Raw genomic sequence first — 71451 nt, 5'->3', positions numbered from 1 at the left:
TTACCGTGGGATGGAGGAGAACTAAACTCCCTCTTACAGCCTTTTGTGGTTGTTTGAAAAGCCCATTTCATGTGAAAAACGGAACAGGAGTCAAACGTTTCTGATGAAGGGCACCATGGGATGAGGATGGCGGAGGTTGTTGAGAGCAAGGGATGATGTTGTGTGGCACTGGTGAAAGGCATTGTGGTCCACTGGTAAAAGGAACCGTGGGATGCTGGTTGGGTTTTAGGAAGCCATGGGTAGCAGGAGGAGATTTGGCTGATGAGTAGCTCAAACATTAAAAGCTCTTGATGCAAGTGCAGACTGAGCCCTATGGCTCAGGTTTGAAACCAGCCGACAATGACCAGGAGTCCACATTGGTGGAACAAATTTGCTTCATTCTGCTGGGGATCAGGGTGAGTTGGTTGACCCACCCCATCACCCCACCCTCAACACCCTCAGACTTTCGTGGTCATGGGTGTCAGGAGGATACACCTATCCTCTAAAGTTGTTTGCCACCTGGTGCACTGTGGGACTTGTATCGTGAAAAATAGTCATGGAAAGCATGGCATGTGCATTGGAGGATTGCAAAATATAAATATAAATAACAAAAACAGAAGGAGGAAGGGATTGTGAGTATTGGTGCAGGGGATTGTGGGACCCTTGTGAAGGATGTTGTGAGGCATTGGCTGGTCACTAAATCACTGTCAGAAATGATTACCCTTTATTCAGAAAAATTTTAGCGGCTAGCCTTACATCAACTGACTGATGTTAACCAGAAAATTGACATTGTGAGGAAAACGAAATAAGCTAACACAGCCTCTGATAATTGTATTATGACAGCTGTGATTTTCTCACTGGGTGTCCAGGCTAGAATTAAGTAGAGCGAGCAATTTCACAGCAGTGAGTGGGTTAGCCTTTTCAAGGCCATGAGGCCAGTGATGGATTTCTCTCAGTAAGGCAGACACTGCCATGCAGTGCAACCCCAGGCATTGTGATGATATACCTCAGGGTGGCTGTGGGGGTAATGTGGAAGACACCACTGAATACAATGGTATGTGACATTACAACATCAGCATGGAAGCACTGTAACACAACAGAGATGTCCAGTCACCGAGTTCATACTGAGAATAATGCTGCCCACAGATGAATTTAAAGTGGAATGCTATGCAGCTAGAACATCCAAAGAAGGCAGATAGACAAGTTTGTTTTTTTTCAATAATCACACACCAAGCTGTCCATCTTGTCTGTCGCCTGTCGCTGTGGGACGCTTTGAAATGGACTGCGGGATGCCTTTGGGTTGTCCACACTCCAGTTGCAGCAAACTGTGGACTCTCTCAGACCTGCTCAGTGGCTCGACAAGGCCTTTTGCAAATGTACCTGAAAAGAGGACTGATACAGAAGTACATTTACATTTGGTCAGTTAGCAGCTGCACTCATCCACAGTGACTAACGCAACCGCATACAAAATGGTGAGACTAAGAGCAGAGACGATACCAAACCGAAATTGTCAAAATCCCACAGCAGACATCATTAGAGAGCCACCCCCTCCTCCCCCTCGAGGCTTTTTGAACTCCTCCTGGACACTGGGAGCTGGGTGGGCGGTCAGGCCTAGCAGACAGTGTTCTGGAACAGTGCAGAGACACGCATCAGCACACGGTGGAGACGCTGCAAAGAACACACAAGTGGGAACATCTGCACGTGCTAGTGGGGGATTCTGGGTAAAAAAAAAAAAAAAAACAGGTGCCATGTCAGGTGGAAGGGTGTTTTTTTTATTTTTCCCCCTCAGCAGACATCTCCAGATCATTTGTGTAGGAAAGACAGATGGGACTCACATTTGCATATTTTACGTGCCAGTTAGCAGCCTACAGCATGTCACTTCCCCCTCAAAGTTTGGACTGTCATGACTACCTGCGCTGGTGTGCATGCTCCTACACCTTTATGCCCTCGGGCACTCTCACTTATTTTACATTTTTTTCCTTGTTTGACTCCTCTATTTTTAAATGTTTCACAAGTGGGATTATTTAAGATAATTACATATCTTTAATCAGTGATAATGGGTTTATGGGCACAAAGGCTGAAAGGGCACTCGGAGACTGGAAAGGCGTGCAATGAAATCTAATTATTTTTGTGCCTTTGGTGTTATGGCTGTTGGGCAGCGTGTGTCCAGCGGACTTATTAAACATCATTCGGTGCAACTTTTGTTTCAGACTCGGAGCTGAGCTGCAGTCGGAGCGCTCTCTGTGACACTCTTCCCGCAAAGCTGCTGGAATGTAAAGGCTTTCGGTGACAAGATTTTAATTTGCATCAGACATCTCACAGTATGTCTGTTTTTTTCCCCATTTCACATGCGCCAAATCAGGCTGCAATGATCAGCGGAGAGCTTACGCTTTGAGAGAGCGCAACACGTCTGTCAGAATGCAATTAAAGTCGCTGGGGTTTCTTCAGCGGGGCGGGGGAAGCTTTGGACCTCTGCTTTAAATTCTCTGAGTGACTTATTCACCGTTATTAGTTACGGTCATCACAGGACTGGGAAAATGATGGGCATTCCATTCAGGGCTGGTCAAAGCTGTAATTGCGATACAGAAGTATGCAAATGATGTTTGTTGAACGGTATGACGCACATTTTAAGCCCTCCTGGTCAGTGACATTTTTAAATATGTTCCATCGCCTTTTTTTCTACCCTATTATAATACAATGTAAGTTGAAACAGGGATGGTTTCCAGAGCACTCTTGATGTATCCCTCTTTGTTTGATGGCTTATTAGGGGTAACAGCGTTGACAACATCAGCCACCCATATGGCTGTCTCGCAACCTACTCCCTGCACTGCTCCAACAGGCAAAGCTAATGGCAGCTGTTAGCAGCAGCAAGGTATTAACAACGTCGTGTGCACAGGGGGATTTTATAAGGGGCTTAATTTTCCAAACTGGTGCAAGCCTGTGTGCTCTGTGAAAGGTTATGGACGGATTCCATGAGTTCTCCTCCCTCCAGCAGGGCTCATAGGAAAGGCATGAGGAGGGGTTTGCTGGGGGGGGGATTTGCTTGTTCCCCCGCATAGCTGTGCATTCCTTAGAGGAAGGAACTCTCCTCCCATTTTTATAAGATAAAGAGACTTGAGCCTTTTTTAAACAGTGTGGTGGTCTTTGGTCTTTCCTGTGCACAGATATTGTGTAATCTACAGAAATGCTTTAAGATATTTTTGTTTGTTTTTTTTTTTTTGTTACAAGAAGGTTTGGCTGTAAAAGATTTTTTTGTCACCAGTGGAAAAAAAGAAGAAAACCAGCTGTAATCTGAAACGCAAACACACATACAGACACACAAAAAAAAGCCCCAGATTCACACCCCACGCATGTTTGGTGACAGAATGAAGGAACAGATGTTGAGCTCTTTGACTGTGAGTGGCAGTGTGCTACCAGTCACCAGATATAATTTGGTTCCTCCTTTTGTACCTTGTTCGCATCCCCCCGGCACTTTTATCCTGAGGCTCACAACTATGAGGGGAGAACAGTAGCCAAAGCAGTTGCCGAGACAACTGATCCCCGGATTTCGGGAGTTTAAAGAAATCAGCGTACAAGGAATCTAATCTAATAACTCTGAGTGGCGCAGGTTTTTAATGCGCCTTTGCAGGGGGGCAAAGTGTTAAGTCCTCACAATGTACAGTCTTGCACAAGGCCCTTTCTACCAGCGGAAGATTTGACAGCCATCCCGATTAATTTTTAAGAAACTACATGTTAAGTCTCTCACACTCGGGCCCGGGTGAGGGAGGGATTGATGAGGGATTAAAGCGAGTCTCATCAGCATTACGTTTTGTTTTGTGCCAGAGACTCGAGTTTGTGAGAGCCACCCAAAGAAAAACACACGCTCGCAGACTGCTCTAAGAGTATTCTCTCTTATGATGCTCAGAGTTGCCACATCCTCATAGCCTTTGCTGTGATCATTGTTAAAAAGAATCTCCACTCAGCTCAATTCTTGTTGCCAGCCCTCTTTTTTTTGGGTATGGGGGGGCTCCTAGCTTTTCATTTTGATTCTGGAAGAAAAGCTTTGCATTATCTTCCTCTGTCCAAAATAACAGGCCCCAGATGGATTTGCACTGCTTTTGTCTCGGCGACGCCTTAGCAAATTTACCTAAGCCTGTAAATTTTAATAGCGCTGTCACCCATGGGGAGACGAGCCGTGTCCTGGTGTCGGCCCACATCAAAACAGCGTACCCCCCCCACTCCCCCCACACCTCCCAGAGGAGCATTCCGCCCCATCGCAAGGCCTTTCTCTGAGTCCGGCGCAGGATGTGGGGAGGTCAGAACTCTGTTCTTAATGAATGCCTCTCCCTGAAAGCTGAGGCTGCTTATTAATGAAATCCTCACCACAGCGCTGAGAGAAAGCAAATTCATTCTAGGATTTTCCTGAGGATTTGGCTTTCAACGGCACGCACCGCACCTCCACCTGACTGCTCCAGACCCTTCAGGTTTTGCCTGATTTACGCCTGACTGTTAGAATGTATGAAACCTGCAGAGAGAGATTAGTTTCATTGCAAGACTCTATTTGTCTTTGCTATGTACCTTTGCTATGTACAAAACTACATATTGTATTTGCAAAACCAAGGCCACTGCGCAAAAGCATTTGTATTTTTTACCTGCAGGCACAATGTATAATCTTGTAATGCTTGAATATAACAATATAAAAAATTGCTTGCCCTAGGCTTGCTTGCTCTAGAATTGCAAGGAGGCCAACATCACACCCACCACCAATGGGTCAGAACAACGCCTGATAGCCATTTTGCACCAGAGAGCTCACCTCCTGTTAGTTGAGGTGGAGAGGCAAGGATTTATTGGAACCAATTAAGCTGAGGGTGATTAGATGGTTTGTGTGATAAAGCCAGATTAGGAATTTTTCCCTTAAGAGAGCTGCTCTCAGCATGTTGTTTGCTAAACGGCTGCCTACTAACGTTTCCCCAGCGTCCGTGGGCTGAAGGCTGAGATGACGCGCGGTCCTGCTGATCTCCATGTACCGCCTCATGTGGTATCATGGTCCAAGCCCCGGACTCTGGAACCAGAGGATTGTGTTTTAGATATGCAAATGGACCACTGTGTCTTAAGTGCCAGCTACAGGGTTCAAGAAGGTGGAGGTAGTCGAAGTATCCCTGGATAAGGATACAGGATAAGCAAATAAATTATGTCACTGAATCGTGTAGCCCATATAAAAGCGGCGACAAAATCCAATGTAAGGAAGTATGATGAAAATGTACCACACACAATAAAAACATTCACGAGGCACTTTTTTCGTCGTCTCGGAGTGACGTGACCGAATTTCCGCCCTTGTTCGTCATTTGAAATGCTCTGAGGAAATTGGTCTAATGTGACAGCCTCCCCTCTCTTTGCACAGAATGTAAACTAAGTCATTGTGCTTGAGTGGACGGGCTAGCAACGGCAGTCTGGGGATGAATCAGAGTGCACAGCAGGGAGAATAACACTGTCAAAGAACACAGATCAGTGACTCAGACTCAGAGACCCACTGCGAAAGTAATGCTGAACGAGAGAACGGTAACATCAGACTAACCTGGAGTTTGATTAAGATGACAGCAGTGGGGTGCATTTGTGTGTGTGTTTGTGTGTGTGTGTGTGTGTGCACGTGGTGAGTTCTTCTTTATCTGCGAGTGTGGGTTGAGCATGTTTTTATCTTTGGCTGTAGTCCTCATTTAAAGAGGTCTCAGATATCACCAATCCTTGAAATAAATGGTTACCTCTCCAAAGCATTTTATAGTCTGTATTTGACAGTCCAGCAGTCACATCCAAAATATATTGTTTTATGTGGGCACGTGCTTATGCATTCATGTGTTTGTGTTGGGATCATGGTCTATTTGTTGTATTCCTTTCTGCTTATATATGAAAGCAATCACTACATCTATCGAAACATATTCAATACTCAAAGGAAATGTTGAGAGAAATGCATGCAGAGAAAGCTCTTCCATCTCAGCAACCCCTTTCGCTCCGCCTCTAACAGCAGAATGGGACCGATTTGTACACATCACACATCACACATCCTCCCACAGATCAGCGAGCTGTGATCCATAAATTCTCCTTCTGCGATCTGGCACGCAGATCCAGGGTGCGCTGGGAGGCACCGGGCCAGCGGAGTGTCTCCATGTGGCCTCCTCGTTCCCCAGCGGAGGTTTTATCACATTCCCATGCTGCGACACGGAGGCAGTCATGGCAGGAAAGTGTGAAAGGGGAAGGCTAATGCAACCAGCAGGGCGGCGGTCTGGAGTAACCTTTGGGTTGTGGGCTAGGGACATGATTCGGGCTGGTAGCTTTTGGGATGCGGGCTCGAGTCATGGGTGAGGCACCACTTAACTCGATTTGAGCCAGCTGAATTGATTCGGTTATCTAGTATGGCAACTTATGCAAGCGCCCTCTGCTGATAACAGTGCAGCTTCAGCATGTGCCTCAGCTTGCAGAGGCCAGACCAAGAGCTGGACTGTTTCATCTGTTTTTTTTGAACATAGAATATAGGGGTCTCAAAACCAAAAATTTCCGTCCTCAGTTTGTGGACAGCATGTGTTCCTAGACAACACTCTTTTTTGATGCCACAATCTATACCTGGTTGAAGCTCGGAGCAGAAGCCATTTTCTCAGCCCACCCCTCCCTCTGTCAAGCTTTGGACTGTGAACTATGCTGCTCCCTGTGAAGGAACTCGCCGGCAAATGGCTGTGATGTAACTTCCCAGCAGATGAATATCAGACTTGATTTTGCCTTCACAAAGTTTCTCAAGGCACTCAAAGCTGACCCAGATTAAATGGAATAAACAGTGGACTGTTTTGCCATTTTAGAAAAAAAAACATTGTTTTTTTCCTTCCTTTTTTACACAGTGGGGTCTTTCCCCCTACAATAAGTCTGGTGGGGAATTGCGAGGTTTGCAGAAAGAGGCTGAGGAAAGAAACAATAAACAACCATTTGAAATCCTATTAAAATAACCACTCTAAGATTATTAAAAGATTAGCTTCACCTAGTTCCATCTCAACACACTCATTGTTTGTTTCTGTGTCCCATGGACAAAGAGCCCTTGGAGAAAGCTGGAGGGTGGAGGTGGGGGGGCATGCAAGGTATTTAATCCTAGCTGAAGTGTGTTCCGCACAATTTGCACAATGTGTTCCCGTTTGGTACCGCAGAAAAATAAGAGTTCATAAAGACAGGTGTTGCCCAGGTGACGGGGCAGCCAGCTGATCAGCGTACCGCCAGGGGGTGCAGATCCAAGCCCTTGTGTCTAAGTCATTATTTGCATCCCCCACCACCACTACAACCCCCCCCCCCCCCCAAACAAACCTTAGGCACCTTCTTAGGCACCTGAACACTCCCCTCTCTCCCCACCAGCAACCCCCCGCTCCGCCTGGCTGATTCCCTCCACCTCCAGAGTCCTGCTGATAGCCTGTTCTGGGAGACTGAGCTCCAGAGCTCGTTGGCCTGCCTTGAAGGCCTCAGCAGCTCAATTCAGTTCATGTAAATCTTGATTTACAGAGGATTTACCACAATAGTGGCTTTAGAGATAGTTAAGACCTCCAGGCAGGGATACATGCTGTCCTTCAAGACTGGCACTGGCCACTCTTTTGTGGTAAAGGTAGTCAGACTATCAAAAGACCTTTCAGAAGTCTTTCAAAATTGTCATTCTTTGAGAAGATTGGAGTTCTGAGGAACTTAAAATTAATTGCAAGCTCGATTAAGACATTAAATGATTGAAAAAAAAACCAGACTTCTGATAATTATTCAGAAAGCACTACCGCGGACACTCGCAGCCTCTGTGATCTTGTGATGCTCCCGGGGGGGCAGTGCATGACACCGGTCGTTTCATTCCGCGGGAGGTGGCGAGGCGCCTTTAACTCCAAAAAACTCATCAGAAATAAAAGCAGGGGAGCTCTGCATACTAATGAACCCCGAGGGGGACTACAGCTGCGCCCGCCTGTCACCGCTGCCGACGAGAAGCGCTCCCGCTCTCATGCGTCGCGAAATCGGCAGCGGAGCAGGCTGAGGTGGTCGTCACGTCTGTGCGTTTGAAGTGCACCTCCCAGGGCTGCAAAAATACTGCGTGCACAGACCACCATGTGTCCCCTGCTTTGTTAATGTCTTTGCTGCATGACAATGATTCCTGTGTTAAGAACTTAAGGTAGGTATTGAACTAATAGTGTTGAAAAGTACATTGGTAAGATTGCCATTGTTTTTAAATTGTTTTTTTTTTTTTGCCAGCCAAATACAACGCAACGCAAAATGTAAATGTGCTGTTTCAGTTGCATACCTTTTCCCATATTCAATCAACTGGTTTTGCATGAACAGTCACTGTTTACAACTTTGTCAACCGTAATTTTTCCTCCCACATTAGAGCCTCTATATTGCCTTGGGCGCTTTAGGCGAGTGGTTAAGATTCTCACCTGACGAGTGCCCTCTAGTGGTCAGAGAGAGGACATGAAGTTAGATTCACTGGATCAAGCAGGTACTATTCTTTACTTACATGCCCCCCTTCGATTCATTGCTCTAGTCTAGATCAGCTGCCGAAGTACTTGGCTCCGAATTAGCTCTTAAATACAAGAGCCAAGAACTCTAATACTGCAATACAATTACAGATACAGGCTATTTATTTGTTTTATTAGGTTATGGCACTTGATGCATGAGGATTAGCCAGTGTCATATTTATGTCTGGATATAAAGTAGAGCTTATTACAAAAGAAAATTCTAAAGATCATTATTTTCCAGCTCATTTTAACTAGAGAATACTTATTTAGAAACATACCTGCTTTTGAACTTCAAGACAGTCCTAAACAGTAGGCTATATCTGAAAAGTAAAAATCCTCAGTACGTTTGAGTTTTAGCCTATAAATTACTCCCCTAAAAAGACAGGAATTACATAATAAACAGTGATATGGTAAATGTATTTTTACATTTTGTATATTGATCATTATTGTTATGATCTGCCTATTGTCATGGCTTTGCCTGTGATGGACATGATTTAAATTCTAATTTGATTTATCATCATTGAGTTTTAAGCATTAGAGTTGACTTTTTTTAAGTGTTACCTCAGTAAAACTCTCACTGTAACATTCTGTCACCTGAACTGTCAAGGTTAAAGGTTTTTTTTTACAATGAATAATTTTTGATTCCTTACATGCTGCACATGAAAATGCACAAAAAGCTCAAACATTTTACAGACACCTTTTACCAGTACATGTTGAGAGTCACCCTGGATAATGGCAGGGGCTAAACAGCCAAGTAATGTAATTAATGTATTCAGAGTAAATAAATGCATTGTTTTTCTTCTTACACAGAGTGGCACATCTTGATAGAAAAAAGTTTCTTAATTTTAAATTCACAAGTTTTTTTGTTAAGAATGGGGTTATTTACTGTTATCATTATCTTTTCAATGTAACTCATGTAACAAAGAAGGTCTGTTTTCAGCAGTAAAAACACGTCATTTTTGTTTTGCCAGTTGACTGCAATACAAAGTCTAACCAACCAGATGGCCCACAAAGTTCATTAAAAACACGTCAAAGCTCACAAAATTAACGGGCTACAAATTTTTCTCACACATTCTGTTAAGAAAAAAATAATTTGTCACATTTAAACTGACAGAACTGCATGAAAATATATCTTATTATAGAACTTCCTGTAATATTAAGGGGTAGCGGAAAGTAATATAGACAGTACTACCTGGATTGGTCACTGAGCCTTCTAGCAACAACAGCGTATGTTCAACTTGTTTTGTAATCCATACTTTTAGCCAATGCAAATAAGATATAGGGCCATTTATTCTTTCATGTGTTTTATGGCCTTTGCAACTGACAATGCAAGAGCACATGCATAAAAAATCTTGCTCCATCCATTGTTTAAAATAGCCACACCTGTTTAAACTTGACTAATAAGTACCAATACAAATCTGACAGAGATTTAAAGAGATCTATTCATAGCTCGACAGACTATTAATTTTGCTATGCAATGCATCACTTATAGTACAATAGCAAGAGGTAATGGTGACCTGGAACAGAACAAGCAGCGCAGGAGACCAAAAACCAACTTGTCCCTAGAAGGAACCCATTGCCATCCACTAGCACAAAGTAATATGCATTACTGTGGGGTTTTAAGAGAATATTTTCCCAATAAGCATTCTTGTTTTTCTGCTTTAATGTTGTTACCTTAGTTAGCACGAGTGAAGAGGCTCCTCTCAAATATTCTCCTTTCCTCCTATTTTGGTTCAGTAAGAAGATTCATGCTTTCGGGTGAAATATTCTATAATGAAGGTCAGTGCTCATTTCAAGATCTGAGAAAAAAAAACTGTTCAGTCCCTCAGCTCCTTAAAATACATTGCTGTGCATATCCATTGCTGTGCGTATTAAGTTTGGGTCTTTTACCATTCTTGCACCCGATTGCAGCATAGCCCCAACACCTGCTTTCATATTTGAAGTACCACTTTGTGTAATTTAAAGCTGGTTATTTTATCTGTGTTGATATCATTTTAATGGCAATTCCTGCTCTTTAAAGAACATTCACTCATTGACATTGTTTCTAAATGCACTGTTTACATCACATATCCTCAAGCAGCATTAGGTTCAAATTGATATCACCAAGTTTTTATGACTAAGCTACCAGAGTATGTGTATTACCTACACAGGTGTGGCATGTTAGAGGTAAGTATAAATTTGGCTCTATTTCCTGTAGCAAAGTTTCAATTTTCAATCCTAGTCTGTTTACCTGATTTTCACATGAGACACTACTAGCTCTTTCAGTAGCTGAAGCATAAGCATGCATAAGCATGAGCAAACTCTCTTTCCTCTGTTGTGAACCCTCTGAGCCAATGCATAGCATTCAACATGGCAGACCACTGAATCCTCCTCTACCTTGGCAAGGATGGGAGTATCAGGCACTGTTCTGAGATGGCTTGCTTCCAATTTCTTGTATCCTTCCTGCCAAGTCAGCCGGAGAGGCTCCCTCTCAACTTCTCACATTCATCAGGTATCCCCCAGGGATCTGTGCTTGGCCCCCCAAAATGTCTCCAATCAGTAGGCCCCAGGGGTAGACCCACACTCCTGCCCAAAGATACAGCTTAGCTTGCTTCACCTCGCAGTTGACTTGGTGGTGTGCTTCCAAGCGAGGGGAATTTGCAAACACATGTACAGGGGACAGTTTGTGACCAAGCCTGGATGGCTGTTGGGGGGATGTCTGCACAACCTGAGCTACACATTGACTGGAAACACCAAACTCAGAGCCAACAGCAAGTGAACGCGTAGGCATTTATTGTTTTCCCTGCAAGATGAAATGCAGAACAAAGCAGAAAAAAGCAGGGATGAAAAAAGGCAGCATGCTAAAACAAATGCAAAAATACAGTTCACAGATGACAGGGTCTCTGTAATGAAGGCATAAGGTGACACTTGATTCTTTTCACTGTCTATAGTCTATCTTGCTTTGGACCAAGTGTGTCACATTGTAGGCTGACAGAACCCCCACGCGATTGCAAGGGAGGATAAAAAGAAGCATTAATGAAGTGTCAGCGTGAGGTTTGAGAACCTGGGCGTCTCTTCCTTGTACCTGTAAGAACACAGACTTCATTAGCAGATTGCAGCCAGCTGTTTTGGGAGCAGGTCTCAGGTGTGAGCTGTCAGCGGGGCGGTGTGCGCTCCAGTGCTGATGGTACACAGTGGACCTCCTCTCCGTCTGCCACTCACACCCTCATCAGTCATGTCCCCAGCTTCAGTACCTGGATCCCCCTGTCTAATTACTCCCACAGCTACACCTCCATAGATCACACTATTACCCTGATAAAAAATGGCAGCTGTGGCTCTTGTCTGGCTGAGGCTGGCTTCACCCTGCCTTCTTGCATGGGTCCGGTAGCAGGACCACTTCTGTTTTGCCATGTACTGAACTTTCAGATGTTAGACATGCCTGAATATCCCTGCTGGATCATGATAATTATCACCTTTGATGAATCACTAAACTCCTCAACAAGTTCCTAACCGCCCCTCTTCCCTTAGCCCCATCCCCTCTGATATTAACCCCCCATCTCCAACATTCTACAAACTGGGGATCCCCTCTCTGCTGAGAGGACATCCAGATTTTCCAGGTTTATATCCTGGAAGAGCTGGAGAGCTGGCAGTAGCTGCTTCTTCACTCTCTGTGCTTGGGCCTCACTTAGGCTGAGGGCAAGGGAAGCCCAATTATTTGAGGAGATTATCAGATGTCTTTAGAGAGATGGGGGACAACCTACATGTCAAAGCCTACAGCTCTTCTTGGAGGCATATCTGAGCTTATTCAGCTGAAATTGGAGTAAATAAGACTGCTTCTGTACCATGGCCGGACCTAGAGGTAGGCAGGGGTGGGCTTTGGCCACCAAAATTTTAGCATTAGCCACACAAATGACTGATTGTTGTTCTGGCCAGAAGCATGTGTATATCTGTCAGAGTAGCGTTTCTGCCCCTAGTGTCAATGTCATGGGCTAGCTCAACGATTTCAAACTGTTCGGATTTCTGATTGGTTGGCTGGACACTAACAAAACTTGGAGATGGAAAAATTGACTGACAGTGCATGGCTCTTGCTTGAAGACTAGATCAGAGTGATTTTTTCATATATATATAATTTTAAATTGAAATATTTAAAAAAATCATGTGTAAGTACACAAAGGGTTATCAATATGTGGAATAGATTGCCAGGTCATGTAGTTGAGGCAGAGACCCTCGCTGTGTTCAAGTCCAGACTTGATGCAGTTTTAGATTCTCTTAATTGTAATGGCGAGCTAAGTTGGGCCGGATAGCCTGTTGTCGTCATAATATGTTCTTTTGTTCTTGTGTAAAACTGCACATATATTTTATGCATCGGGTATGCCAAGTTACATTTTTTAATGTTATCAGATTTAATAGCCACAGTCTTTATATCAGTCAATGTGAGGAAGCTAGCTAATCCTTCTCACCAAAAAATGAAGAAGAAAGAACAAACTCTCTTTTTTTTAATGCAAAGCAAAGAACCACAGCCTTGGCCACAAGCTGTGCGCAAAGTCACTTAGCAGCCCTCGAACACCTGTATTTAATGTGCCGCTGATTAGGCAGGTGTGGTCCATTAACCAATGTCTGGCATCTCCTGCACACAGATAATTACAATGACAAACAGGTACACAATTAAAAATGAACAGATTTGGACGCGCTTGATAAAATATGATCTGCTCTTGGTGGTTTCGAATTGGATAGAAGACAAAGGACCCTTGAATATGTAACATTTTAACAATTAACAACGTTCAGTTTCTAGGGGAGAAGTGAAGGCTCTCCTTCACTTCACCACCATGAAATCATGCTTCAAATCATTGAAATTTTTTCTCTGGTGTGACCAGGCATTGTTAAAACGTAAACAGACCTAAATTAACGGTCTTCATATCAGCCGTCTGTTTCACCTCTTTAACTATCAGTTTATTTAAACACTGTCAAACCTGTTTTATAACAGGATTTGAAGGGAAAATAAAGACTGTCAAGACTGTCAAGAAAATTTTAAGAAACAAAATATATCAGCTGATATTGGCCTATTGGCCTTCCTGCTATTTAAAATATTGCTTTCCTTATCAGCCTTGAAAAATCCAAACCGGCTGACTTGTAATCTGCATGACTGGCCAACCAGCTGCATTCTAGATGGTCCCAGGACCAGGGTGGTGTCTTGAGTGAAGTTCGGGTGTTGAAAGTGATGGAGCAACTACTGCCAGCTTTCCAGCACTACCAGGAGTGGGGCGTGGTGCACCAGGACATACAGCTCAAAAATCTCCACATACAAACAGACAAAGGAGATTAAACTAATTGATTCTGGCTGTGAGGATCCCCTTAAAGACACCCTATATGATGACTCTTCAGGTCAGTGACGGAAATAGCTCATTCATCTTAATATTTTTTAAACTAATATTCTTCCATAATATTCTTCTTCTTCTAAATTCTGTACTAAGGCTAACTCTGTCAGTGTCTTAGCGATATATTCATATACACTGACATGACTCATTGTGTTACTGGCCACATTATGAAGTGTCCCTCTTCACCATATCTCTCTCAGGCACACTGGACTATCAGCCCCTGAGCTGGTTTCTGGAGGAGTAGAACCTGGCCAGATTTGGGACTGTGTGGCCACTTGGTGTTACCCTTTGTAACTTGGTTTGTGGTTGTATTCTACTCCCAGAATTTAATAAGGTGACCATGAACCAGGTGACATTTACTGAAGAACTTTTACCCCAGCTAAGGAGCCAGCAGGAGAAAGAGGGGTTTATTTATTAGACAGAACTCTTCTCAGTCCTGTCAAATATTTTCTGTCTCTTCTCCAACAGAAATCAGTGAATTCAACTTGTCCTGCCTGAAGCCAAAGGCAGAGAATCAGGCCACACTAGAGGAGCTCAGACTTCATCCCTGGCTCTGTCCCCGTCCCTAACGTTTCCCCATCACCATTACCCCCTTTTCCTACCTATATTTATTTCAAACAACAACATGCTTTTAAGGTATTAACCAAAATTAACAGGTAAGTTACATTACTTAACTCCCCTAAAGGTATAGAAGCGAAATGAGAGTAGTTGGAATACAGAAGCTAATGTACTGTGCATGTCCACGGTACATTAGCTTCTGCATTCTGGGAGACAAGGAGGATTAGTAGCTGCTCCACTCATTTTTGAAAAATTAGTTTAAGCTGTGCCTGTATGAAGTCTCAAAAATTTGTGTTTACATCTAAATGATGTGGATCTACGACAGACTGAACTGATTGAATACTAGGAAGGTAATGTTGGGCAGGAGTGAAATCCAGTTGAGTCTACGTCAGACAGAATTCATAAGTGACTTAGAACAACCTCTGTTTAGGACTTGGACTACTGCAGTATTTTCACAGTTTGTACATTTTGATATAGATTTGCCTTCCCCTGGAGAAATCTACTGCCATCTACCACAGCATAATATGAAATCCCAGGATCAGATTGCCAAAAGATTCCAACTGCCTGTATTGACAAAAGTTTGTGAAAGAGTCAAGGTAGCAGTACTAGCAATCAACAAAAGTATAGTTGAGTGCATTGTATAGAGTATTTTCAGTTTGTACATTTTGATACAGATTTTAAAATTCATTCAGATCCCCCAGAAGAAAGCAGAATAACTACCAGATACAGCTGAACATTAATGAAGATGGTGCATAAGGGGTAATAGATGGCCAGTTGACTACGGGCTGCAACCCTCCTCAGATATTAAGGGTTTCCCCAACCCCGACAGATGTACAACAGGGATATTTGTATGGGGGAGGGGGAGTAGTACAGGGGACAGTGGAACTGTCACAGAGGGGGACTCCCAGTTTGTGAAACATTGGAGATGGGGGGTCAATATCAGAGGGGATGGGGCTAAGGGAGGAGAGGCGGTTTGGAACTTGTTGAGGAGTTTAGTGATTCATCGAAGGTGATAATTGTTAATCGTGATCCAGCAGAGATATTCAGGCTCGTCTAACGTCTGAAAGTTCAGTACATGGCAAGACAGAAGTGGTCCTGCTACCGGACGCATACAAGAAGGCAGGGTGAAGCCAACCTCAACCAGACAGGATTATAATTATAAGATTGTAATTAGACAGGGGGATCCAGGTACTGAAGCTGGGGACATGACTGATGAGGGTGTGAGTGGCAGACGGAGAGGAGGTCCACTGTGTACCACCAGCACTGGAGCGCACACCGCCCCGCTGACAGCTCACACCCGAGACCTGCTCCCAAAACAGCCAGCTGCAATCTGCTAATGAACTCTGTGTTCTTACAGGTACACACCAAGTGATGCACTCCTTCCAACCCAAACTACAGAACATGAGATTGGCTAAGTGCACCTGTTTAATTTTTGTATTTTAGCTGTTTGGCTACAACAATGTTAGCTATATGATTAAACTTTCTCACTACCTATAATATTTATTAATTTCGAATATTACCCAATTGTGAAATTAATAAATATTATAGGTAGCTATCAAGTCTATAGTTGGCATTAAGCATACCTGGATGGTTAGCTTGTACTTTACTTTGCTTCATCTTTGCCCTATAAGACACAGCGATGCAGAATCTGTACAGGAACTCAATTGTGACGTCCTGTACAGCATTTCAGTGACTGCTGTAATATTAAAATGTCAAAAAGATCATGCCCTTCACACTGAAAGGTCACTGTCAACAATACAGTAGAAGTTTTTTCCCCACATAGAAGTGAGTTGGAATGTAATGCAATGCTCATTTTACTGTATGCAAGAAGCCATTTGTCAAATAGCAACTGGCTGTATTTTTGGACCACAGATTTGCCTTCCCCTGGAGAAATCTACTGCCATCCACCACAGCATAATATGAAATCCCAGGATCAGATTGCCAAAAGATTCCAACTGCCTGTATTGACAAAAGTTTGTGAAAGAGTCAAGGTAGCAGTACTAGCAATCAACAAAAGTATAGTTGAGTGCATTGTATAGAGTGTGAATTCAAGTGGCTATTTTTTAGAATTTATGAGATGGAAAACATTGATAAGCATGCAGTTGTCACTAAACATTACTCATAATTGTCAATAATTTAATATGTTGTCCCAACCTTATTAATAATACTATAATGATAATCTGCATTCATTCTGTTGTGATTTTTTTCAGATATGTGTTATATAGGTAATGTGTGAACACAAAAAATAAAATAAAAACCATACATTATGTATGTGACATATCATGCATACACATACAGTATATATGTATGCATGATATGTATGTGACATATCATGCATACATATATACTGTATATACATATGCTGGAAAGTGGTGTTAGATATTTCCATTAAATAAGTGCAGCTGGATGGATACATCTTGTATGGAAATGTCATGTGCCAACATCCAAACATTAATAATTCAGAATTCAGCAATACATATCTACTTCCTTGTACCTGTACAGAGTATTTGTTTTTTGGCTTTGACACTGAAAAGATTTAGTTATAATCCAACATTATAACTGATATTTTTTATTCTGGTGGTAAAATAAAAAAGAAAGGAAAAGGAAAACACACTGATATGCAGTACCTGGCGAGCAGAGTCTGTTTGATTCAAAGAGACAACTCACTGCCTCTTCCCCTCCAAAGTAATAATGTTGGAATTAATCAGTCAATGGTGAACCCTTGAGTACATCGACATTTTTGTTTTTATTTGCCCTGGCTGTATGTTGTCAGCCTCGTATCTAGCCTAGTGTCAGCCTAGCCTATATTTTGTATCATTATAAATACCAAGCTAGCATTATAAAAAAAACTTTTTTTCTTTTACTGAAAACAACCATTTTAAAAATCCTTGTTTAATGTGATTTTATATTACATTCAGTGAGTTGGCTCTTGAGTGAGAGAAAATGAGCCCAAAACATCCAGCTCTTTTGCACATGTTCACTAGGCTACCAGATTTACTCTTGAACCATTCTAGTTTTGATTTGCTGGTCGATTGGCAGCTAACTCTTGTCTGTGGCTTTCTGCAGTTTCGTGTGGACTATTAAAAGCATTGGGTGACTCAAGCTGGCTCTTCAACAACACTGCGCTGGACTTTATGGGTCACCTAAAAGATTGGTTGAAGAGCAACAAATCTTTTTTGAGCAGCAGACCAGTAATTTGCAATGTGTATTTTGACTATGAAAAACTGAATTAAGTTGTCCCTTCAAGTTTTAAGTGAAAAGCTAAAAAACCTCATACAATGTTTATTCTGGGTGACAGAAAAAAAACCTGAAATATCATTGTCATATTTTTAATATGGAGTTTGGGCCATTCCTTAGTTTTAAGTTTATTTTTTCAATTCTGATGGTAGCATTTTATAGTAACGTTTGATTTGCCAGGTTAGTCTGAAGACACCAGTCTCTGAGTTCTTTTTTCATCCCACATCCACACCTCTCATTCTTCAGTGTTCTGTGATTTAATTTTCAATATTCGTTCAACCATATAACAGCTGAAGTAGAGTCATGGGTTGGATGCTCCAAAATGTTGGAAGCTAACTAGCTTAGCTGCTTGTCACTCTGTTTCTGCCTCTGGTGGAGCTGGTCTCAGAAATCCAGGCTAGCTTCCGGTTAACTGAATCGCTGCTGTAGGACCCATGCAATTTTGCAAGGTTGCTCCTCATCAGGTGGGAGGTTTAGGAGCAGCTGTTTTCTTTCATCTTCCAGAATGGTCATTAGGTTGACTGCCTGTAGTTCCTCTTACCAACCTCTTGCCACCAGGCCAAGCTGCACCTGGAACACCTTCCACCTACTGGTGCACCCCATCTTAATCACCACTTCCAGGACTCTCTACAGCTGCTGTTTTCCAGAATTCCCACCTTAGCCTCAGTCCATGCTTTGCAATATAGCTGCTAGTTCTCAAATTTCCCTTTGTAGATGGCATAACTCTTCCTATGGGACAAAGTGGGGCCTCAGGTAAGGTGTGGGGTATGCCAAACCTCCATCTCTTTCCAGTCCAGTCTATCCAGTCTTGCAGAGAGGAGAACATATATGTGGCATAGAGGGCAGGGGTGTTGGAGGGTGCTCATCTCCTGCTGATCACCACTGCCAAAGAGTTTTCTTTCCTGCCCATGTTCATGCCTCACTAAGATCACAAGGAAGGCCCCTGCTTGTATGGTGCTGAAGCTTGAATGGCTCTTACAACCCAGACATGGTCTGTCGCTTTCTCTAAGTCAACCTGGATGTTCGTCCCACCACTAACACTAGTATGACACGCACCTGTATATGACCTAGAATTGACTTTTGCCAAGGTAAAGTTGAGTTGTATCACAGCTTAGCACACTAAGAGCAGCATATGCACCTGGAGACTTGACTTCAATAGGAGAGAGAAGGCGGGCCTCTCCCTGCACATTGACACAGCCTGAGTGACCCAACTTTTACCTCCGTTTGTAATGTACAGCAGTTAAGCAAGCATTACGTTGTCCACATTGGCAATTTTCAGCTGTGAGTTCTCATTAAGCAGGTATTTTAACAAAATGGTGTCCCATAATGCCCAGTGGCTGCTTTGACGCATCGCCAGCCAGTAGTAGTTACAACAAAAAGTTAGCCAGATAGCCACTAATCAGCTGTGGAGAAGCAGACCAACTCTTCTTCCAAAAAACACAAAAAGACCAAAACTTCCAAAAACAATCAATAAAGCAAAAAAAGGGTATTCTTTGACCATTTGGCGTAACTCGGATTAACAGCTGGAGCTAAATTAATGGCGTTAAGGTATAAACTGAATAGGCTTGCTTTTGAATGACTCTCCTGCACTCTCTCACACAGTCTTATGGTGTGATTTTTGAAAACTGGAAGCGAAGGGACTCTGTGAGGAACTGTTATTGTACCACACAAGTTTTGAAATCTGGGACTCATAGTATGTGTCATCACCACAGAATGTGGCTACAATTATTGCTACAAGTATGACTGAGCTTGCTATTTTTTGGCTAGCTTGCTCAGAGGTTTATAATTACAGAATGACTCCACGATAAACCAAAATCCCATCCTACTGTTTTGTATCAAGCTGTCTGGCTGTTTCTTTAGACTTATTTAGCTTTACTTGCACTGGTCTCTGCATATGGATCAAATAAATACTCATTCCAGCCGCAGCTTGGAAGGATCTGATTTTTGCTTTTGTCCAGCACGCTTTTGTTTCTAACTTTGTGCAGTGTTGAACATGTAGCCACTCTGGCATTCTTTTCTAGGACACTCACTGTTTTTGTGGCTCTAAACTCTGTGCCAAATACAGTTTCTGGCACATTAAATGTTTGAACGGTTGTTTTTTCATTGGCTATTAACTTGTGACGCCAGACAGCTGACCACGATTCCAGCAAAAAATGTCTGACCTGCCAGAGGCTGAATTGCAGCCAGTTAGTATTTGCAAGCGCTGTGGCAGTGAAGCGCCCTACAAACCCCAGGTTTCCGCAGTGATAACAAATGCATTGCACACTCCTGTTTCTCCTTTTTTAACTGGTAACTGTTTGAAATTCACTGTAGTGAGTAGTAAGTTTGTAGCAGGGACAGGGGATTGATCAAATAACAAGGCCATTTCACATGCTTCTCTGGTACATTTACGGTTGAGAGTTTCCCATTTGTTTTTCAAAACAGAAGTGTGGTCTAATAATGTGGGTGTTCCTTGCTATCCCACTAGATGGCAGCAGAGATGTAAAGTTCACGTAAGCTGTATGAAGTCTGTTCAGTGGCCTCTGAAAGCAATTTATTGTGACAAGTATTCATTATTAAATAAAGTTGCTTTAATTGCATCTATTCACAGGACTCACGGTATATAGTTGGAAGCACAAAGTTAGTTAACCAAGTTATGAAAAGCAGACTTCCTTGTCCCTTGTTCAGCTTAGTGCTCTAGAAAATGCCTCTCACTGATGATTAACAATGTGAGGTCAAAGCAGCATCCTCATACGATCAATAACTACATTTAAAATCAAGTAAAACCCAGTTGTTTCAATGCAACACATTAGCAAGTAAGTATTTCAGTTGATAAAAAGCGAGCTGGCTCCCCAGTGCATACCGATTACCTAGAAATGGAATGACCTAGTCTACACTGCTTGAAATCCTATGGGCTAGCAAGAGTGTTACCTCACTTATAACTCTCAAAGTGATGTGAGAAAAAAGGGAAACCACTCATACCTTGAATCCAAGTAACAAAGTAATAACCAAGTGGGTGATCAAATATGCAAATTTATGTTTGTGAGCCATTGGTTGATGAACTCAACAAAATACAAATTTCCCAGCCAAACAGTGATTCTTTTTTTTTTTTGGAAATATGTTTGTTTGCCCTGGCTGATGACCCTTCTGATATTCCATGTTTCTTATTTTTTTGTATGTTGGTTGACTCACATATGGTATTTGATTATGTGTACCATGTGGTATGTGTTACTGCTTGGGAGGCTGCAGTGTGTCAGTGATAATATCAGGGTAAGTTATCTTCTACATCTGAGCACAGGAGACCATACGAGTTTACATTGATTCAGTAAGCGGTACAGGGGTGCCTACAGGGGTACAAAGTCATCCTACCTCTTTGTGTAGAGAGGAGAGGCATACTTTCCATGCACAGGGTCAAGGACCATAGAGGGTCTCTAGAGCTATTGACTTTCAAACACCTTTGGAATGTAGCTTCTTATTCCCCATGAGAACCAGTGTCCTTAGCAACCAAGCATGTCACACACTCAGACACTAAGTTTACATTGCATTCACACTTAATATCAGATGTGTCACTGTTACTGTGAAAAAGAGAAGAAAATGGGTGTTAACAAGCAGATTAATCAGATTTTTAGGTTTAAAAAAGTCCAAATAGGCAATGTATTGTGTTATTATTTAGAGGCTGACTGTGCTCCTTAGGATACACAGCGTGTGACCTTAAAACAAATGCATGAACTAACCGCTAAAGGCTGACATAAAAGGCAGTTCACACCTTCATGTGACCCCACCTCCAGGGGTATGAAAACGAGCACTGAGCCTCTTTTGAGTCAGAGTTTCTCTCTACGCCTCTCCTTTCTTTCTGTTCCTTGAAGCAGGCATATCCGCTGTCTTCAGTCTTTCTTAGTCCAGTTTCTTTTGATTTTTTAAAGATCCTTCTTTCTTCATTTGCCTACACCTCCAAAAGGGTTTTAGACCAGATTTTGCTCTGGGAAATAATTGGTACTTCTATGATTGTCACCCTCTAATTTGTCATTTGTGGTAAACACCCAGCACTCTAAATCAGGTATTTTGTTTTAATTTTCTAGAAACATTATATTCTGTCTTTGAGTTGATCAGTATAGTAGATACAACTAGGTTTTTTTTTTAAGGAACACTGTAAACCTACGCCTTTACCTTTCCTCTGAATAGGAGAATGCAAAATGTCACTTTAGGTGCACCTGGAAATGACTCAGAATGCATATGGGGTGAAGTCATGATCACTTTGGTGGTGTATAAGTTTCACTCAGATCCACCTATACATTAATAGTATGGGGAACAATATAATTCCTGTTATGCAGACACTCAAATTATTCACAGAGAATGTTTTCTGTTTCTCTCTGAAAACATTGATGTAAATATTGTGGATGCATGACACGCCTATAGTAAAATCTTGATACTCTGTTTCTCTGTCTCTGGTACAAGCCATATCTAAAAATCAGGAGAAGGAATTCAGAGGGGAAGTACAATTAAAATTAGTTAAATACCTTGTCTTACTGCACAATTGAGAACCACTAGTGGGTACGTTCCTATAGTAAAATCTAAAAATGTAAAGAATGCTGGGCTGGAATGTGGCAAGATCTGGAATCTGAACTTGGAACTACCTTTCCACAAATAGCCATAATAAAAGTAGCCCTCGTCTACTGGATATTTATGGAGTGCTGCTCTGAGTTCCAGGTCCAACTCTTACTTATTTCCAGTTCACCAATCCCTCAGTCTAGGAATTTTTAAATCGATCACTTTATCAACCTTTTGCAAAATGTCTGTGTAATGTGATATTTGTGTATTTGCTCATGCTGTTGGTGGTTTGACTGTAAGATTAGCCTGAGGCTTTTGACTCACAGCAGCTAACTGTATTTTTGTTTTTTCAAATTGTTGCCTTTTATGAACTTACTCAGTTCATATAATGTTATTCTTTTAGCTGTTCTGTGGCATGCTCAGGTAAACCAACTAGCTACTCTTAAGGTCATCATGAAAAAAGGGAATGAAAATTACTACCTGCATGAATGAATACATCCCATACTATGAAAGGCAAGGTAATCTCATCTGAAACTGTCAGGTCTAAACTAAACCTGCCACAGTAGTAATACTTAGGCATAGGCTCAAGCTGTCTAAAGGCTGTCTGTCGGGGTTTGCAGCTGACGTCCCACTCTGTGTTATTTTCAGATGCTGGTCTCGCGAAGCCAAGGACTTGAGAGTCTCTGTTGGGGATGCCTCCAGCTTCCACGCATACTGCATGTGATCCAGTCACTGCAGCCTCAGCCCTGTACCACAGGCATCTCCCTGGTTTAGTCAGATGCTGGACAGAGCATTGACAAAGGCCTAAATGTACCATTTAATTTCTGAAGCCCATCCTCTCTGTTTTTCTGTGAATCATCCAGGATCTTTTATGTTTGATGTTCATGGTGTGTAGGGGGATAGTATACATGACTGAGGGTGCAGTCAGAGCAGCATAAATATCTCGGTCATGGTCACCACACCCTCTTGGGGAATACCGGTGACAGCAGTCGCTGTCCAAACTTTGACTCCTTGATCATTCCCTGCTGGTGTTTACCTTCACTGCTGCTCCAAAGGAATTACATGGTCTCCTGCTGTAGATTCCACACAGATTTGGAGACAACTGTCTTTTATGGATCTCTCCAGTTGTGAGGATCCAGTTTGCTGCTCTTCCAATGGCATGCATGCTCTGCGGTTGCAGCAGTGTCGCCATTGGCTGATCGAGCCACGCCCTAGAAAGAAGGTCTCACTTTCTGTTTTAAAGTGTCAGAGTCAGAAGCTCCAAGGAGGGAGTTCTGATGTTGGCTGATCTGAGGTCAGTACGGGGTGTTTTGGAGAGCCCACCTGAATGGCAGTTTGGCCACTGTGTCCTCCTCATCCCCACCCTACCAGCCCCAAGGAGTGCTAGGCCTGCTACCTAATAGGTTGTTGTTGATGAAGGATCGGGAGCAGGATTCAGTTAATGATCAGATTCCTTCTTCCCCTTTCTCTTTCTGCCCGGTTTCTCCCCAAGCCACACCCTGACTTCCTTATCAGTGTGTGAGTCAGAAGGATGTGCTGTTATTCCCCTGTTTTTCTGACCACAGCACAGTACCCCTGCAGAAGGATTCAGTTCAATTTTATTTATTTGCATACCACTTTTTACAACACAAGTTGTCACAAAGCAGCTTTACATTGTTACCAGGCCTGAAACCCCCCAAGAGCAAGCCTAACCCTGTGCTCACCCTGCGCTCACAACGGCAGCGAGCGAGAAAGCGAGCGACGAGCGACAAAGCGGCCGGAAGTCATTCATTTCCAATGGTCGCTGGGCGACGCTGAGCGTCGAATCTCGTCGCTTGGCAATGCGATCGCGGCGACTTGGCGACAAAAAAAGTTAAGCAAAGTTCAACTTTATGCAAATGAGTAGCGACAGAGTCGAGCGACGACCAATCAGGGCAGATGTGTTCCTCTTATATTATTTCGCTGTGAAACGTTTTCGTAAACTTTAGTTCCTATATTAGCATTTTAGTTCCCATAGCGGCGATTGCGAATGCTACTCTGCGGTCCATGGTGAAACGGTAGTGTTTGAAGCAAGAATTCCCTCCTAAACATATTTTTCAGCGGGAATGCACCTGATTTGTGGGTTCACGCATATATTGGGGGATATACTAATATGCCTGCCTTTAAGAAAATACGAACATACAACTCTACGATGAATATAGCAAAGACGATGTAAATATAACATATAGATAAATATAAATTATAAATATTATGAATATATATTCTTAGTATATACATTTTTTAGAAAATTGATATACTGTATCTCCTGTCAATACATTTGTAGCCCACTTCCTCAAAACTACGTTAGCAACGCCCACAAGCTGGCTGCAGCAAGCGACAGCGACACAACGACTGCTGCAGCTAGCGACAGCGACACAGCGACTTGGCGATATACAGCGATAAAGTCGCTGCCGGTGTGAGCGCAGGGTAACTAACAGGAAGAAACCTTGAGCAGAACCTGGCTCAGAGGGGGAGCCTATCTGCTTCTGGCCAGCACTGGGCAGATAAAATTACAGAGGATTCTGAAGTTGTATAAAGTACTTAAGATAATTGAATTATATAGACAATAGTAATTACACAACAGAGTAATTAGAAAATGTAATCCTGGGATGTCCAGTTCTTGGCACACAGTTGATTCGACACCCCATCAGTTTCATTCATAGGACCCTTCACCATAGATGCTGCCCTTCACCCAGATGGGAATGTTCTGGTCTTACTTGAAATGTTTGCATTCCTCCTGTAGAGGCAATTTTCTTGCTTTTCCCAACCAGCATCAACCCTCAAAAAACATAGACTACATACCAGAGGTCATGTCTACAGAACCTGCAACCTCTGGGTTACCAGCCCTGCTCCGTATATATAACTGGCCTTGAGGCAGCGGGGTCACAGTGGCGGCGCACCTTAAATGAACACCACCAGGCAGCCGTGCTTGTATGTTGGGCAATCGAGGCCATGGCGTGCAACATTCCCTGGCAGCCGTCCAACGATTGTAATGTTTCAGCTACCCCTACACCTAATCCTGTCCTAATCAGGTGCTTACGCAAGACGTATAAAATCATAACAGATGCGCAGAGATACCTGACACAGATAGCTCTATTGCACACTGTCCTCTGTTGAAAACCGGGAGAGGGGAGTGGGCCAATGGAGGAATCTTAACCAAGGTGTTAATCACACTCTGCTGACACCTGACCCAAATGTGTCAATGCATCGGGTCACTCAGTCGCTTCACTGTTTTGTCTCCCCCAGCACAATAACTGAAATACATGAAAAAGGGTTTCTGCAGAGGACACAGCAAAATGTTAATCTTTTAATCCATCGTGAATCAAGTAAAACTGACAGGCTGCCTGCTTGTTTTTTTTTTTCCTCGACCGCAGTACTGTCAGTCAGGAACAACAGTGTCTTTATACTTTCATGAGCGCTTATTTTATTTCAAAATCCTCTTCGAGGTCACGTCAGGAACACGCTGTCTCCAGGACCACTCTGACTCATGCTGTCAAAATAGCCACTTTCTATACCATTCAAGACTTCCTGCATGACGCACGCAACAACAAAGTGAGGTCATAATTCACAATGGAGGAAAAAAACCTTTTTTTTTAAAAAAAAAAGTCAGTTTTTATTTCATTTTTTTCCATACATCCAGTTTTAAAAATGTACATATTTACATGAGTGTTTTACAATGTGACTTTCCACTTTTTTTTTTTCAATGACGTGCGAGCTCGCCCTTTGTCAGACATAGGAGCCGTGCGGCTCGATGCAGCTCTCAGAGCAAACATGAAATCTACAGTGCAATGAGAACTTTGTACACCGCTGTTGTGCCATACGTTGTGGATGTGAGGCGTGTTACACATGGGGTGGGTGGCACAAGAGACACCCTGTTGGTTTGCAGGGCCAGGAGTTCAGGGCCAGGGTTCGTGGAAATAGGAAGTTGTTGGAAAAACATGACTAGTAAAAAAAAAAGAGAGAGAGACAACAGATCACCTATGCCATCATGAGAATGTCCTCTGAAATACCGTGACTCTGGTTAACAAAACAGTTTGCACCATGTATTATATTCAGATGAATGTAAAAAGTATGAAATTCAGAATATAGAGAATACATTTTACTGTATGTCTACCATTTTATGTATGTATGTCAAAATATATGGCATATATTACAAAAATATGTAAATTATTACTACTTTCATGTATCATATTTATTACCTATAATATGTGAAGTTAAAACAGACCTCTAGCTACACAACCCTTCGCAACAGGCTGGCAACCAGCTGGACCTAGGCCTCCTTAGGAGCTGGAATATCATCTTCATTTAATTTCATGCAACTTTACTAGACGCATATTGTGTTTGTAACGTATATGCACTCATTCTTTGCAAGTTGCTCTCGATAAGAGCATCTGCAAAAGAGTTTAATAATAATAACTTAATAATATATATATAATATAATTGATATAAATATATAATAACAAATAAATATAAATAATAAAATATAAAATAAAATTCTACAGCACCTGCATATATCTGCTTATGTGAAGTGTCAATATATATTTCAATATATGCATTATATTTTGACGTGTTAAAAATGATCATCATCCGTTCTGGATTTTATATAGCTGTCTATTCAGTAAGTTTCATAAGGGTACACAATGAAACACAATAACGCATCAGTCTCTTTGAGATGAAAGTAAAGGCTTGCACGTCCTATGCCCCCCCCCCCCACCCCCCCCCCCCCCAATTCTGTATCAGTTTCTCAAGGCAGACAGAGAACACAATGAAGGCACAACAAAGCTTGGCGGAACACAAAAATCAGACAAAGAAATAAATACAGGGAAAGGAGGACGCAGATGCGTCCTCGGACAGCGTGGAGTAGAACAGACAGCTTTATCAGGGGTGGGGGAGGGGGGGCATGCGCAGAGCTTGTCAGAGATCCTCCCTCCCTCCCTTGACTCTGAGACTGGCCTCGTCTCTGCTGCATTTTGCCAGGGCTGGCCGAGCCGGGTGTGCCATCAGCAGAAGCTGCTAGGTACTTCAAAGGTCAGAGGCTGAAATGACAGACCCCAGCTGCAGACGGCCATTCAAGCCCCAGCTGGAAACTGAAGATGATTTAGTCTGAGCAAATAGGACAGCCATTCGCCTGGGTGGTCCCAATATAGGACATCTTGTGTGCGTGGGTGCATGTCCCCTCTCTGTCACTCTCTCTCTCTGTCTCTCGCTATCTCTCTCTCTTTCCCTGCCTCGAACTGGGACAGGCCCCCATAGTTTTTTAGATGTCGGTCAGTGCCTGCGTCCGGTTGGACAGCGCTTGCGGTCTCGCGTGGGTGCAGCTTCAAGTGTGGCTTTCATTTCTCTTATCTTCATTCGCTGTGCTTCAGATTCAGATGACCCTCTGGTCTTGAGGTTTTCAGGTTTGCTACCACTCTGGACCCCAGTCCATTTCCCAAGTTGACATTGTTTTTGTGAAGTTCCTGTGTTTAAAAAAAAATGCGTGGGAGAAATGTTCACATCTGCCAAACTGTTAACACAATGGGCCCACGAGGTGACAGCGGAACAAGAAGTCGAACACATTAACTTTCGAATCACCTCGCGGCCACACGATTCCGTGCTTGACAGAAAGACAAGACGGCACAGTTTGGTGAGTCAGAACATTACAGTACGTGACAAAAAAACAGCAGTGAAACTGTTTCAGTCCACTTTCGCGGGGGCCCAGAATCTTTCAGCAGAACAGAGATTCATTATTCTCCAGGCAGGATGTGGGTACAGTCTGGTCAGTAGAGCCCGCCTCCAGGTCCCCACTTCCTGTTTCCTGTGCACCATGGAACCATGGGTGGATGAGTATCTCGGCGGCCGTGAGCCTCTCCCAGGGCTCTCTCCTCAGCAGGCTGCGGATCAGGCATTTGGCCTTCGGGGAGAGGGTGTCCGGCAGGCAGTACTGGCCCCTGCGGATTTTGGAGAACAGCACGCTGGGGTCCGAGTCATGGAAGGGGTAGCGGCCCACCAGGAGCGTGTAGAGCATGACGCCCAGGCTCCACACGTCTGCCTGCTTCCCCGAGTAGGAGCCGGAGCTGTTGAGGATCTCAGGGCTGACATAGGCAGGGCAGCCATGCTTATCAGACATGGAGTCATCCTCCCCCTCCAGCACATGACAGTCCTCCAGGCTCTCCAGCTTCAGATGGGTTCTTAAAAAAACAAGGAGCATATTATTGTTTTTTTGGTATTGCTATTATTATTACTAGTATTCATTGCTATCATTATCATCAACCTCATCATTATCCTTACTAGTAGTAGTATATCTGGCCCTCCTGGTGATAGCTAGAAGAGTGGGTACAGTAGTAGAATTTAATTGCTTTTATGGATTCTTTACCCAGGGTATAATTTACGTCCAATACAGCATCATACATCATGCATAAATTTGAGTCATGATGAGCTATGTATTGCTCATTTAAAACTAGTACTAATCTGCTGTGTGGGTAAAGTGCTCAAGACTGCAACAGCTGTAATTCAATTCCTTGTCACTCAAGGCTGCATCAACAGCCTGAACCCCCACCCGTTATATATGGGGGAAATGGGCATCCAAAAAGTGCACCTACTCCCTCCTCTGTATGTCAGAGCTTTAGCTGGTCTCTATGGTAGCGGACCTAGGACTTGTGGAACGACAAGAAAGGTCTCCCGTTCTTTTCTGAGCGGTCGCGGAGCCTGAAATAAATTGGTGGGATTACGCTTGCGACCGCACAAATAGCTGACATCTCTGAGCATAAGGTCCATGTAATTCCACGCGTTCACCAGGCCCAATGTGTTGCAAAGAAAAAAAACACTCAGAGTTGCTCATCTAATACTGAACAGAACAAATGAAAGGTATACAGTTCCCAAGAACAGAGCATTAGGTAATTAGCCCTTGATACAACACAGGCGGAATTACTGTTTCCACACCACCACCACCCCATACACCCCACTGCCCAGTGTGTTAGCCTGAGTTTAGCAACATTTCCAGTAGACGGCCATCTGTGGCAATGGGTCAGAGTTTCCAGTTCCACAAGGTAAGTGGCCTCCCCAGTAATCATGCTCGCCATTTCACAAACAGCCATGTAACGTGATCACACACTGTGTTTCGCCGCGACCTGGTAATTCACAGGAGGGCCGTGGTTATCAATTTCAAACCTATTCCTGTATATAGAGACAGAGGGGTGGAAACTATGAGTCAGGCAGTCAGGGAGGGTATCTCTTCTTTGCTCTAGATTCTGCACCTGTGTCCCCAGCGCACCGCGCATGCCTGCACTTAATTGCCTAAAACTGCTGTTGCCACATTAGTGACGCATGACGTTATCAGCTTTTGACACGCGCATTTCAAAATTAGCATGGCAGCTTGCAATATAGGGTTTCAGCAACCGGCTGTGATACCGAGTTCACAGTTGCAAGAGCCCTTTCATGGAATTCGGGTGCAGGCAGTTCATTTTTTCTCTCTCTCTCTCTCTCTCTCTTTTTTTTTTTGTAAATTAGCATTTTACCCAAAAACAATTGACCACATAACCGGCCTGTGGTTACTGTGGGTTTTGCATAAGCAAGTGCTCACGGCTTAAAATGAAAGCAAAAAAATGCGCTTTGATCTTTATGCATGCCTTTGGCTTTGCATATGACACGGACAAACAGATTAACGATGCTATCGGGAGGAAACCACCAGGTGACGTTTCCCTGCATTCGATCTGATGTCCAGATACGGATTTATGATCACAAACAATCCCGCGAGGCGACAACGGCTGGGTCAAGGCAGTAAAAGGAACTTGTCACGGAGTGACATATCATTGCAAGCTTATCTTGAGGGGAAGGGAACAAAGTCTCCGGGTTTATGATCTGGTGCTGGCATCACTTCCCTGCTTTGCATGCACAAGGGTGAGTCACTGGGCTGCAGCTGCATTGTCAGAGAAAGAAACGCCTCACCTCTCTCACTCCAGCTGTCCAATTCCATTCATTCCAAAACGCACACGCTTATCTCCGGCCTTCCTTTAAAGGGCCATGTTTTAAAAAACAAAATACAAGCTCACCCTACTTCATGCCATTACAATTACAAATCAGATTTGATTCAACTCACAACAGCCACGTAGATGTTCCAGACAAATGATTAAGCCCATCAATTATCAAACTTCTTTTGGTGGCCCATTTTACCAAGAGATCCAGGGATCCAAGTGCTAATGAAAACAGAGACGTTGTGACACAAAACCCACACCCCCATCCCCCAAGACCACATCAAACCCTCTAACCCGCTACTCCACAACACTGTCTTCAGTCCTAAAAAGCAAGCGACAGAGGAGGATACCTCACCTCTTCTCATCAGAGAAGATGAACTTCCTGAGTTTGAGGTCGCCCAGGACGATGCCCGACTGGTGGCAGTGGGCCACGGCCGATGCCACCTGGTAGAAGAGCCGGGCCGCCAGCTCCTCGCCCAGCTTCTTGAAGCTCTTCACAAACATGTGCATGTCACCGTAGTCCTTCTCCAGGAAGACGTAGGCCTTCCGGTCGCCCAGGATGATGTCTTTGATGGCGGAGATGTTCTTGTGCGCAGGCAGTACACTGTGAGCCCTGATCTTCTCCTGGTAGTGAGCCATGTTAAACACCTATGGAATAAATTGCATAGCTGCAACATTAAGATGAAGAGACAAGCCTGTTCATCCCAGGGTTATACAGCTTCCATTCTAGGAACACCAGTCATGCACAGACATAAACCACAGTGCTTAAAGTATTTACCTTTGGTGGCACACAAATACACCACAAGTGGCCTGCTGTGGCTCGAAGGATTTTACACCTCTGAACCAATTAAGTGATACTGTTTATTTAGGTTGAAAGGGACTTTCTCCAGATATGCCAAGTTTCTGTTATCTTGGACCCAATTTAAACAAAACTTCTAATTAAAAAAAAAAGTTGATTGAACTCTTGCACATGCATGAAATGTATATTCACAGCACCAGGAGCAGAACAAAAGACAGGCACAGCTACATACGTCGCTTGCTGCAAAAAGCTTGCAAAACAACATCTATTGTCCCAGTGTTCGGAGAAAAAACGGTAACATAGCAACATCATACTGCGGAGAAATGTTTGGTGGGGGTGCTTTTATGTGAAGGCCGGCATAACCATTAATATATTCTTCCAGCCAGCCATGCGCAAACGCCCAAAGGTAATTTGAGACAAATTCAAATTCCATGCACGCTTGTTGCCTGGCGTGCCTTCGCGTATCATATTTCTGTTTAGCGTCAATTACCAGACGGACGCTTATGCAAATTATTCTCGCTGATTCGGAGAGGGATCATTTGAGGTCGTAGGTTTAACTGGACGTCGTGGCTACGGGGCACCGAGCGAAGTGCATTTATTTGAATGAGCAACGCATGAACAAGACGTACGCCTATGAGGAAACAATCATTAGCCCTTATTCATGTATATGACTGTGACTGGTTCCCTTGCTGTAATGCATGGTGTGATATAGTAGTAGATAGACTGGCTGCGGAGTTCAGAGCTCCTATTATATCGTGTACATGAGCGAGATGTTAACGTCCGACCGTTTCAAGATGAAACATATCGAGACCACCGCTCGCCGAACCGCAAATGACTTTGTTATCAGTCAACTGAAACCATTATACACTTGAGCCGTTGCAGAACGGTCTAAATTCCCGAGAAAATCACAAAGCTCGAATAAATAAGATAATTATGCTGAGCTTTTTCACAAGTGTTCTTTTTTTAAGTGTTAGCAGTTAGTCAAGCGTCAGATTAAGAAGTGTTTAGCTTACCTTACACACGAACTCCTCTCCTGTACAGATATTTAAGGCGCTGTGAACTCCGTCCCTGTCCGTGCTGGGCATCAGCAGGAATTGACCGATTCGGGACGGACCTTGGTGGGTTGGGGTAGCGCTGTAAGGAGCCGCCCACACGGGCGACCCGGGTGAGCTGCTGAGGTAACCCGCATCACTCGAAGACTCGCTCAACCTCGGGCACTTATACACCGGCTCGTCGGAGTCAATTCTTTTGTGTCTCCTATTGCGTACAGACGGCACCGGACTGGTCCACTGCACGTTCATATTAACGTGCACCAGTTTTAGACAAAATGCTATATCAATAAATATACATGTGTTGCTTGTTTCACGAGAAGTGTGCAGATTTTGTTTCCTCTCAATTTGGAATGAATGTCAGGTCCAGTCCTTGCAAAAAAATCCTGCTTTTTGTTCCGCGATAGTATAGTGCGAGTACCAAAATATTGCAGTACACAATGTTCTTGCAACGTTCTTCTCCTTAACAGAATATCATTTCATGCGCTCAGTTAATGTATTCAATTCTTCTTCGTCCCAAGTTGTTTAAAGTATGGATGCAGCCTCCCGACTGAGTAAATTGTTCCACTTCGTTTCGACTGAGGCAGCAGGAGGAATGTGCGAGCGCCGTACGTGTGGATTTGCTCAGAGTTGAAGTGACCTCGGCAGTTGAGTAGTTGTCTAAAACTATGATGCTATTTCCACAGAGCTCGTCTGAAGCGCGGTGCAGCTGGAACTCCGCCCGGTCCTGCCTCTTCGATGACACACTCTATGAAACCGGCCCCAGCGGTTGTGCAATCCGCAAACATCCCCTTAACTATCGCACGGAGCCCGTGCAGCGCGCAGTGAGACTGCAGGTGAAATGCGGGCAGCTTGCCTCGCACTCAAAAAGCGGTGGCGAGAGAGCGCACCGATAAAACAAGATCAAACGATAACGACGTATAGTAGGACGACAAATGTGTTATTCGTGTACGCCTGCCAAATACCTCGGCGTTTTGGAAAGCATGGGCGCTTGGAGAAACACAGTACTTCATTTGTCCTTTTAAACGTTCCCATCCTTGATCACGGATGGTTTTGGCAGTAGTGTTTACTGCAGTTCTATTTCTGAACATCTCTTAAGACTTTATTTATAACCAAAAAAAAAAAAAACAAGGTGTTCTAGTAACTGATAAAATCTACAAATACAGGCAGTAGACTTAAGTATTGTTTTACCTTGTCCAGACCAAAAAAAAAAAAAAAACATAACTGCACATTCAGACATCAGAGTTCCATCTGGGTGTCAGACTCAGAACCACTGCTGCACACTATAAGCTATTGGTTGCATAATGCTGATGTGAAGCAACTACTTTGCACGAAACATTCCATATCCAGCGCTAACATACAGCAGACTTCTCCTGATTCCCGTCATAACACCAGAAACAATCCCAGCCTGAAAGCTGGGGCCTTAGATAAGAATTCATATTCTCGTTAAGCTAAGGTAAGCTAAGCTAAGCTAAATGATGCATATGGGCACAGATCATACATTTTGTGCACTATGCTGACGTTATCATTCAGATCTGGAATTTTCACCACTTAGAATTCCATGTTATGTCACAAAGGTTAAACCATTATAACTGTCATACATGCAAGTAATCCTTTTTCCAGAGGCCCGTGAGGCATTTGCCAAAGCATGACTTACATAATTGCACTCATATAAACACCTTGTGTGGTGTACTACAAGGGCAATGTTAGCAACACATGGATGTCCCGGTAAAGCGATTTCACAATGTGCCCGAGTCCTATCTCTAGCTTCCCCCATGTCCTCGATTGAACCCCTATCTCAGATTGAACGGATTAGACACGAAATATCTCTACACCAAAAAACACAAGGAACAGGCTGGATGCAATTCACTCTCCCAAAAAGCTGAAACTGCCCTGCTGCAAATGAGCTACCTCTGTTGTCCTTGGAGATTTCCATCTGTGTGCTGCAATAGGCCAAAATGGCTTCAGTGCAATGGGCCTACATTTTTTTTGTAACTACTGGAAACACAGATGAAAGAATGTGCATGCGCTTGCGTCAGGTGACTTCTTTCGATACATAGAGATAACTTTCTGAACTTACTGGAAACGCAGAATGCCAGGCGAGCCCACGGGCACCCCGCCTTTGTGAGCGCTCTGCTTCGAGACACCTGGATACGTCAGAGCACCTAGGGATTATGTGGGGTAATGTGGCAGCACACACAGGTAGGCCAGCACGCTCCTTCACACACTCTGTGTCACGCACTGTGACACAGATCAGAATAGTGCGTACACAGTGACAGGATTAGGGGTGTCAAAGGTGGCAGAAATGGAACACTCTGACCTGGACATGTTGGGGCGCAGACTGATACCGCACACTATCTCGGCTCTGAGTTCTTATTAAATATGCTGTTAATTAGCCTAGTAAATTGTAATTAATTAGTCATGCTCCCATTAGTGCGAGTAAAGCAGATGTTTGCATGTGAAAACAGGCTTTTTGGTAATACGACCTTAAGCCACCGATGTCATTAAGAATAACATTACTCAAAATTGGACTTTCTGTCATGATGGCGTTAAGTGAAAACAGTTTGTATTTGTATTGTGTACCCCCCTCACCCCCAACTATTTGACATGCAAGATTAATGGTTGTGTGTAATGTTAATGGATGACATCAATTGATCTGGTTCAGTCTGAAGGCAGAAATATGAAGTATGTGACTGACCTTCAAGTGAGCGTCGACACTCCAGGGGTTATGTTCGAATTTAACAGTTCAGGGGGAGAGGGTGGAGAATGCAATTAATGGAGGCAAAGCTATTTTTGAATGGATAAATAGCCGCATTCTGACTTCCCGGCACTCTGGGTAAACAAGCAGCTGTTAGCTGGGAACTGATGCCATTAGTGTAAATAAAGGAGGCATAAAGCTAGATACCCTACCAATTACAGAGTATTTTTAGAGGCCATGGATTCTGCAAGCCATTGTAATTCCCTCTGTTGACTCACCAACTGTGAGGGGTGGTAGCCATGCGACCGAAAAGGCGTGGAACAGGTCCGTCTGACTACAATCTAAAGCAAAGGCTCTCAAAACATTTGTTGCCATGGGAAATTGTGACTTCCTGTTTGCTCTGACCATCCGCATGTCCCATGATAAGGTACCAGGAAATGCTGCAGTTTGTTTTGTGTCATTTCGTACAGTACTGTACATTCATCCCCTTCAGGAAGCACAGATGATGACAATTCAGTATCATGTTTTTTTTTTTTTTTTTTTTTTTTAAATGTTCCCAACAGGCTTTTTGAGAATGAGTCAGCCACTGAGAGACAGAGAGAGCAGAGTGGATTGATTGCTCTTTAAAATGAACTGTTCTGTCTGAGCCGTCTGGAAACCAAAATGGGCAAATTATTCTCCTGTACTTATACAGTACAACACGTTCTGTTCCCATCAGCCACTCACCTCAAGGCTCATCCCCGCACGCTGTGACAAAACAGCTCCAGGGAGGATGGCCTTGAGGCGACAGAGCCACAACACGGCCACAGCCGGGCCTGGTCACACAGCCCTGGATCTCGTCACCCACAGTGTAAGGAAATGGGGTGTGCTCAGTATGTGTAACGTTACGTATTTATTAGGATGAATAATTAACACAGCTTGAAAAGGACAAACAAGCAAGAGCAATTTTGTGTTTCAAAGCAAGGTAGATGATGAACAAACCTCTACAGACCTTTCTGAGAACTGAACAAAAATCAATGCATGAAGGTTCATGAAATCTAGATCAGGTCTGCGCTTATCCTGCTGGGTGTGAATTACTTTCCTTAAGAAAAACCGAAAAACGGCAATCACAAGCTGGACCTGAAGGCAGGAACACGGACATGTTTGAACTGTAAAATAAAAATAAGATAAAAATTTTGGTCCCGAGTGATGTTGCAGGGCTCCTTCAGGATTCCCGGGGTGTGCACCAGGGTCATGTCCTCGGACCCTGCTTTTTCTGGATCATCCTCTTCATGGCCACGTCCGCTACCAGGTCCGACTGCTTCACGTCTGTATTGCTGCATCCAACCACAGGGCAGCTGCCAGCAAAAGTGGGGTGGGGGGGGGGGGGGGGGGGGGGGGGGGGGGGAAGCGAGAGCTCATTAAAATAAGGTCTGTTGAACATATTAAATTATATTTGCACTACACAGACCACTGTGTAAGTAAGTAACCCCGAGTAAGATCATCGCCTGAAATGTACGAGTTGAGGGATAAAAACTGAGAAATGTTAGGAATGCAGCCTTGGGCAAGATACATCATTGGGATGTCTCTATTAGAACACCCAGATATATAAATGATAATGAGATAATATGCAATGTAGCAACTGCAATTTAAGAACAGAAAGGTGTTTTAGTGCTAAGGATGTTGGTGGTGGACACGATGAAGGCAATGGACGTCAATCAATCAATAATTCCAATTTTATTTGGTACAGAACCCAAAGCAATGAGATTGCCACAGAGAACTTAACAGGGCAGTATTTCCAGGGAGAATTGAAAAGTGATATTGAATGGTCAAAACTGAAAAATGACCCTGTTGACTCCTTGCAAAAGGTGGGTGAGATAAACTCCAGAAAATATGTGTGAAAAGATATGTTACATGACTGAGAAACACACACTGCCCTAATGGTTTGGCTATGCAGCTGTGTAGTTTCATTACTTGCATTGGTAAAACAGCATTTCACAGAAAGAAAGCATACTTCTTACAACAAGGGGATTTGAGGCAAATAATTTTAAAAGGCATTTTACATGGTAAAATTATATAGTTTTATTTACCATTACAACATCAGGACTTGTTTCTGGCTTACACTGGCCTAAAAGACATGCTGTGATATGCAGTTGTGCTTTTCACAGACTTCAGCCTTATTCAGGGTAGGTAATATTGTGTTTTATTTTGAATTCAATGTTCCTCGCAGCTAACCTTAGTCACTCCTATTCTAAGTTTGTTTTATGAATACTGGGCTGTGTAATTGTCAACACCCAACAGCAGGATGAGTCAGAGTTCTCCCAGTGCTAAAGAGAGAGGGAGAGAAGGAAAGAGAGAGGGAGAGGGAGAGGAGGAGAGAGAGAGGGAGAGGAGAGAGAGAGAGAGAGAAAGAGAGAGGGAGAGAGCTGTATGTGTTGTCCTGAGAACACCCTCACAAGAACGTCCCACAAGACGGGTCAATTTACAACAGGGTTTTCAGAAAGAAGTCCTCTGACATTTTTACAGGGACGCATGTCACCATTTCTCTGTCCCCCGGGCGTTCCACAGAAAGATTAGAAAGCTTCAACTTCCGGACAGCTTTAGTCGTTTGGCAGTATTCGCGTGACCCCAGGGGGCGGGGGATGGGGGGTTGGGGACTAGTGAAACGCAGCATCATGCGTCGCTAGAACGTATGTTGTCACCCGGCGTTGACGCTGGCTGTCCGTTTTGGCGCATGGTGGGGAGCAGGTGAGAGAAGTAATGAGAAAGTGAGAAAATCCTTTTTCTGCACTCACGCGCCCACGCGTTTGTTTGTGTTTTAGTTCCCGGAATAACTTTCTCCCCCGGGGAGAACGGCTCTCGCCTTGCCACGGCGACCAGGGGGAGGGGTTTGTCAGCCCACTCCCATGGCACGTGTTCACGTTAACAAAATTCCTGGAGATAAAGTAGCCTTAATGTTCTCCCCTCGGTGTAATTTTCTCTTCGTTATCTGTCCTTCTACAGGAGTTTTCAAACCTTCAAACCATTCCTTATCAACAGTGAGTCAAATGTTCTTGCTGTATCAGAGAGGTTTTTTTTCCCTCTTTTTTTAAAGAGCAAGTAATTGTAGCATAATTCTCTGCTGACAGAACTTCGCAGGCTAGCCTGAATGTGTGGCCACTGCAAAGAGAGACTGGTTCCCCGACTGCAATAAAGGAAGTGAGAAGTTGTTTCACATCCAGAATGCGCTCGCTCTGTCAGAGTTGAGCCTTGGGGGAAATCACTATCAGATAAAGAAACGGAAAGACACACAACAAAAAGAAATCTCATAGATGTTGCGTAACAGTAGCATTTGTAGAGTGCAGCTTCATTTACACTGAATTATACAACGACTCTACATGCAGACACATCTATATCGGTGGTTTACTTGTGTCAGTCTCTGGAGAGACTGGTTATGGAGCTTGTAGGCGTTTGTGCATTTGTGCAGGCGGGTGCAATTATTAGAAAAAGAAAACAGGAATAATCAGCCGCTAACAGATTTGTGCGTGATACGTCGTGCTGTGTAATTACGCGCTGTTGCTCTGCAGCGACACTTAAACAACTTTGCACCTATATCCAGGACCAGAAGCTGTCACGTGCTGCAAAATGACACATTTTCAGTTCACTTCTTGTGTGCTGCGATTTCAGCTGCTCTTGATTTGGACTGGGTTGTGAAGTAGGAGTGAATACCATGCCTGGGCTCAGAATTCAAAGGTTTGCAGGTTTGAATCCTTTTGGAAACCTTCCTGCTGTACGGTTTTGGTCATGTCATTCATCACAGACCCCCGGCCATGAAGCCCAACAGTATAAATGTAGCCCAGAGCACAGAATGACACAATAAACACAGGAAAGCACAGCTCATCACTGTGAATGAGGCTCTTCCATTTAAGCATACAAACAAGCAAACTAGAATAGTAACACGTAATAGTAATAATAATAATAATAAGACAGAGAGCGCTCACCGGGATTTCTTCTTCTGGCTCTCGTTCCTCCGGATCATGTCCAGCACTGCGTCGTGGTCGTAGTGGTGGTTGCATTTCTTATTCCTCACAGGGTTCACCATCTCCAGCTGAAAGGGAAAAACATGATCTGTTTAGGACTACAAAACAGCAGATGTTATGATTCCCCTGGTCTAGCCCCTACTGCGCCAAAGATATGTAGCGTGAGTCCAGGATACATCTCCAGGCTGAAACATGGCTGTTTCTCTTTTTTTTAAATCAGGATGAGTGCCTCATCATCACTTGTGACAGTGATGATGTCATCATCTATGTGACAGTGAAAATAACCAAAGGCCTCCCTGGCAGACAGGCGACTCCACATTCAGAGTGTTCGTGGCAGTGTGACGCAGGTGCGGGTGACGTACTAGGGTCAGGGGACAGGTGAGTTTCTGCTGGCTCTGCGTCACCACGATGTCCTCGTCCAGCTCGTCATCCGTGCTAGCAGCAGCCGATGGGTTCGCTGCAAATACACACACACACACACACACACACACACACATACACACACAGAGGAGAGTGCGTCAGAGTCACTGCAGGGCAGCGGTGTGGAATGGCAGCTTGGCCTCTTTTCTCGTGACCAGGGCCCTGTGCATTCCACTCCTGCTTTGGACAGCACAGCTTCCCCATCAGCCGTCAGCACACTCCACTGGGACTCCTCCTAAGCTTAGCTCCGCAAACACAGCCCTGACCTTCTGGAAGACTTTACACACCGGCGCCGCACACAGCCAGGAGAGGAGCATCTGCTCGCTAAACGGGCGGCAATTACACCGGCAGTCGCCACAGTGGCGTTTAACTTTGCCACAATCACTGTTTTTAGGCCTGCAGTGACTCATTTTGGGCTGAACGACTAAAAAAGAAGAGGAGTGGGGGGGGGGGACGTCTGCTGACGTGCTGTGTGCAGCAGCAGAGCAATTTATTTGTACCGCTCCCACCTCGCGCAAAAACCTTTAATACAAACCAGATGTTTCTGGAAGAGTCCAGGGTCATAAATGGAAAATTATCCTCTTCATTTTCAGGAGTTACTGTTGTGTTTTTTTTTTTCTCGTTCTAAGGTACAGTAAATGAAAACAGCCGCGGCGGGGCCGGCCGGGCGGTGAACCCCCTGCTGTTTCGACACTCGGGTCTGTGTGAGAAAAGCAGGCCCCGCGCAACACTCACGGCGAAAGAATGAGGTCGATGCATCGGACCACCCTGCGAGATCTGACAGGTCGGTTTGTCTGCGCCCAGCCTCGGGCTTAACCCCCGTGTCACATGACGGATACTCTCTTCTGCTCGGGCTGTGCGGGGGGACCGTTCGTCTCCTGCACAGAAACCAGAACGCAGCCTGTGTGGACGGCATGGCCTGCCCATTCCAGCATCCTCTGCTATGAAAAATAAGCCCTGGCTCACCCTGCATTTATATGTTTACCTATCACTGTGAGCTCAGAGCAATGGAAAGACAATTTTAAAAAAAGCTTCTGCGTGAATGGACCCAGCATTCACCCAGCAGCTGTCCTGTACAAGGACCGTTTAGAAACACTTGGCACGTCCAAACAAACACATTCCCTAGGTTGAAATTTTGGTATTTTTGAGAGAGAGGAAGTACCTCAGGCAGCCTGTCAAGATTCTAGCTGACCCCTGTGGAGGGGTCATGCTGTAGGTCAGGGGGACAGGTCCATCATTATAAAGGGACCTGTTGTAGTGCATGCTTCCACCTGTGTGTGTCTGTATGTGCGTGTTTGTCCGTGTCCAGGCAGTGAAATGATGAAGCTCTGGGGAATCTCTCTGCGGGAGCACAGAGAACCCTGGGACAGGCGGAAGCTTTACGATGCCGTGGAGGATTACGTCAGCTCTGCGGCCCGAGACGAGATGAGCGTTCTCCACCAGGATAGGGGCGGATGCGAGGCCTGCTTATTTTCACCCCGCGTCCCGCTGCGTCTGGGGCGAGCGGCGTTCGAGGAGAGGTTCCGAGAACACGGACAAGGTTCATCCGCTCCATTCCGCAAAGGCCCCATTCAGGCTTGCCTCCTACTGGACATTGTGGCAGGAAGTTTGCGCGACAACGCACAACAACCCTCACATGACTTTTATGGTTATGGCACCGAAAAAACAAAACCTCTGCCCTCTGTGGATGGCGTAACCCAACGCTGATCTCGCCCATGTCATAAAACAGCTCAGCACTGAAAGCGAAAGCCAAAATTTTAGAGTAAGCAAAAACACCCTCGTAATTCTGGGGGGTGGGGGGTTTACAGATCCATCAATCCGTACATTGGCCATCAGAAACGGCAGTGATGAGCATGATGGTTGTGAAACCGCAGGATTCTGTGTCTTTAAGTAAAAGCACAGTGGAGCGGCCCTGTTTGGATTCCTTTCGGTACCTTGTCACCACCTTGGAGCAGCAGCGTCATCTCGATCCGCATTTGTTTTTTTTTCTTCCATGTAGATGGAAGGCTTCCAGACCTATTATAGTGCCGTGTTTTCGAATGAATTTTTTGTCTGTTTGACACTAGTCTAGACAAGAAATCCAAACTATTAAAGTTCCCGGGAACTTCCTATATTACCGTCATTTAAATGAAGAAAGGGAAAGAAAAAAAACCCTTCAGGGTTTGAACAAAATGAAAAAAAGGGACAAAGCACAGTGATCTCGAAGCTCTATTGTGACTAAATAAAGGATTTCCGCTGCATACCTTTAGTTTAGCTGTCTAAAGAGCATTAAACATGGGAAAAAAAACACAAAGTCAGGATGGGCAAAAAATGTTGACCCGTGGGTGAATGCCTCTGCTTGTTCCGTGTTAAATATCCCACAGTGCCTCTGTAAAGGATGTTGTCTCTGTGCACTTACTCTTTGGCTGTACATGGTTCTGTTGCTGAGACCTTGAGGAACGGGTGCTTCAGGAGCACAACAGGGAAGGTTTTTGGTTGGAAGCACCACAAAAAACATGTTATGGTATGTTTGGTATACATTGTCCGCCTCCCTGGACGCTGCTTGGTACATTCAACCAGTATTGCCTGAGTTTTATTTTCTAGCATTCAGTAAATTGTTCTGGGAAACTTTAAAGATGCTTTCATGCTCCGACCGAGATCTCATTTAAAAAAATAATAACAGCAGGGCGAGCTAGCGAGAGGTTTTTTTTCCAGACTTTAAAGTAGGGCATGCAAAAGAAGCAAATGCATTTCTGAGCCTGTAGCTCATAAAAATGCCCATTTTAATACCAGCGAATCTGTGGCATTTTATGAATATACAATCCATGTTTGCACTTGCCATGCAGAACTATGGAGGATTAGGCACGGAGCTTCATTGAATGTTCAGACCGTGTCCTTCACGACAAGGCAGACAATGCCACACTAAGACTTTATTACAATACATTATTGTTATTATTACTCATACAGAGCAACTCACAAACAATTTTTACTTGTTATTCATTTACAAAGCTAGATATTTACTGAGGCAGTTTTGGGTTAAGTACCTTGCCCAGGGGTACAGTGCCCCTGTAGGGAATCAAACCACCAACGTTTTGGTTAAGAGCCCTGCTCCTTAAACACTATGCCACACTGCCAACACCGCTTCAGAGTGTGATCTCAACACAATTTATACAGTAGAATCATCAATGGACAAAATCTACACGGGAAGCAGGGAGCATGAGCGCCTTCACCACTGGATTTGTGTTTGGCGTTACATCATTAATGTCGCTGACTGAACTGGTAATAATCCAAAGAAACGCAAACACTAATTTGGAGCACATCTCGACGAGAGCCAGATGTCCGCGTGTCAACATTCATTATCTAGCTGGCGCTTTATAAACAGCAAACCCTTTGTGAGCCGAACGCACGCACAGCTATCACGGTCTTCCACGTCTGCAGACTCGGCTCGTTTGGGAGTGTAAAATGCAAAACATCTGCCCCGAGTAAGAATGGATGCTTATATCATTTCACTGAGGATTACTCATCCCGGAATAAAAAAAAAAAAATGTATGAATGAAACACGGCTTGTTTCAACCTGACGCACCGAGGGGAAAAAAAAAAACTGCAGCCCTGGTTGACTCATCCAGCATGTAGTCTTTTGTAGACCATGCAGAAAGAACATTTAACAGCATGCTCCCTTCTTCTCTGGGCAGTGCATATACTTCAAAGCACATAACATAACACGATACATTGCACAGGGTTGAACTAACTAAATGGGTGCATGGATTTTTCTTTTGGTATTCTTGGATGACCGGAAATGTGTGCGAGTAAGGTTACGGTTGCTTGGCCTGAGTCGTAAATTGAGCTGACGGAAGTTCCTGAATTTTGGTGGTTTCTGCCGAGGTGCCTCAACAAACATTTTATTCGACGTAGATCTCGAATAAGCTGTGGCACAACTTCAGGCCCTCCTGGTGTGAAGCCTAACTCGTGACGTACCCGTATCTGTGAAGACGCCGCTGCAGACAGTGGGGTTGCTCAGACCAGGGGGGTCCCTCCAGGACCGAGCAGCTTCCTGACACACTCTGGCACGGGTCCCGCTTCTTCCCCCTCCCAGGATGCAGGCGAAAACGACTCTCTGGAAGCGTTCCACCTGCCTCCAAAACACTGGCCGCGGAGGGGGAGGGGGACACGGGAGAGAGCGCCGTGCCGCGAAACCATCACGTTGCACAATCGGCAAACACGGCGCCAGCTGCCAGGCTTTTTTCCCCCCCCTGTTTGTTTCCTTCCAATGTTTGGAATCATTTTTTTCTCCCCTTTTTTTCCCTGAAAGCAACATCCCTGGGTTTCTAATAACAGTGTGCGGAGCCGATAGCTATCAATGAGCGTGTCGCAACGCTGCCGTTACCTAACCACGGCGTCCGCTCCTCGCGCCATCTGCCATCCGCGCGGGCTGTTTGCTTTCCATAACACGCTCTTTTTCTTCTTCTTTTTCCATCCCATTGAGGGACGGACTGCCGTCTCCGCACCGCCCGCGCTACACACGGCGGGGGGGGGGGGGCCTTCCGATTTGACAGCTGCCGCTTCTGTTTACAGCGAGCCCCGCTGTCGGGAATGTGTGTCAATACAGCAGATAAGAGCCTTGAAAACTGACAACAAACAGAAATCAAATCGTCAAAACACAGGGGGACGCCCATTAACGACCTTCACGGGACGATGCTGACGATGCTGACATCCCTGTAGCGTGTCAAGGGGGGGGGGTGGTGCTCTGCAGGCCTCCTTCCCCGGTCACACGGGGGTACGGTCAAGTTGGCGTCAAAAGCGCCGGGTTTTGATAATGGACACAATGTCTTCTTTTGTCGGGAAGTGGAGCTGATGCGCATCTGTCCATTGGAGCGTGCTGCGCTGAAAGCTCTAAATGTTTACCCTGCAACAATGCACTCTGCCTTTACGGGAGGCGGCCTCTACCCAGGAGAGAGGCGGAAGCACTGAGTACAGGGATAAGCTGCCTTCCTACCATGTCTACCATGACATTTACGAAAGTAATCTACCCTCTTGCCCCGGGTGACTTACAATGGATACAACATTTATAAACAGCATATCAACCACAGCGTTACACTACGTTATGCTACACAACATTAAAGTAAATCTTGGACAAATTACACCTACACACTTATACACTTAAATGTCAATAAAACTTGAAAACCGTAACATTAATTGAAAAAAGCTGAATCGTCGTTAATTAGCAAACCATGGCTGTTTAAAAAAATCTGAGGAACAGGTGAACGCTACAAAGAAAACGCACGTGTGTTTAAGCACAGTATGTTTGGCACTGACAGTCTTCAGTGTAAGTTCAAAGGCAGGGGTACGATGCGTGAGTCATCGTGGATTGTGTTATGCTGAAAGACAGTTGACGTCAGGAGAGCGCTTTTGGTCTTGCAGTGAAGGGCCTGTTCGTGAGAGTGCCATGTGCCATTCTTCACCCATTTTAACACTGTGGGTGCACACAACACACACTATACTACAGAAAGCAGTGCCCCTCCCCCAACCGCCAAAAAGCTGTTGTGAAGGAAGTCATATTATTCGCCATCATTTGTGCTTGCCCAGATTCAGATCCCTCCAGACTGTAACTGATTGGCTGATCCCTCCAGACTGTAACTGATTGGCTTTTCCTCCCACAGGGTGCTCTATTACTTATTAGTTTCCCCAGCTTTTAGAGAAATCTGGTCATAACTTTTTCAGTTGGGATGTTCACCGACAGACAGTCGGATAGAAACATACAGGAGTGGTTTCATAACCTCCGCTCCACCTACCGGTCGCAGGGGTAAACATTCAGCATTTTTGGGTGGGTTCATTAAAGTGCTGACTTGATTCTGCATGTTGCAATTTTTGCTCGCGAAAGATAATAGAAGAGGTATTTCTTGCAAGTCACAGCCGGTTGCTCAATATGCATATAATGAGGTGGTGGTGGTTAACGTTGACCTTTGCTTATTGTCCTGAAGAATGTACTGATTCATAAACGCTCATCGCGCCTTGAGGAAAAAGGGCTCTAAAGGTGAAATTCGTGAGTCAAACTCAAGGTTACGCCTCAGAGCTGGTAACAGCACACTGTCCTTACAGCACACCTTGGGCCGTTTCCTTAAAAATAAAATGCACGTTAACATGTACATCTAACTGGGGTTTGAGATTAACATATTTTCTTGGAAGGAAAACAAGGTAAGCTTTTGAACAGGGATTCCTGGAAAGTTAATTTGGAAGTGCAGAGCATGTTCCATTCAACTGCCCTTGTGAAGCTTTTCACAAGTGCAATGACCAAAGACTTTCCCTCAGTTTAATTCCCCATCCTGGGTGCCTTTTCACCTTTGCTGCATCCTTATGTTGCACTGGTACTGCATAATCAGTATTTTAAATGTGATTCCAAATCAGTGTTATAAATCTATTTATAATATATTATGCAGGCCAAATGGATTAAGCATGACATGTTGCAACTGAATGGAGTCACTGTAAATTCTGGTCTACGTTCTTAGTATCCTCAGCGACAGCTGAAAAGTGGCTGTATTAAGTATAGCAGTGGGCTTCTGTGCCATTCTATTAAATGTGTGGTCCCTAAATGGCGGGGGGGGGGGCTGATATGACAACACACTTTTGGCTCACACCAGATTCTACGAGCGCGACCACTGCGCTGTTCCGCCTCATAGGTCTGTCAATAAGCAATCACACAGGGGTAAAAGGAGCCCTGACCGTTTCTCAGGCTGCCGTGGGTGAAAGTCAACCAGCGGTGTCCCATAATAACATTGTGGAAAGGAGAGAGAGGGAAAAAAAAAAAACCATCAGTGACACAATGCACAACCTCTCTCCTCTGGTTCCCCTCGCCTTCTTAGAAGTCTGCTGTTTGCACTTGGCAAACGGGTCGGTTGCACAACTGCGGTGCTATTCAAACTGTTCCCACACAGGCCGCTGTAAATATTGGTTCAAAGACGGGCAGACAGCTTTGCAAAATCGGCCCTGGCACTTCTGCAAAGCCCCCGCGGATTAGGGGAAGACGTTTTCGCCGGATTGTTTAGCGGGGCTCTGCTTTAGCATCGCGGCGGTACGATAACCTCAGCGGCGGCTGCGGGGGGATACAGCAAAGCCCTCCAACTCCAGGGCTTAAAGACAGCTCTGTCAGAACACAATCCCATGACTCCATGCGCTGCTTTTTTGCCTTTAGGCCGAACAGGCCTGTGGGTTGGCTTTCGGTCCCGTGGTGCATTAAGAAGTGGCCCCTTGTCCTGTTTTGTGTGTAGTCATCCTGCAAAAATAAATTTCAATCAACAGCGCTTTGTGTGCAATGCTGACATGGACCTGCAGGAGCGGATCTGCAGTGTTTGACATCTCTGTGCGAACCAGGCTTTGCAATGTGGGTGCATGCTGCAGATCTGTTCTTGCAGGTTGATATCAGCATCGGCTTAGATTACACAGGGCCAGGCCTCCTGGTGTTTGAAACAAAAGCAAGTTCTTTTACAGGATGTACATCACATTGTTTTTTGAGGTGCAATGCATTTTTGTGTTTCATCAGTTTAAGGGGTGGGGGGGGGAGGCTGGTTTCGTAATAATGACCACTCAGGGGGACCTCTCCGCTAGCGATGATGCTGTGATACATTTAGTACACCTCTCCCCTGAGACGAGACAGAAACTTCTGCAATGAATGCATCACGGAAAAAAAAACATGAGCTTTGACAATGACAAACGCACAAGCCATTCAAGTCGCGTCCAATTCCTCGGGAATCACTGTGCCGTCGGGATGCGATTTTGATTGCCCATTCACGAATCTGAGAGATAAGACGCCGCATGCATATTTTGTCTGGAGCCGCGGTGCGACAAAAGCTGGCAGCACCCGGGAATCAATGGCGGAGCACAATGCAGACAAGATCTGAGAGCGCGGTGACAAAGAGCCCCCCTCACACCTTCCCTCGGCTGCATTTTTTCCCCCCATGTCGCTTGACTGAAGAGCCATCTTAGGACAGGTATTGTGAAACTTTAAACAGTGGCACATTTTGTTTAATGAACTAACCGCAGAGGCATTGGGAAACTATTGTGCAATCAATGCCCTCAGCTAATTATTATGAGATCAAATAGTAGTAGCCATAGAAACGGGTCCCTGTTTTCCAAAACAAGCGTTCCTTTCATATATTGCTGTGACACAGAAACTGCAAGTGTGCACTGCCTGTGGGGGTGTTGACTCCTGGCTGATGAGAGATACACAGAGCTCACGTATGGAGTGGAATACATTGAGAAGTCTGCATTCATTTCATTCATTCTTCAGAAATTCCCAGATCCACTAATCACTTAGAGAGAGAGAGGGAGAGAGAGAGGGAGAGAGAGAGAGAGAGAGAAAGAGAGAGAGAGAGAGAGAGAAAGAGAGAGAGAGATCCAGCAAGCCAGGCTGAGGCATCTGCAATCACAATCTTCTGTAATTCAAGCAGCGTGCCGTTTGCGCCAAGTTTGTGCGCAGCGCTTGCATTCGAACATGAATAACACAAAGAAAGCCACACCAGCGTGTGCATACATCACGAGACCTGCAGGTTCTGTGACAGGCAGGAGAAAAAATGGGCGGAGCTCTGCTCCACCTTTGGCAAACACTATCAAAAAGGTGTCAACCCCAATATAATCAGATGGGTAGAAAGATGGCACTGAGCACAGCAGTTTGCCTGATAAAACTGTTTTTAGGGAGACACAACTGAACTCAGCAGAGTGCATGGGGTAAGACTATAATGCATCATTTTCAACAAAATATTTTCATATCATCCCGACTAGCAAAACACAGACAAACACAAAACATGAGTTTTTTAGCTGAAAAATGTTTAAAGCAGGGTGGCTGGACAGTATCCTTAGTATCCTAAGCCATCTCTCTAATGGTGGATGATTGGTGGAGTCTTCAGAAAATCAAATCAAGTTGTTCTGGATGAGTGCACAATGTAAATAATGAAAACAATCTGGGGAGGTCTGCATTTTGCAAAAAAAAATTCCTCTTAAAAGATTTGCAAGACAGACATTAGTGCCAAATCTGTTTGAATTGTAGAAGGTAAAAAATTGACTGCCACAATGAAAGAAGCAAAAGGGTGAGTATTGCAGCCTATAATTTAAGGACATCTAGAGAGGCTGTCACATGATCTGGTCACAAGATCCAACCCATCTACAGTGTTCTGCGGGAACTTCAATGAACTTGGTCCAAGGCGGTTGCTCTATGTAGATCACTTGGCCCAGTCTGATGATATCTCAAAGAACAAGTTAAAAATGGGGGTAGCTAATTCACAGATATTAACACTAATGTGCTTCATCTTATATTGCAAATCCCTGAGGTAGCTAATTTACAGACATTAACACTAATCTATGTCATCTTATAATGTAAATCTTGAATATGAACTACAGATATGAACATAGAAATGACAGATGAGATAATTAAGATGTGCAGAATGCAATATCTCCTGTGCATGGAAGTCATTTTGTGAATTACTGTGCCTTGCTTAATGAATGTCATTCTGTACTACAAGAATGTCAGTCATAATGCACTACGTAGCCAAATGTCACAAGATACCGAAACAGTCATTCATTAGAAAACACTGCTGCTACTGCAACATCAAAAGGTGAAATAAAATTTTTGATGTAAGCAGGTCGCCATAGGCATACATAAGCAGTTACTAGTAGTGCTTTAACAGATATGCAGTGTGGCACTATTCAGTGCTGTACATGTACTGACAGGGACTCAGCTGTTGACAGGAGGGTGACCAAAAATTCATGCATTTCCCTGCAAGCTCCTGGCTGCATTCTGCAACACCTGACCTTCTGCTTTTACACAATGGGCCAAAACACAAAACACAAAAAGATGAGACAATGCGTTTCAGTGTGTGTGGTCAAAAATAGTTGGCCTGATTTTTAATGTTCTTTTTTTTGGGTTTCACAAACCACATGGGATTTTCCCAATTAATATCCTGCTCTCAGGCTGTCACGACGTCTGCTGTCATAATACGGCCTTCAAACGTAATTAGCGGGTCTCTGGAGATGGGCTGCTGTCGGAGCCCGCTTGGGCAAGCCTCACCACCAAAATACACGGTCAGGAGCGTTTCGCACCCTGCAGAGCCGGTGGTGGGTGCGCTCCATAAGCCTGCACACCTTGTATTTGATTCTGCTAGGCTGTCGGCTATATGCAGCGGAGAATCTCGCGGCTGCGGTCAATTTACCCTGTGCTTACAGCAGGAGAATTTGCGCTCGCTCACAGAAGTATTCCCTCAGGGGGGGGGGCAGAAGGAGAGGGGAGCAGCTGCCGGTCTCTCTCACATCTCACCGCCCGTGCACCTTCAGCGAGAGAAGCCCCACAGATCAGACCCTGCCGAGACTCCCGCTGCTTTCAGCCCTTATTAGGGATTCTGCTCTGCCCTGTTTTTGATTCTCCTTTGGCAGCCGGTCTCGAGTTTCAGCCCGGGTGGAAGGAGCCATCTTTCAGCGCTGACAGTGCTGGGGAGGGGTGGGGGAACCCGGCCTGTTGTTGCACAAGCCTCTGTGTGGTGCTGCCCCCGCCCCCAACCCCGTGCCGAGCCGTCCTGGATCAGTGTTCCAGGTCAGTGTTCAATTAACAGCCCAATCAAAGCCGATGAATTAAGGGCTCGGCTGGAAGAAACCCAGCAACAGGACTGGCAAACACAGCTGTAGGTAGGTAATAGCTGCGGCCCCTATCTGCATCAAAGCTAGTCAGACAACGAGGGAAAATGCACGCCAGGCACGTCTGCTTTGGGGAGTCCCCTCTCCACCACAATGTCACATAACCAGGGGTCTCCACAGAGAGACTGCACCACCAGGTCCCTTTTCTAGCATGACGGCATTACGTTCAAAAGCAGGGTTTTTCCCGCAAATGCAGTTCAGATTGCCTGTGTCTGTTTTCCCTACTCCAGGCTATTATTTGACACAGCTTATTTGATATAATTCAAAGCACTGGATTGCAGGAAATGGCCTCCAGGGGGTGACAGAAGAATGCACACGGCACCACAGCGCAGACGCCCTGGGTACTTGGCAACCTCCCTCTGTGAGTTGCGCCACCATATCATCAAAATCCCGGATGAGCCCCCCACAACGATATATATGCACCCCCCACCAGAAGTGCTTCACTGCTGAAGAACAGTCATTACAATGGCAGATGGGCTGTCCCTCGGCCCCTGCCTCCCCCCCGCACCCCGCTCCTATAACCCAAAGCTTCCCAGACAGATCGGTTCACGCCGCATTCAGATAAGTGCTTGTGCAACACTTTCTGCCGCGACCTGCTTCTGCAGATGGAATGTGCCAATCATTACCAAAACATCCGTTGAGCAAAGAGGACTGGCAGATGACATGCAAACGCAGCACCCCGGGAGCAGGGATTCCAGACCTGGACTTGAAAGTCCTGCTCCTCCGGCCGGCCTGTGACAAAACGAATTACTCCCCCTCAATCACTTCCTGCATGCCGTGTAATGAGGACATAGGGACAATGGCCGGGTGCCCTGAGAACACCTCCGTGGCAGGATAAATGGGAGGGAGCTGCTTAGAGAGGAACGTGCAGGCAGAAAGAGAAGCCAGTAGAGCACAAATAACAGGATTTGCTGCTCATAAGAAATGTGGCAGCACAGAAATGCAGATTACATAAATGCCCCTGTTGAGGAAGGAACACTGCTTCAACAATTCTAAGGCAACAGGACAGCAATGCTGCCATACCAGACATAACTTTATACTGAATTACATTTAGGAGGAATTTAGGGAAATTTTGCCCTTTAGGGGAATACAGTGCACGTTTACATATTACTGTGTTACAGCAGGATATGCTCGCTTTGAGTGCATATTTGCGTTATGCAAACCCACAACTTTCTGGCTTCAAGTCTAGATGCTAAACCACTTTGTTACACTTCTACCCCTCTCTTAATGAAGAGTACGGGTAGCACACTGTAGTTCTGTCACTGGCATTCATGAGTGTGATGGTAGGGTAATGAGATAAGGCTAAGCCCAATTCAAGAGAATTGGGAGTAGGTAAACAACCCTGTCTACAGCTGTCGTTGTTAATGGAAAAAAGGTCTAACTGAAGGCCACGGGTAAATAAAAAAAAGGAAACTGGAATACCTTGTTTGCCTTTCGAAAGAGAAATCCCGAGAATGCAGCTGGGTTCAGAGTTTCTAGAACTCAGTGACGCGGCACGTTGGCCGGTGCACCACGGCCAGGGTCTGCGAGCGGCCCCCTCGCAGGGCCGTCGGACTCCCCCAGCCGGCTCGCGCTCTAAATGACTCACCGTCTGACTCACGCCCCAGCTATTCTGGCCTTTTTTTAAGTGCTGCCAGGCGCTCGGTTAATATTCAACACGCCGGGGAGTGCAGTGGCTCGTGAAAACACTGGTTTCCATGGATGTCCACATGAATGACCCACACTGTGGAGGAGCCAGATGCCCGTCCGGCCGGCCAGACGGAACAGAGTGGGAATCTTAATGTTATTTTCCAGTTGCGAATTGTAAAAAGGTCATAAACGCACACAGTCTACGGGTTGGTTTTAAAAAAAAAAAAAAAAAAAAAAAAAAAACAGATAAAAAAAATTGATCTTTCCAGGATATTTCAGCCCATTTCAGCCCCCTCCCCCCCCAACCTCAAACTGCAAATGCACAGCAACCCTACCTACCAAATGGATGCATTACACAATAAAAACAGTCAGCCGGTTTTCAGGGGTATTTAAACCGAATCTGAAATTCCATTTGTCGGGTATTGCTTTTGAGAGACCAACCCCAGTGGAGATCCGAGGAAAGCCTGCATCAACAGTAAGGGCTTTTCATCCGCTGGCATTAATTTAAACATTGATCCGCCAGCTAAAGAGGGACCCCTCACCACTTCTGATCTCTGTGGGAAACGGACGCGCTCTTACCGCCAGCGAGGCTGGACATTTAGCCGCTGGGAGAATGCGCAGCACCGACCGTGGCCCATTACAGATTCAGAGGCTAGCAGGAAGAACAAGGCCAGATGTGAGAGATAACAAAGCAAAGCGGTCAGCACTACTGATGCAAAACACCTCAGCTGCTTTCCAAAGGGAGCTGCCCTCTAGTGGTGGAATGAGGCAGATTTTTTGCACAAAAACAAAAAACATGAAATAAAGCCAATAGAGCAACCTGAGTGTGCGACCATTGGACTCCTGGGTCAAGCATAAAAAAGAGTGGCTCATAGAGTGGTTCTGTTCACAAAAAATCAGTAACAGAATGTATGCATGAGCCAGGCAGCCATGCTGGATAGGATCGCATCAGTCTTAGTTCAAGTCCAAATATAATTCTTAAACTAAGGTAGAAGCCACAGTTAAATGACAAAACCAGGGAGCTACGCCCTCTATGCATTTCTGTTTGGGGCACCGTGATAAGCAGGATTCAGTCACTCATGAATCAGACAGACCCTCCAACCAATCCAGTCTACAGGAGTCTGAGAAAAAAAAAAAAACTTAACACAAAGGAAATACCACAGATGCATTCTAAAATGTACACAGAGGAACTGAAAACTCATTGTTGTCACCTGATGAGCAGTGTGAATGTAATCAGCACATGTTCTGACTGAGTTTCAGACACTCATAATCTCTCAAGTTACTAGGAAAAGACTAAGCCAACCCACAGCTCCCCGGGGGCCCCGCTCACCTAGCTTCTGAGCGTTCTGCAGGCTCTCCCTGTAGCTGACCACCTTCTTGTGCCTCTGCAGGTCGGACTCGGAGAGGCTGCCCTCTAGCTCCGCGAAGCACTCCCTCACCCTGTTCTTCAGGGTGAACATGGCCTCTGGCGGCTGCTGCCTGGCCTGACGGAGGGAGAGACAGGGAGACACGCAGGAATAAAGAGTCACCAATGGACTGGGCTCAGAATCATGACCACTGCACCAACAGGTAAAACGCTTACAAAGGAATGACATTAGGTGTCCCTAAGTTATGCATTTAAGGTCATTGCAGGGGTGACAAGTTTCAATGCATAACTAGAGACAGCTAAAATTAGGGTATAAATAAATATAAATAAAAAAAGTCTTTTAAAAGTAAAAATATAAATAAATACAAACAGTGAAGTACATCTGGGCTTCCAGAAGGTGAGGTCCATTCAGCAGTTTCAGTAAGCCCTTGCTATGAGGTGGTTATGAACTACCGTCTGAGAATTTTGGCCCTGAGGGGTCAGAGGGATGAAGGGTCCATAGTTGCCCTTCAATTAAAAGCTGATTTTAGGTGACTTCCAGAGCAAATAATGACCCCAAAGCAGCAGCTAAGACATGAAGCAGAACAAAGACATCCACATCCTACAGTTCTCAGACACTGGGGCTGCCTGTCACAGTTCTGGCCTATCCCTAGAGGTTTGGTCATCATCCATTATGTCATTTGTACCATCTAATCTACCATTATGTGGAAACAACAGCTCACTAATCGGCTGTGGATACAATCCTGTTGTGAACTGCATGCACGTCAAAGGGTGAAATGTCGGTCACCCCACTGGCAGAACTTGGACAACAGGGAGTCAATGATATCAACACCTCACTTCACAATTGAAAACGGAACCAGGTGTGCACCATTGCAGAGAAAGAGTGTGGCTTGTGTTTCAGTCACGCCACACACATCTCACATTTTTTGTTTGCTCAGGAATCATGGGAAACTGGTCAAGCCTGCGCATGAGTCACAGAGGGAGAATCTCTCTGTGACTCATAAAGGCACACAGGGTGGATGAGTCACGGCCAGCCATTCAGGTCCTTGTGACACAGAGGCGCACCAGAGTCAACATTCAGCACACTGTGTGTGTGTGTGTGTGTGCGTGCATGTGTATGTGTGTGAACAGCCGCTGTTCTGTTTTTTTGCTCATGGCGTTTCCTCCATGAATTGTCCTGGACTCTATATCAGCATTAGTCATTTCGCTCAGAGATGGAATCAGTGTAAACAGGATTACGCAAAGCTAGCCAACAGACAATGTGTCAGGGCAGGACATGCACGGTATTCATCAGTGGTGTCACCTGTTTAACGTATGGGCTGACTGGAAGAGCAGATGGAGCTTGTGGAGGTAGGCTGATGTGGAAATTTACATACATCCAAAACCAAAGTTCAGGGACGTCAGGATGACCCACCTCTGTCGTTATTTGCTCAACCGCTTCCACAAAGCAGGTGATCTCCCTGTCCAGTCTTGCACAGTCCAGCATCATCTGCTCCAGTTTCTTCAAGTCTTCCTCACTTCCTGTAACACAGGGAGTTGAGCGGTAATGCTCCCGTCCAACCAGTCATTCCATCTGCTGTCTAAATACAGGAATTCCTTAATGCTTGTTTAAATCTTGGTATGGACTGACTCACACATCCAGTAAGACTTTGCAGTATAATTTTAAGATAATGCTTACACAGGCCTCGAGAGCTTTACCTAGTTGGCTTGCAGATTTTAGTATCATCTGACCTGTATCTTTAGTAAGTACTTCGTGTGCTGCCTTATCTGTATGAATTAGTCTGTTTTTTATACAAATGCAGAATGCAAGATGTTAAAAAATAGAGAAGCATAAAAATAAAATTTGAAGGATAGGAAATGAAGGTATAATTGTTATCCCCCCTTGTACCTTCAATTTCTACCAGGTCGAGCGCCACTTCTGTGACGATGTCCATCCCCGTGCCAATGTCGGTCTGACATTTTTTCAGATCGGACAGCTTTGAAGTCACAGCACTAAGTGACATTGCAACGCTTGTGCTGGCTAGTCTGAAACTACAAAAATACATGGCAAACATCCATCCTGATTGCATGGGACACAGAGCCACCGCGCAAGTTTGCAGTAAGAGTAATTCTGTGTAGGCAGGCAGTATTAATCGCATGCAAACGTAGAGGCTTGGTTGAAAATACTGATAACTACAGTACTCCGAACAGAGTTCACTCCATATGATAACGGCTACTTAGCTGGTTATTGAGCTCACTATATGCTAACGAGCTCCGATTGCTAGCTTTATCAAATCATCAGATCCAGGTGTGTTGAATTCTGAAGGTTGCCTGTTGACACGCTGTCCCCCACGAGTTATACCCGCCCTCCTGCCGTCCCCAAAGAGGCCACCTAATTATAAACAAATCTCAATCAACCTTACTTCTAACCCTCACCTTAAGGGGAACTGACTGTCATAGGGGGAAGCCAGTCTGGTGCGACACTAGAAGGTGAGTTAGTTACCAAGCTAGTACCAATAGTGACAGGGGGAACATCGATATTTTTGCTGAAACTGCACAAGGCAACCAGACTAGCTACCTATGTACTTAGGCATTTAACTGTTACTGGCTAGCGACAGCGGAGCTGGGAGGCAGGCTAGCTAAATTATAGCAAGCTGCCTCCTTTCTCCTGGCGACACATAAAGTAGCTAACTAGCTAGCTGAGCTAACAGTAACAGCTGGTTAACTAGCTATTTAGCGATAAGATAGCTAAAGTCGACGACCTGTTCTCATGTGCGCGCCACGAACAAGATGTCTGATCAGTCTGTATTTACTACGGGCTTCTAAGGGCTGTCCAAGACCGAAACTGATTGATTCCAAAAAATAAGAAATCACCTAACCTGAGGATATCACCACGCTGTTCAGAATTTCCGGCAAAACACCAAAACCGCCAAACGCACGCTTTCTACTATCGAATCATGGGATTTGTAGTTGCGAATTTTGCACACAAACATGTCAACGACACAAAAAAACGACGTGTCCCATGTGGCACCGCTGCAAAATTTCACAGGCAAGTCGCGGTCAAAGCTCGAAAGTCATAACAGCAGCGGGAGGAGCTGAATTTGACATAATATTTTGAATAAAAATTGAAACATTGTTTAATTTTTCCACGAAGGCTAGAATGCATATTGCTGAATACTGAAAATGTAATACATCCCAGTCTCAAACAGGAGTATCAGTTTAATCAGAGATTCAGATGACTTGGAGATTTGGATGGAGATGTTTATATATATATTTGGCATATTACGACATGAAATAGAATGCTGATGGTCATCCTTAAAATTCACTTTGGACTGTGACACAAAGATAAACCCTTGGACACAAATGAGGCTGTCAGAGGACATGGCTCAATTATTTCTGTTTCATTTCACTTTCACCTAAGGCCTAATAATAGAGCTGAATCAAATCAGTGTGACTTGGGGTGGAAAGTTGCATAAAAAGGAAGCCGATAACAAGAGGATGAGTAGACAAGTGATGCTCTTCCTCACATGATTCAAACTGTTGTTTTATCCGAAAATGTAAACAATGTCCCTGGAACTTTTTTCGTGTTTCTGGGTGTTTCGGAATCCAGTAAGAACCCTTGTATACTTGCCACTGTTGCATTTTCTTATTAATATGCTTTCATATGTAATTAATTGGTCATTCATATTATTCATCCAGCCTGCTCCCATTATTTCATTCTTCAGTCCAGTGTCGTGATAAATACCTTACATAATTTTTAAACTTTAAAATTTGTTATACCTTCATTAGGACTCACACAATTTACAAAGGACAATTTTCAAACATAAGCATCGTTGGTTTTATTCACAAAATCGTTGCCATTTAATCGGTTAATGAGTGCTTACAAAGTGACATGTTATCACACTCGAGTCTACTAATTTATTCTAAAAATGTTACATTAAAAAAATGGAAACATTTGATTAAGTTCATTAGTGCTTTCAGACATAGAAGGCCATATCATGACTGTGGATTTCTTCCTGGGTCAGTCAAAAGAGGAATACTGCTGTAGAAGTGCACTCATCCTCCAGGTATCACAGTACTGTCCTGAACTCATCGAAGATGAAACTGGGCACCTGGGCTTCAGCAACCTAAAGCAACAGATACAAAACACATCCAAATATTACACTCCTTGTCACACACAAACAACAGGGGCACGGATGCACCACCTGAGCGAGCTTTCAGGCTGAGATAAAAGTGTGTTTCTGCTTGGTGTGAAAATGCTCCAATGGGTTTCATCATTTTTGAAGAAGCACAGGCGTTTCCTCACCTTGCGTGGCAGTTTTGTGTAGTGCACATAATCTTCCAGGAACATCAACGCTCCCACCACATCTGAGGGCATTTCTGGAATCCGCTGACTGCAGAGATGTTATAAGCACAATAATAATTTTACCAGCAGCATATGAATATAAGAAAGCCACCCTTGTGTTATATGAAAATCTATTAAAGCGGGATCCTAAGTAGCTCAGCGGTTAAAATACTCCATCTGTGTCCAAGCTGAGCCCTATGGCTCAGACATGTCAAGAGCAGACGACAACTGGGAGCCCACAGGGCACCCTATGATTCATCTCAGGCACCCTATGGTTCATCAGAAGTCTGTGGTGTCATTTGCTCCATCCTCCAATAGGTACTTATGTCACTGTATTTTGCTGGGTGACTTAGTTTGAAAAAGTTTCAGGTGGTGTGACCATATCAGAGAACTGCAGAAGGCAGATGCGGTACCTGGTGCACTGCTCCATGATGGAGCGGATGAACTGGCCTATCAGAGCCAGGAACTGCTCTGTGTATCTGGAGTGGAACTGCTTGAGCAGGGTCAGCAGGCCCAGAATCAGAGGGGGCCAGTCCACAGGGTCAGTGGCCTTCCTGCATGTCATTCCTACCCAGGGAGATCAGACACACTTTCAACCTCTGAGCACAGTCACAAAATACAGTCAACTCCCTATCAATTAACCCTTTTGGACTGCCTGTCCTGGTGACCATAAGTGTATGTGTGTGCAATATCAGCTTTTTTGTTAAATACATTTTTAACCTCTCCACACATCAATAGCAGAGGCAAGTGTCAGGCTAACAAACACGGTTCACACAGCATAACAACACCTTACCTTGGTTTTTGCTGTATTGCAGTTTGGGCAGCTGGGCGATGAGGAACAGAAAGTTCACTATGGGGAAGTACGGTAACCGCTTGGTTGTGATGTAGATCTATAAATCAAAACAACCCAACAGGTTACAGAGCGTTTGGGTGTGGAGTCATGTGCTGGGGGTTTTCGGCAGTCGCTCTCGCTGGTTTGTGAATCTGAAATGAATGCAACACAGCCACTCCTCTTTATGAAAGTGTAACCGCGGCTGCAGGTGTTCAACCATTCACAAAGGATGTTCACTTGCTCACTCACACCATCAGTCTTACTCTTCTCTTTGTCAGAGTGTTGATTCCCCTGACATTTGCCAGTCACTGCAGAAAGCTCAGCTCTGCCTTGGAGACAACAGTGCTTTATCCTCCTACTCTACACCAGTACATCACAGATCTGAACACTAACCGGGTTACTGATAGTGTGATGCTGAACACTCTTGAGCACCCCTGAATCCCAAGGCTGAGCTGAGTGCATGACAGACCAGTGAAAGAGCACTGACTTTGTTGAGAGGGTTGTGGATCCCGGCAGCCTCCAGGTAGGCAGTGATCTCGTACAGGAGGGTGTTGTCCTCCTTGGGGTAGGGCAAGGAGGGGTCCTGGTAGTGTGCTTCAATATCAGCGAGCAGAGACCTTTTGAAAGCAGAAAAAAACTGAAATTTATGCTATTCATCTTGAGTTTCCCAGATTCATACTACTGGTAAATAAAAATTAAAATGACACCATGCAAACATCAGACTGACTTGTTCAGGTTTTCCAGGGCGGCAGCAAGGTGTTTGGAGTCAAACTTGCACGAGTAGTTCAACTCATTGGCAATCTGCTGCCTCAGAATCTGCATCTGACCCACCTGAAACATTTGAGAGAATGGGAGCAGAGATCAAACACCAGGTGGCACTGCAGCTTATACAGCTGATACAGTGCTCCTTCTATTTCAATTCATTTTTGAATACTTTCTTCCACCATGCTTTCCTTAAAACAAAACTGGGTGCAGTACCTTCATAATCGCATCCAGGTAGGCCGCCCAGATTTTTTGCGTTTTGGCCACTGCGTTGGCATAGACTTTGCTAGCATTTGCTGCAACAGAGGCAAAGACATACACGGTCAGGCGACACTTTGCCAGTGCCACCTGAGAAAAACAGCAGCCATTTTGGTGTTCTGAGGACTCACCCACAATGCCCTTCACTGGGGTCACAGCATTCAGCAGAGCTTTGAAAACATCGACCACGGATTTGTCCCGGAGAATGGTCTTCTGAAACATGGTCAGGAAGTTCTGCAGGCGAAAAGCATGCGCTCTCAGACAACCACCAATAACATTTTAACATTTTGCAAAAATTGTGCATAACATACTTTTTAAAACATGATTTTAAAAAGTAAATTGTATAAAAAGGTGATGCAATAAAAGCTATTCTGAAAAGTAAATGTCATTAAACCTAGAAATCCAGTATCAGTTACCTGTAACTCCTTTACAATCATGAAACAGAGCAGCCGGTCAAGACCGTTCAGTCCAAAAGTCCCCAAAGTGTCTTGAATCTCGGAGAACAGTCTGTTGTTTGTAACCTCTTGGTGTGTTTTCATGTCGTACCAAGTGTTCATCTGGTCGATGTAGCAGGTTACTCTGAAACATGGAGTCAAATGTGAATTTGGTGACCAATGATTTCTGAGAAATACAATCCTATTCTACTGTCAACTACTAAATGTCCTTATCCAGGGTGAAGCTAAGACAATGCTTAAAATTTTACATATTTTGTAATTCATCTACAGAGCTGGATTTTTACTGGGACAACTGAGGTAAAATACATTTCTCAAGGCTACAACAGCACTGTCACATTCAGGATTGAAAACAATCACTCTAATGTACAGAAGCCTTCGCAGCAATCTGCTCCACACTGCAGCTGCCTTCTGAGGGACAAACTTACTTGGGGTCAGTGATCCTTAGAATCTCTCTGCATAAACGGCCAATGAAGGTGGCAGACTCATCCACAGAGGGGTACTTGGGAATAGGGATGTGGGTAGACTGATACACACTCTGCCAATCTTGGATCTGGAAAGAGGAGACACTGGGTTTTTTCCAGGCTAAGTACAAACTGGCGTAAGTACCTTTTACACAGGATGACTAATGTCATAGCAATGCTAATGTGTGGGTTTGCTTGCTAGTTCTTTCGTAAATCAGTCAATGCTACCAATGTTTGGTTGTTTTAATGGATTCCAGGAGGAAAAACAGATGAGATTCTGCAGTACGGTACACTGTACCTGTACCTCCCTGCTGGCTCAGCCCTTCTTCTGCTACCAGCTGCCCTCTTGAGTTCATCTGAGAGTGAAATTCAGCTATGCTTCTCCACAGAGAGCAACCAGCCCACGTGTGACTCATCTGTTTTTATTGTCATGTAGCGGAATCGACTCCAGTGACTTTATTGTTTGTGCCAACAGACACCAGCAGAAGTCAGCAGGACTTAGCAGGACAGAGAGCAGATGCCAGACCAACCTTGGTCCGGAGGAAGCTGTTGCACTCCTGCTCCACGTTGTAGTTGATGATGCGGGAGACCTCCTCCTGCCAGATCTTCAGCCCGTAGATGCTGACGTAGTCCTGAATGTACTCAAAGGAGCGATAGAACCCATCCATGGTGGCCGCCATTTCTTTCAGCTTGGGCATCAGCTCACTGGTCTGAAATGAAAATAGAGATGCGTCTTACAACATGTTCATATTTCTTCTGGAAATGTACACGAGCCAATCAGGCAATCAGCCAATCAAAAGTTGGATTGATTTTCACGCTACATCTATCCTGTCTATCAGCATGAAAGAGACACTAATTGCTGATGTCTTGGAATATCGCCTCGTACTTAAGGCAAAAATGTGTGGGTTGACTTCAAATCAATGTGAATGTATGGTTTGTGCCAAAAACGTCTGCTAAGTTATGTTCTTGTGGCCGCAACTCAAACAGCAGCTAACGGAGCTTTGCTTTCCTATGATGAGTTCCTGTGTAATGTCCTGCCTGCTCTTCCTCATTGGTGCCCTCCCATTTTCAGCACGTGACAGGGGTTAGCACCTTCGCCTTGGGGTTGAAGATGAGGCCCTTATGAAGTGCGTAGGCCACCCTTCTGACCAGCTCCTTCCGAATGCCGTCCTCCAAGAGCTGCTTGGGATCCACCTAAATAAGACACCACCACGAGGTACAAGATCACCTCTACAGTAAACACAGTTCTGTGGAGCAAGAACTACATACCTATATGTCAACATGAGTGCTGGCAACTCTCTTCATTTCCCTATCAAATGTCAGCTCTGCACTAAAATTTCAAGGTATTTGGGTTTGCATACACATGTTAAAGCAAATCAGAAGCATGCCAAGAAAACTGCATTTCCACTACATGCAAGATGGGTGGAGTATGTTATTTTAGTTACCTTTATGATCCCAACCAGAGTGGTCTTCATCATCAGAATCCCCTCGGTGAAAATTGAAATGGCGTGGGTGAGTTTGGCAACCTGTTAGAGAAGGAAGAAAAAAAATGACAGCCCTCTTAGCATTAGATTACATTTTCTTTGCCAGACACTCTTATCCACAGTGGCTTAAAGTCTACATAGCTTGCAGGTTTTTACATGCCATTTATTTGTATAGATGGATATTTACTAAGACAGTGTGGGTGAAGTACCTTGCCCAAGGACACAACAAGAGGAGCCCAGCTGGAAATCAAACTGGCAAATTTTGGCTTATGACGTGACATTGACGAAGGGGCTGAGAGATTATGAAGAGTCAAAACACGCTGTGACACAGCAGGAAGTGGCCAGCAGGGTTTATTTAATGTGGCACACAGTAGAGATGACTCTCAGAAGGGTTTGAGTAACCTGTGACAACGTGGGAGGTGATTGGGAGATTGCATTTTGTGGGCGGTGATGTAGAGACGCACCCCACTCCCTGCACCCCCACCTCATAGCGCGCCCCGAGCTGGGCGTAGTCCTTCAGTTTGTCCTTGTCCAGGCGGGTGGGCACCTCCATGATGTCATGGATCTGCAGCTTGATGATTTTGGCCAGGGAGGTGAACATGCTCTCCGGTATGATCTGCAACACCTGCGGAGGAGAGGAGATCAACAAATTAACAAATGGATTCTTCTAACAAAAAACAAAACTTTTTTGTGTTGTTTTTTGGTGACTACTTCTTCATCCACTGCCACAATGTGGCCGCATATTTTGGCTCCTCATGAGGTGAACAATTTGTGTCAATGATGTCATATAAGACTTTGTTTTCTGCTCCTTACCTTACGAACATAGGCCACCAGCTCGCCCGAGTAGAACTGGGAGACACTGAGAAGGTCCGGGCTGTTGGCCTGGTTGATGCGTAGCAGCGGCAGGTCCAGAGCAGAGGCCAGCTGTCCACAGAAAACATAGGCACAGCAATTAGGGCACACAAACTGTGAAAGTAAGGTCCTGTATCTCCTATTAATAAGGATGTAAGGAAATATTGTGAAACAATATATTACCATACAAAAATGTGATGATACACATCATGAAACTGAAAAATGGTTCCTGATACCCGTTTTTTCTAATGACACTAATAATCTCCACGGAATACATCTAAATTGTACTTGGTTTCAATCACATTGTCTGAACAACAGAGGGCGCAATAAACATATTAGCTAAAGTAAAGTTGTTCAGTGTATAGCTGTACTTTATGCCTTACACTGGAAAGCAGTCTGAATGTGGGCATCTGCTTTTAAAAGCTGAGTTTTGTCATGTGTTTTTGAAAACTTTATAAGAAGATTCCATCTACTTAACATTTTGTTTAAAATATTACCAAGAATTCCTTAAAAAAACATTGTTTTTAACAATTTTTACCTCAGGAATACACAAGGAATCTTATTCAATCATAAATTTTACCATTTAAATTTGGTTAAAAATATACTGACAGTATCAATCTGTGAACCCATGATCTGTGACCTGAATGTACTGGTATGGTACTGAAATATGTATGGTATGGTAGGTATCGTACTGAAATACACTACTTTACAGGCAGAGCATCTATTCATGTATTTACATGTGCACAAATGTGAGCACAAATGTACAAGTTTTCATATTCACAAGCACGCATTTTGCATTTATGTAGCAACTGGTGTATGGAGTAAGAAAATTCAACTGCTGTGTGGAAGTATCTCAACATATTTAAGTGTAAATTTAGCCACTTAGCTGATGCTGTTATCCACAGTGACTTACCAAGAAAATGGTACAAAATTGCATAAAATAAGATCACATGCACAACAGCACATATAGCAAACCTCAGACCACATCTGACTGTGTCAATCTGTCACACAGTGCTGTAATAACCAGTGCCATACTAAAAACAAAGTGCTGCGATAATTGAAATTTAACAAGCGCAATAACACTCTATAGTAGTATACAAGAAAAGGGCATATTTTAAATGTGTAATATTTATGTATGAACGTTATATAACCTGGCAATTATACCTGCTTCAGGGTGGCAGTGTGACCCTAGATACATCTGCCTGCTAAGCAAATGAATAATACATCAATGAAATAAAAATGTGTCCACAGTGCTCACCTTCAGGAAAGTGGCTCGCAGTTTTGTCACCATTGATGGATTTGCTCTGATACTCTCCTGCATGATAGAGGTGAAGCTGCACATGAAGAAAAAGGGAAAAAAGGTCACAAAACAGCTACTCCACTGATTCTCAATCCTGCTCCTGGGGCCCCCCTGCTCTGCACGTTTTCCATCTTTCCCTGCTCTACCTACCTGACTGAACTCATCAGTGGCACTTTTGATTAGCTGAGCACACCTGATTTAATCAAGAGCATGTTAGTCATTTCAATCAGGTGTGTTTGGAGCAAAGATAGATAGAAGATATGCAGGACAGGGGGGCTCCAGGAGTAGGATTGAGAAACACTGAGCTAGACCAATCATGAGCCAGCAAAGATGTGCTGTGCCTCCCTACATGCATTCACACACGTGTGCTTTGCACTCGCTGGTTTTGCATGGTCTGGAGTCCCTCCCGTCTGACCCCCGGGCGGCCCCGGAAGGGCTCACCTGTCGATAAGCTGCCATGCGTAGGAGAGGTCGCCCACAATCTGCATGCTGATCAGCACCTCCTCCTTGATGTTGATGGTACGGATCATCTGGTGCAGGAACTTGCGGGTGTCGGCCAGGAACTGGCACACCTGCAGGTTGGACTCCAGCTGGTGGAACTCTTGCACCTGGTCCGAAGAATGCAGGGATGAAATACAGAAAGATGTAAGTGAGCCAGACCCCTGAGATTGTGCTCTTTATCAAATGAGCAGATGAGATTTCTCAATCTTGCAGAGAATGCTGCTAGCTACAGGAGTACCACAGCAGTAGCATAGCTACAGCAGTGACATCACAGTCTAGTGATGGGGTGCTGGTGATGGTTTTTCTCTGAATACTAGGGAAAAGTGTTCAGCTGGAACCAAGCGTTTGTAAATCTGCCTTGTAAATGTCATTTAAGTTGCCTGGCATGTTCAGTATCCAATCAGGGACTTTGCTGGGGTTTATTGTGTAATACTAATTGAGTTCCTCCAGCAAACAATTATTTAAATTTCCTCATATATACATATGAAATAACAGTAAGGAAAATTAGGTAGGGATTCAATCCAACCACAATGCAAGCCTATTGCTGTTGGACTGAATCTAGGAGTTAGTGAACCCCTTCTGGTTAAATTTAACAGCTCTTCTTTCCTGATGATTCTGGCTTGGTACGAGGTGCTCACCTCCACCAGAGCCTGGATCAGCTGCACTGTCTTCCTCCCCGCAGCTGTGGAGTCCTCATAGTTAAGGGACTCAATCTGCTTGGAGATCTCCCTGAACCAGGCCTGCAGGTTCTCTGTTTATCAAGCACACAGTGGGGCCCACAGATCAATGAGAGACACCTACTGCACAGAGCTACATTATATTACGAATGTTCAATTACACTTGCTTAGTAGACTCTCTATTCAGACTTGCATATCTTACAAGTGCTTTTATATGTTAACAATTTTCACACCTATACATTTACAAATGCAATTCAGGTTAAGGACCTTGCAAACCATGCCATGGCAGCGACCCCTCATTGGGTTATAAGTCCTACTCCTTACCACTAAACCACACTGCTGCACACAACAGCAGAAAGGGGAGGCTTGTGTGCAAATGTTTAGGTCTCAGCAAAATAACAATCAGCTCCAGCATCCTCACATACAGTACATACAATGTAAGTGCCAGGTTATGCCTATAAATTGAGATTACTTTTAGGCTGAGAATATTTGTTACAATGTCCTTACAATGAACCTTGACCTAATTTTTGGACCTACAACAGGAAAAAAATTCAATAAGCTTCCGAGATCTAAAACAAAGAGTAATATTAGGGTAAGAGCTTCAGCATTAGAGGTAGGCCCAAGAGACACGGTTCCTAGTTCAGGTTAAGCAGCATAAGGTGTGACATTTGGCCTGACCATGGAGATGTCAGCTGCCACTTCCAGAGTTGGGGGAGTGGGCGCAGTTTTTTTTCGGTAAACATTACCGTTTTTCTCCACCCTGGTGAGGGGCTTGACCCCTGAGAACACTTCAGCCAGCTCAGTCATCCTCTCAGAACCCTCCCTCTTGTAGCTCTCCCACTTAAGCTGTTTCTCAGATAACATCTGTTTGAACATCTGAAAGGATCACATACGTTTACTTTATGAAGTATCCCATATAAAAGCATTTCACTGTACATATTGGATACATGCACATGGCAATTACTCAGTCAATCAATTAATCTATACACATACATTCTTCTACGTATCTACAGAACAGAAAATACACATTCTTTTGCAATACCACTTTACCATGACTCTGTGGAAGGCATAAAGGGCTGCTGTCAAAATAATAATTGTTACTCTATTTTAAAGAAATCATTTAGCTTGTACGTCTAACTGGACCGTGGAATAAAATTTTCAACTTTTATTAAACTCATGCCAAGGGAAAATAATCATTTCAACATCTCCAGCACACAGTGAGTCAACAGTTCCTTAGCTGACCGATTTATAACGGCCTGGCAGGTCCAACCTGCCATTTTCTCATGGCTCCATTCTCTCTCTGAGCCACACCATGTGCCTTTTAATGTGCTTCCCTCTAATCTGCTTTTGCTGTGGGGCTGACTCACCTCCTTCAGAATGAACTCAAACTGGGCTGTGTCCAGCAGCAGCTGGAAGAGGATCTTGGGGTTGTACTTGGAGTCATTGATCACTTGGTCCTTGATCTGTCGCAGCCTCTTGTTGTTTGGGTCATAGGCTGAAATACAATATTGAGCGTGGAGGTTTGTGGGGAAATCCAAAAACCTGCAAATGCTGTCTCTGCTAAACAGAGCAAGTACAGCTATAACCAGCATCAAACACATCCAATATCATGCCAATAATCAGAAACCTATCCATCAGGTTTCTGACCCAAAGGGACGCTGTGGCCTGACTGTACCCAGATCAGCAGCTGTAAATGCCAGATGATTCAGGAACACTGCGGCGGGGCCTTACCCGTGTCCGCCGTGTGGAGCATCAGCCAGCGGATGGCCACGTTGCAGTCACGCAGGCAGTTGAGCAGCTTGGGGATGTTGTCCAGGACGATCTCCTCCCGCAGGAAGCCCTCCTTTAGCAGCTGCTGCACCTGTGGCCTCAGGGTGTCCAGGCTGGCTGCGTACCGACAGGCCTGTGGGGGGCGGGGTTACGGTTAGTGGTGGGCCCGGCACCTTTAAAGGCCATGCCCATTTAAATCAAATGGTCCTCTAGTGTTCACAGCTTTGTTTTCTTTTGCTGAGTGCTAAAACGCACTGAGAGGGTTCCTGACATCCTGTTTCTTAGCTGCACAGACCCCAAACATCCACAGTCTAAGCCTACAAGGCAACAGGGTCATCAGCTTCCGTGCTATAGGCTACAACACATACAGGCTTCTGTATGGGGATTAACAAATCCTAGGCTACTAGACTTGCAGTCTGTCAGGCACTAGAAGGGAAAAAGTGGGAATATCCGCCATGCTCACAGTAGAATAGAATGAGATTCAGCCCTGACATCCCAGTACCTGCTCTTTGATGTTGGCTGTGTCCAGGGTGTAGTTGAGTGCAGTTTTGGCAGCTTTGTAGGGCTCCCAGGCCTCCATCAGGTTCACAGTGATCCCCATGTAGATGCTGATAACCTAGTGAAGGATCACAGTTTGGCATGCATTCACAGTGGGTGCATATGAAAAGCACAGCAAAACCTGTGGAACTGTTTTGCGACTCTCTAAAGGTCAATAAACTGAGACCATCTTAGTGTAAACCTTCTTTCATGCAACTTCATAGCCTGGCAACAAATAGTGTTTTGAACTGTTAAAAGAATTTGCACACAATATCACTGGGCTTCATGCAAAACTATCCTGGGGACGCACACTACACATGTGCATCCTCATGCTGCTTGGTCTCACCCAGTTATCAGGGAAGTACTTGTCCACGATCTCCCTCATCTTGGCCTGCTGAGTGTGGAGGATGGAGGGGGTGAAGAAAAGGCAGACATACAGCATGGCCGCCTGGTTGGCCAGCGCGGTGCTGCGGTGCTCCGGCAGTGGATAAGCAGTCACCTGACAAGCACAGAGTCACATCACAGGTCCTTAATGTAGGCACCACAGACAGTCAGCTCTGTGCATTTCATATGGACAATGCCACTGCTGAAGTTAGAAGCATTCTGATTGGCTGGGTCCTTATGATATTTCCTGAAGGAGTGTGGTCAAAAACAGAACATGCATACTCAGCACAGGAATGCACACGGTATCAAAACCGCATTATTAACATGAACCTCTGAAAGGGAAAACAGCCAGAACATAGGAGCTGAATATCTGGTCGTAACAGACACATAACATCTGTGGTCACACTGCAGGTAACAGGAACATTCTGGCTTTGCTGAAAGCCAATAAAATTCTTCTTGATTGAAATGGCCACATTATTGCACGATTGCTGTCCCCATTGGAAACAAATCAGCAAATCTGTTGAGTAAGTGCATTCTTCAAAACCCCCTCTCTGTATCTGTAACTAAAACTGCTCCATTTCACATTGCAAGAATTCATATTCCAAGCAGGTACTTTCAGTCAAATGTTTCCTCCCTTGAGGCATACATTATTATTTGTATAACTGCTCATTACTCTTGCCCATACCCTCTAAAAATGTCTACAAAGCCTGACCAGGAAGAAGCAATTCAGAGTAAGTGACAGTTTCATTACAGGCTGAACTTCTGTTCACGGAGCAAACAGACCATCTGCAAATAAGTGTTAATTTCAATCTAACCATGCCCAGTAATGGCCGACTGGCAGCAATTATTTGACAATATCTTTGACAGGGAAGGTGAGGGGACAGGGGTCAGGGGACAGGACCCCACTGTGTCCTTGCCTGGTTGTAGATGTCGTCAGACCGGAGGCGTCCGATCACCATGCTGATGAAGGTGGGGCTGATAGGCACTCTCTGGAAGTAGCTCTCGGGGTAGTTGGCGGGGCGCTTGGCCCCCGGCTGGCTGGAGTAGCCCGTACTGCGCAGGAGCTTGCAGATGTCATCCAGGTTGGAGTCCGCCGAGGAGCGGGCGGCACTGCCAATCAGGCAAAACCAATGGTCGAGTGACAACGGTTTGACATTAATGCACAAATTAAAGCAGAAATATTACTCCAGTGAAGATTGTGCCTTGAACTCCACGTATTAAAAAGCTATGACATGGGGTTTTAACAAAGATGCCTCACCTGTATCTGTAGTAGGACACCAGCATTCGCTCTCTGACTTCACCCTCAATCTTCTGGTCAATGACCAACAGCATGACTCCATAGAGATACAGAGCCTCGCACTGTGTGTTGAGAAAGAAATGGTCCACAACGTGAGTCCATTTACCGCATGTCAAGATGTTTGTCAAAATGGAAGAAAAAACAAGATGGAAAGACATTTTACAAAGCCTAACCAGCCCACATATATTTAATGCCATGTAAATAACTTACTAAGAGCTGTTTTCCATCTTCATTCAATAGCACAGTTTCTAAGGTCTGCTGAATGTATACACCTTCATTGAGGTCATCCAGATATCTGGAAACAAATTGCATCATTAGGAGAAACACTGGTCTTGCAAGTTGAGTCAAAGGAACCACAACTTATTATAGTTATCTTAAACTAGTGATTAACACAACCTAAAAATATGAATTAATGAGTTCCATTAACACTAGCAAAATAAATCTGTAAAAATGTTGCATGGTCTTGAAGTTATAAAAACATTTCAAAGACTCACATAATGGCATGTTTAATTCTGTTAGGACAAGATTTTGAAATTAACTAGAACATAGTTGAATTACCTTATTAGATCCACAATGTACTTATGGACACTTTCAAAGGCAAGGTAAAAGCGTGACAGAATTTCAATGTTATTTTCCCGGAATTCTTCATCTAGATCCTGAAGTTCTGGCTTGGCTTCTAACTTTCCCTCGTAATATTCTGGACCCTGCAAAACAACGCCAAGAAAAAAGTTATGTGACCAGGAATCCAACGCAGTGTAACGTTACCTTATTTAAATACGATCTATTTTCTCAACGGCCAACCACAGAGCACGATCAGGTTTACCTTAAAGTAGCTGAAGTCGCAGATGATGTCGCCGTATTTCTGTTGATCGCTTTTGTCTTTGAGCCTGAATACGGCGGGGATGAACTCGGAGAGACGGAGGAGTTCCGCAATGATGGCATTCCCTCTAGACACAATCCTGAGGATCGCCTGGCCGCACAAATTGTTCTCGGCGAGAAAGTCCACCATGGCTTTACAGTAGGCGAGGGTTCCAAGCGACCCCGCAGAATCGGAGGAGGGGTGCGGTGCACAACACCAGCTCTGTCAAGCGTCGATGGGAGAAGTGGGGAGATGTCAATCGAGCGGAATCTTAAGCATGAGCTCCAGACCTAACAGCAGAAAGACAATCACGACAGCTGGCTGACCACGGTCAGTGTTACTGAAGGTGAAGTGATGTGATGTCAGTGACAGCGTAATTTGTGCAGACACTGGGTGGTTATGGCACAGTCACATTCAGGGCGTCAAAGTTCTCATAACGTATGTGGAAAGCTCATCCTACACTTGAGCTCACTCAACGGCAAGAATGTAGTACAACATAGTCGCAGGTATATTTTTGGCATGAAGAGCTACACAGACACGTGCAAACATATTCAACCAAGACGAACAACTAAGACCAATAGGGACAGTGATGCAGCTATTCCCGTAAAGCCAGCTTGTTTCACAAGGGAACTGTTAGACAAGATTCAAGAATATTGCGCTAGATCAGTGTCCTCACTGTACCACAACCTCAACACCGAATCACTTGTGTTGAAAAAACGCAGCAGCTGCCTTCGAGCTGCATTATTCAATCATGCCTTAAACAAAATTATTCATTCTTAACTATTCAAACATACCTTCCTACATTGTTATTTATGTTGTCTGCTATCACCCATATCCATACCCTTAATAATACTGTAATACTGTAATGCAAGAGTAAACGTCTTACGATTTTTGAGTTTAGCACATGATGCAAAAAAGGAAGTTAATAGAATACATTCGAATGTCAGCAATATAATTACTAGTCACGTTATACCTGGAATACCACACAGTTCCTTTTACAGAAGATGTGTGGACCCCTGACAAAGCGCATCAATGTGCAACACGAACGTCTAGATGCCCAGGGATGCAAGTTGCGGCTAGCTAGTTAGCCAGCTAGCAAACAAGCCGGGGAGAGCATGACTCTCTCGAATGAAGCTAGCTAATTTTCCAGAAATATCTTAATAAATAATGTCACAGCTAAATTACACACCGCTGCATCATAAGAACATATTATGACTGTGGGCCATCTCGAGATGGTTTACGCTTTTAAGAAAATGACAGATCAAACAGCGTCGATGTCCACTGCAATAAGCCTTAAATTCCACTTTCATGCAAAACTTTAATCTAGATAGCCTGCAATGTCCAGAGCAAAGAGCATGCCAGTTGATTTTAGGTTAATTCACATATGTCCAATGTCCAATTAGTATGAGTATAATGCAAAAAAGAAGTAAAATACATGTATCTAGCGGGCTGATTTTTTACCCACCTATTACTCCTCTCCAGTTCCTGCTCACATTGATCACATGACAAGTGCATCACATGAGTTCCGCAATGTGGTCGTATGAATACTACGCCACCTATCCGTGACAGTGGAAATACGCTGTAGTTTCAACGCATGTCACGAGATGGCGCGAGTTAGCCTTTTGGCGTCTGGCAATAAAAGTTTAGTCTGAGCTATTGATATGTTTACGGTAATTTTCATCACAGTCTGCACTCTGTCAACTTGATGAACAGAATTACAAATATGTGCACATTCACCAGTTTGAAACCATCTTGCACTTTTGACTTTTAATATATAATTTACTTACATTTATCCTGACAAGGCAAAACTTTGTGTCTTTGTGAGTTTGGCCTGGCTGTTTGAAATTTGACTAAAACAAGTAGAGCCTCAATGAATTTTTTAGATGTTGCAAAATGCATGAAGTCTACCCATCCTGCAGACCTTTGTTGCTTTGGCAGAATAAGCAAACACTGATTCACTAGCAAA

General features: G+C 44.5%; 3 protein-coding genes across 3 annotated transcripts; all 3 read right to left on the bottom strand.

Annotated features, from left to right (window-relative positions):
- Positions 1 to 26892: 26892 nt before the first annotated feature.
- LOC118783935 (tribbles homolog 1-like) lies at positions 26893 to 32694 on the bottom strand. Its single transcript, XM_036537869.1, has 3 exons — positions 31933 to 32694; positions 30476 to 30768; positions 26893 to 28338 (listed from the first exon to the last, which is right to left on the bottom strand). The coding sequence occupies exons 1-3, from the start codon at positions 32218 to 32220 to the stop codon at positions 27876 to 27878; spliced, it is 1044 nt and encodes a 347-aa protein (XP_036393762.1). The 5' UTR covers positions 32221 to 32694; the 3' UTR covers positions 26893 to 27875.
- A 3026-nt stretch (positions 32695 to 35720) lies between these two features.
- nsmce2 (NSE2 (MMS21) homolog, SMC5-SMC6 complex SUMO ligase) lies at positions 35721 to 55640 on the bottom strand. The gene is made up of 7 exons (XM_036539140.1): positions 55591 to 55640; positions 54621 to 54763; positions 54147 to 54253; positions 52697 to 52850; positions 39027 to 39121; positions 38626 to 38732; positions 35721 to 36003 (listed from the first exon to the last, which is right to left on the bottom strand). The coding sequence occupies exons 2-7, from the start codon at positions 54733 to 54735 to the stop codon at positions 35898 to 35900; spliced, it is 684 nt and encodes a 227-aa protein (XP_036395033.1). The 5' UTR covers positions 54736 to 54763; positions 55591 to 55640; the 3' UTR covers positions 35721 to 35897.
- A 908-nt stretch (positions 55641 to 56548) lies between these two features.
- Positions 56549 to 70985, bottom strand: washc5 (WASH complex subunit 5). Its single transcript, XM_036538796.1, has 29 exons — positions 70951 to 70985; positions 69450 to 69707; positions 69185 to 69330; positions 68837 to 68921; positions 68588 to 68688; positions 68247 to 68439; positions 67292 to 67444; positions 66911 to 67024; positions 66370 to 66541; positions 66006 to 66133; positions 65385 to 65514; positions 64600 to 64712; positions 63902 to 64068; positions 63419 to 63494; positions 62122 to 62232; positions 61793 to 61933; positions 61270 to 61350; positions 60917 to 61018; positions 60355 to 60534; positions 59789 to 59913; positions 59325 to 59487; positions 59040 to 59142; positions 58867 to 58946; positions 58616 to 58719; positions 58376 to 58505; positions 57850 to 57946; positions 57470 to 57623; positions 57018 to 57105; positions 56549 to 56838 (listed from the first exon to the last, which is right to left on the bottom strand). The coding sequence occupies exons 2-29, from the start codon at positions 69633 to 69635 to the stop codon at positions 56782 to 56784; spliced, it is 3480 nt and encodes a 1159-aa protein (XP_036394689.1). The 5' UTR covers positions 69636 to 69707; positions 70951 to 70985; the 3' UTR covers positions 56549 to 56781.
- Positions 70986 to 71451: the final 466 nt, after the last annotated feature.

The sequence above is a fragment of the Megalops cyprinoides genome, chromosome 10 (genome assembly GCF_013368585.1).
Source record: "Megalops cyprinoides isolate fMegCyp1 chromosome 10, fMegCyp1.pri, whole genome shotgun sequence".
Classification (NCBI taxonomy): Eukaryota; Metazoa; Chordata; class Actinopteri; order Elopiformes; family Megalopidae; genus Megalops; species Megalops cyprinoides.
This window is presented reverse-complemented; position numbering and strand designations above follow the sequence as displayed.

Excerpts from the sequence above, each read along its gene's own strand:
- LOC118783935 (XM_036537869.1), bottom strand. The coding sequence starts at position 32,220 with ATGAACGTGCAGTGGACCAGTCCGGTGCCGTCTGTACGCAATAGGAGA. Across the intron at positions 30,769-31,932 it reads GAGAGGAGTTCGTGTGTAAG|GTGTTTAACATGGCTCACTA; the intron begins GTAAGCTAAACA and ends TTTATTCCATAG. Across the intron at positions 28,339-30,475 it reads ATCTTCTCTGATGAGAAGAG|AACCCATCTGAAGCTGGAGA; the intron begins GTGAGGTATCCT and ends TGTTTTTTTAAG.
- nsmce2 (XM_036539140.1), bottom strand. The coding sequence starts at position 54,735 with ATGTCACTTAGTGCTGTGACTTCAAAGCTGTCCGATCTGAAAAAATGT. Across the intron at positions 38,733-39,026 it reads TCACCTGTCCCCTGACCCTA|CTGGAGATGGTGAACCCTGT; the intron begins GTACGTCACCCG and ends TTTCCCTTTCAG. Across the intron at positions 36,004-38,625 it reads AGCCAGAAGAAGAAATCCCG|CTGCCCTGTGGTTGGATGCA; the intron begins GTGAGCGCTCTC and ends TTTTGCTGGCAG.
- washc5 (XM_036538796.1), bottom strand. The coding sequence starts at position 69,635 with ATGGTGGACTTTCTCGCCGAGAACAATTTGTGCGGCCAGGCGATCCTC. Across the intron at positions 65,515-66,005 it reads TTGAGTTCATTCTGAAGGAG|ATGTTCAAACAGATGTTATC; the intron begins GTGAGTCAGCCC and ends TGATCCTTTCAG. Across the intron at positions 58,720-58,866 it reads ACCTGGATGCGATTATGAAG|GTGGGTCAGATGCAGATTCT; the intron begins GTACTGCACCCA and ends CAAATGTTTCAG.